Here is a 72,089-nt window from a genome sequence, read left to right as displayed (position 1 = left end):
TTGACTCAAAAGAAAGTGAAGTTTCAATGGTCGGAAGCTTGTGAAAAGAATTTCCAAGAGTTGAAAGATCATCTTACTACCGCTCCTATTTTGACCCTACCGGAAGGGTCTAATAGTTTTGTCGTGTATTGTGATTCTTCAAGAGTATGCCTTGGTTGTATCTTAATGCAACATGGTAAGGTGATAGCCTATGCTTCTAGGCAACTTAAGGTACATGAAAGTAATTATCCTACTCATGACTTGAAACTAGTGGCGGTTGTGCTTTCCTTAAAGATTTAGAGGCACTATCTTTATGGTGTCCATGTGGAAGTGTTCACCGATCACAAGAGTTTACAATATGTGTTTAAGCAAAAGGACTTGAACATTCGGCAAATAAGATGGCTTGAATTATTGAAAGACTATGATATGAATGTGTTGTACCATCCGACCAAAGCCAATATAGTTGTCGATGCACTAAGTAAACTGTCCATGAATAGTGTTGCACATTTTGAGGAATGCAAGAAAGAGTTGGTTAGGGATGTGTATATATTGGATCGTTTAGGTGTACGGTTGGTTGATTCTAATGATGGAGGTATCCTTATTCAAAATGGTTCAGAATCATCTCTTGTGGCGGATGTCAAGGCCAAGCAAGATAGTGATCCGGTGTTGGTTGAATTAAAGAAGTCGGTTGTCAAAAATGTCATTGAGGCTTTCTCCAAAGGGGGATATGAGGGTACTTCGCTATTAAGGTCTTTTGTGTGTTCCTAATATTGATGGACTAAGAGAGTTGATATTGAATGAGTACCATAGTTCTTAGTATTTGATTCATCCATGATCCACAAAGATGTACCTTGATTTAAGGGAAGTGTATTAGTGTAATAGCATGAAGAAAGATATAGTGGAGTTCGTGGCTAAGTGTCCAAATTGCCAACAAGTTAAAATTGAGCATCCATGTTACACCCCACATCTTTGAACTTGAAAGGTTCCTTAAGTTACTTAGAAGCTAGTATGTGAGCCACTTAAGTTACGACCCTATTGAACAACTCTAAGAAGGGAGAATGTGACACCCCATGGTAGGGAAGATTGGAAATAGGGTCAAGAGAAGTCGAAAGGAGTTGGAGGCCAAGTAATGAGTCGTAGGACTCGTCTTATCTACGTAAAATACTAATTTAGAAGTCTTACATACGTGAGTTACTTGATTACATACCAAGCTTACGTAGCAAGGGTTTCAAAGGCTCTTAAAGTGAGACGAGATTACGAATGAGCTTACGAACCCACGAGGAGGGAAAAAAAAGTGTGGGGAAGCCAATAGGAGGGTGACACGTGGCAGCACCTAAGCAAGCAGGTGGGTCACCTGCTTGGGGGACGTGGGCCCCACTGCCACATGGCAGCCCCTCCTTCAACATGTAGATTTGGTGGCCCAATAGGGGCTAGACACGTGTCACCTCTTGGGTATGACACGTGTCACACCCTACAGCCACATATATGTATGTATATGTATCCTAGACTTCAGCTTTCATTCATAATTTCCAGCAAAAGCACGTGAACAAACCCTAGAGCTAAGGAGAAAATTGCGATGGCTTTGGGAGAAAAAAATAGATAAGTCCCATTTTTGTTCCGTAAATTAATTATATAGCATATACCACGATGATATGGAAGTATTAGTAGAATAAAATTAGAGTTCGGTGCAGCCAAAAAATAGACAGCAAGCTGCCACGACGATTCAGCACGCTAAAAAACTTTTGAGGCGCGATTTCGGCGAGTTCTAGCCAATTTTGGGAAAGGTAAGTTCTTACCCTTTAATTTGAAGTTTATGAGGTTATTTTAGGGTGTATTACACACCTTAGGAGCTGCTTGAAGTTGGGTAAAAGGTTTGAAAAGTTCGGCGTTCGAACTAAATGAATTTGGAATCGCTATAGTTAAATTATTGTCGAAATAAGGTATTGTGCGCGTGGGGGCTTCTGCTGGTTGTGTTGTGGAGTGTTTCAGGGTCTAAAAGTGCTCTAAATGAGGTGGGGAGCTTCTGGTTGCAGCCACATGACCCTCCACTTTGCAATTAAAGAATTCGCGAAAGAAAGATTAAAAACTCTAGTTTTGGTATCTTAGTTTCGAGTGAATTGTTGGGCTTTTATATTGTGTAATGTTGTCGTAATATGTATATTTATGGGCTGCTGGTTGTATTGTTGGTTGGATTCAGGTGCTAAGGAAATGGTTGGGAATTTGGATAGGGCATATTATAGGGAAGGTGTTGTCCGATTTCCGTTAACGTCTTAACTAGTTAAGGAACTAGTCGAGAAGGCAAGCGAGGGGATGAATGCTATGAATACCAGTGGGTAGCCTAAGTTGCTGAAAAATCTAAGGTTGTTAATACTCGCCTTATCTCCGTGTTAAATAGGTTTCGAGGACGGCGACTAAGGGAAGTCCATAAGAGGTATGTGAAGCCTGTCCCTTCTCTTTTTTGGCATGTCGTAGAGGTAAGTAAGCAGTGATATAACGCCTAAAGTAATTCCATTCTTGAATGCTCCTTATTCAATTCTGAATGTTAAAGTTGGTATGATAGTTAAGCTAATTTCCTTGAATCTTTTATACACTAAGGACTTAATGAATATACAGACTCCTAGTCATAAAATTATTCGAAGATGAATACTCTGGAGTTCTTAGGTGAATAGTCTTACTTTGGTACATGTCTAGGAACCTCGAGATGTAATTAATGTAGCCCCTAATGGCACTTAGAGGGCAGGTAGAATGACTATGTTGTTACTCGAATTCTTAGACAATAACTTAGTCCTCTTATTTAGTTGAGTCTCGAATAATGATTTAAACTGTGTTTGGTTGCTCACTACTCTACTCGTGTATACTGTAACACTTCTTCTCCGAGTCTCGGGCCAGTTATCAGATTTATGCAATTCACTGTATTGTCCACCGAACCCTTCACTAGAGGGCCAGGTACGTATGTATATATATAATGATGATGTGTCGTAATAAGGTGGCGATGGCACGGGGCCTGATACTGATATTACATATATGATTCACCGGACCCCTAATGGGCCGGCTATATTGAAAATCTGATCATGCATGTCTTTATAATTTACGGAATATAGATATATGATTCTGACTTGATAAATTGTTCTCTTGTTCCTCTGTAGCGGATATACCTCAAGTTATATTATGTTATACTTTACATACTCAGTACATATGTCGTACTGACCCCCCTTTCTTCGAGGGAGGGCGCCTCATTTCATGCCCGCAGGTACAGGTACACAGGTTGAGGATCCTCCAGCATAAGAGTCCCACTCAGCGGTCTAAGAGCGCTCCATTGTGCTGGAGCTAAACTTTGGGTACTAAGTTCTGCTGTATATATTAGTTCATTTACGGGTACGGCGGGGGCCTTGTCCCGCCTTATGTTACTATTCTTCTGACTCTTAGAGGTCTGTGGATACAGATGTGGTTGTATGTATGTAGAGCGTATGTGTATATAAGCTGTATATACATTGTATATGAATTGTATCTAAGCTGTATATGAGCAGTATATAAGTTGTGTATGGGCTATATATGAGTTGTGCCTGAGTAGTATATGAGTTGTATGTACGGGTATGTATGGCTGTACTGATATGACTTATGATTTAGGGCATTCCCGGCATTATGGCGGCCTTGTCGGTCCACATATATATGTGTCACGGGACGACCCCATGTGTTACAATAGCCTTGTCGGCTTATAAGCTTTCTTATCTGTTGATGTATTTTGAGTATAACCAGGGGACAGACTATGTATAGTTGGCCAGGGTAGACAGGGGTGTCCAATTCAGGCACCCATCACGGCCTACGAGGTTGAGTCATGACAGAAGTGGTATCAGAGTAGTCCTTTCTCGGAGTATCCACAGACCGTGTCTAATAGAGGCTTGTTTATCGGTGTGTTGTACACCACACCTATAAATAGGAGGTTGCAGGACATTTAGGATGTTACTTTCTTTCTTATTTTAGATCGTGCGATAGAGCTATATTTTTAGGATGACCCCTCACTAACCGATCTATATGTTTACAGTAATGCCTCCAAGGAAAGCGACCACGGCCCAGAAGGGCAAGTCAGCAACGGGGGAAACTAGTCAGACCCTGATAATTACCAGGGCCCATGCCCAGTCTATGCCGAGGATTGTACTCCAATCGGTGAGCTCTACTACGCCGCCACCTCTAGAGGAGCTTGGGGCAGCAGCAGCTGCAGATCCTGAACCTCTAGTACAGGAGCCTCCCGCCCCGTAGCAAGGGGAAGAGGATAGAGCTATGAGGGATGTAGTGCAGTTGTTGACTGGACTGGTGGCAGGACAAGCTCGGAGACATGGCCCAGATGATACTAATAGACAAGACAGTTTAAGGGTTCATGACTTCCTATCTTGTAACCCTCCAGAATTTTATGGATCAAGAACTACCGAGGATCCACAGGAATTTATTCGATAAATGCAGCGTACACTATGAATCATTAGGGCTTCAGAAACTGAGTCAGTTGAATTGGCCTCCTATCGGCTACGTGATGTAGCCGCTAACTGGTATGAGTCTTGGGAGTTATCGAGGGGCGAGGGTGCTCCTCCAGTTGAATGGGATGAATTTATAGAAGCCTTTCTTAGCCACTTCCTACCTCCAGAAATGAGACGATCCAGGGTAGATAAATTCTTGCAGTTCAAGCAGAACGGCAGGAGTGTTCGAGACTATAGCCTCGAGTTTGACTCATTGCCAAGGCATGCCCCTACAGTTGTAGCTGATATGGCAGATAGAGTGCATCGATACATTATGGGCTTGGATTTTTATTTGGTTGATAGTTGTTGGCCATGCCCCAGGTACAAGCATATGTCCAAGGGGTAAAAGAGCGACATAGAAGGCGTCAGCCTGACAGAGGGTTTGATAGAAGTCAGCCTAAGAGGGCTAAGTCAGTTGGTTATCTTGAGGAATTTCGCAGCGGGCAATTCCAGTAGTTTGGTAGATATCCCTCCCAGCCAGCTCGAAGTTTACCTCCACAGTTTCCAGGTGGACGAGTTGAAAGCGTTAGATATTCAGGGGCTGGACAAGGTTCTAGAGCTTCAGGTAAACAGGTAAACCAGAGTTCTCGACAGTCAAGACCCCCGATGCCCCAGTGTCCTCGTTGTAATAATCCTCATTTTGGGGAATGTCATTGGACTACAAGTGCTTGCTTTTCTTGTGGCCGTCAAGGCCATATTGCGAGGGAATGTCCATATAAAAATACTCCAGGTGGTATGGCTCAGCCCACTGGGTTAGTTGTGGGTTATTCTTCTTTTGTGGCTATGCGCCTGATGGGGCGGGGAATGCAGATACCAGCAGGCCGTGGAAGAAGCCGTGGTGGAGCTTCAAGTTCTGGCGGTCCTTCTAATCGTATATATGCTTTAGCCAGTAGACAGGACCAGGAAGCATCGCCGAATGTGGTCACAGGTACATTATCAATCTTTTCTCAGGACGTATATGCGTTGATGGATCCAGATTCTACTCTATCATATATATCTCCTTTTGTTGCTAGTAGAATCGGAATTAAGCCGGAGTCAATAGAATCGTTTAAGGTTGCTACGCCAGTAGAGGACTCTATTGTGGTAAAGCAGGTATATAGACATTGCCCGGTAAATGTGTATAGTCATCGTACCTTGGCTGATTTAATAGAGTTAGATATGGTGGAATTTGATGTTATTATGGGTATGGATTGGCTTGCTTCTTGTCATGCTAACGTAGACTGTAAAAATAAAATGGTTCGATTTCAGTTCTTAGATGGACCAATTATCGAGTGGTTAGGAAACACAGCGTCACCAAAAGGTAGGTTTATTTCATACCTTAAGGCAAGAAAAATGATTAACAAGGGGTACATTTATCATTTAGTCCACGTACACGATCTGGAAGCTGAAGTGCCAACTCTTCAGTCGGTGCCTGTGGTTAATGAATATCCATATGTGTTTCCAGATGAACTTCCAGGCCTCCCTCCAGAACGGGAAATAGATTTCACTATAGACGTACCCCCAAATACTCAGCCTATTTCTATCCCCCCCCCCATATAGAATGGCACCCGTGGAACTAAAGGAGCTAAAGGAGCAGTTGAGGGACCTACTGGAGAAAGGGTTTATTAGGCCCAGTACATCACCATGGGGAGCACCAGTACTGTTTGTGAAAAAGAAAAATGGATTGCTGCGAATGTGTATTGACTACAGGCAGCTGAATAAGGTAACAATTAAGAACCGATATCTCCTCCCGAGGATTGATGATTTGTTTGACCAGTTGCAGGGTGCCCAATGCTTTTCGAAGATAAACCTGCGGTTAGGCTATCATCAGGTGTGGGTAAGGGAGGTGGATATACCAAAGACCGCATTCAGGACCCGATATGGACATTATGAGTTTAAGGTGATGTCTTTTGGGCTGACAAATGCTCCAGCAGTATTTATGGATTTAATGAACCGAGTGTTCAAACCATTTCTAGATTTGTTCGTGATCGTATTTATTGATGATATTCTGGTCTATTCATGATCGGAGATGGAACACGCGGATCACTTGCGGGCGATACTAGGGGTACTTCGACTTCAGAAATTATACGCTAAGTTCTCTAAATGCGAATTTTGGTTAACTTCAGTGGCTTTTCTGGGACACATTATTGGGATTGATGGTATTCGCGTAGATACGCAGAAAATTGAGGTCGTAAAGGTTTGGCCAAGACCTACAACCCCTATAGAGGTACGTAGCTTCTTGGGATTAGCAGGATACTATAGGAGGTTCGTGGAAAGGTTTGCTTCCATTTTGGCGCCCTTAACAAGACTGACGCAAAAAGCGGCTAAGTTCCAATGGACTGACGGTTGTGAACTAAGCTTCCAACTGTTAAAAGAAAAATTGACTACGGCTCATGTCCTCACTCTTCTAGAAGGACCAAACAGCTTTGTTGTCTATTGTGATGCTTCCGGTATTGGATTACGGTGCGTTCTAATGCAGCATGGTAGAGCTATAACTTACACCTCCCGACAGCTCAGAAAGCATGAAAAGAACTACTCAACGCATGATTTGGAATTAGCAGCGGTGATCTATGCTTTAAAAATATGGAGACACTACCTGTATGGTGTACAGTTGACATTTTTACGGACCATAAAAGCCTCCAATATATCTTTAAGAAGAAGGAGCTAAACCTACGACAGAGAAGGTGGTTGGAACTACTGAAAGACTATGATGTCGACATTTTATACCACCCAAGGAAGGCAAATGTGGTGGCGGATGAGCTCAGCCATAAGTCAATGGGTAGCTTGGCAAAGGTACAACCGGAACGGAAGGAGATGATCCGTGAGATCTACCAGCTTGCCAGCCTTGGAGTCCGCTTAGTTGATTTGGGTGATGATGGGGTTTTTGTTCAAGGAGTTGCTGAATCCTCCCTCATAGAGGAAGTAAAACGATGTCAATACCAGGACCCTATTCTAGCACAGTATAGGGATGAAACTCACCAAAAAGGAAAGACTCCATTTGAAATCATGGCCGGTGGGATACTATAAAATCGAGGCAGAGTCTGTGTACCGGAAGTTGCAGTTTTACGGCAGCAAGTACTGGGAGAGGCACATTATGCCCGTTATTCCATTTATCTGGGGTCAACCAAGATGTATCATGACCTCAGGGATTTATATTGGTGGGATGGTATGAAGAAAGATATAGCCGAGTTTGTAGCCCAATGCCCGAATTGCCAGCAAGTTAAGGTTGAACATCAAAAACCGAGTGGGCTACTACAGGAGATAGAGATTCCAACCTGGAAATGGGAAGAGATTAATATGGATTTCATTACTGGCTTACCTCGTACTCCCCGGAAGCAGGATTCTATATGGGTTATTGTGGATAGGCTGACAAAATCAGCCCACTTCTTCTCAGTCAAGACCACATACTCCGCCGAGGATTATGCGAAGTTGTACGTCAAGGAAATAGTACGACTTCATGGAGTTCCCACATCTCTTATTTCGGACAAGGGAGCCCAGTTTACAGCTCATTTTTGGCGGTCATTCCAGGAAGGCTTAGGAACGCAAGTAAGCCTTAGCACAACATTTCATCCCTAGACTGATGGACAAGCCGAGCGCACTATTCAGACGCTAGAGGATATGTTACGAGCCTGCATAATTGACTTTAAAGGCAGCTGGGATGATCATATACCACTTATTGAGTTTGCCTACAATAACAGTTATCACTCCAGTATTCAAATGACGCTGTATGAGGCTTTATATGGCCAAAAGTGCAGGTCACTTATCGGTTGGTTTGATGTTGGCGAAACACAACTAATGGGTCCAGATATAGTCCAACAAGAAGTGGAAAAAGGTAAAGCTTATTCGGGAGAGATTATTAACTGCCCAAAGTCGACAGAAGTCATACGTAGACAGCCGACGTCGACCGTTGGAGTTTCAAGTAGGCGAATGGGTGTTTTTGAAAGTATCTCCCATGAAAGAAGTAATGAGGTTCGGCAAGAAAGGGAAGTTGAGTCCGAGATATATTGGCCCTTACTTGATCCTTCGTTGAATAGGCAAGGTTGCCTACGAATTAGACTTACCAGCAGACCTAGAAGCAGTACATCCAGTTTTCCATGTATCGATGCTTCGCAGATGTGTAGGTGACCCATCCCGAGTGTATTCCGTGAATGACATCCAGGTTACTGAAGAACTAGACTACGAAGAACATCCAGTCGCCATCTTGGATCGGCAGATTAGGAGATTGCAAACTAAAGACGTAGCCTCGGTTAAGGTGCTGTGGCGGAATAGAAATCGGGAGGAAATGACCTAGGAGGCCGAAGAGGACATGAAGCACAAGTATCCGTACCTGTTCCCGATATCTATAGGTAACTCCAACTCTTGAGCACTCGTATGTTAAAATAGATGGAAATGTATGTGATAGCATAAAGGAAAGGAACCCCTCTATAATTTATATAAGGACTTAAAGGAAGTTGCATTTAACATTCGGGGACGAATGTTCTAAAGGGGGGAAATATGTTACACCCCACATCTTTGAACTCGGAAGGTTCCTTAAGTTACTTAGAAGCTAGTATGTGAGCCACTTAAGTTACGACCCTATTGAACAACTCTAAGAAGGGAGAATGTGACACCCCATGGTAGGAAAGATTGGAAATAGGGTCAAGAGAAGTCAAAATAAGTTGGAGGCCAAGTAACGAGTCGTAGGACTCGTCTTATCTACGTAACTACTAATTTAGAAGTCTTACATATGTGAGTTAGTTGATTACATACCAAGCTTACGTAGCAAGGGTTTCATAGGCTCTTAAAGTGAGACGAGATTACGAACGAGATTACGAACCCACAAGAAGGAAAAACAAATTGCGCGGGGCAGCCAATGGGAGGGTGACACGTAGTAGCACCTAAGTAAGCAGGTGACCCACCTTCTTGGGTTCAAGTAGGTGACCCACTTGCTTGGGGGAGGTGGGACCCACTGCCATGTGGCAGCCCCTCCTCCAACATGTAGATGCGGTGGCCCAATAGGGGCTGGACACGTGTCACCTCTTGGGGATGACATGTTTCACACCCTACATCCATATATATGTATGTATATGTATCCTAAACTTCAGCTTTCATTCACAATTTCCAGCAAAATCACGTGAACAAACCCTAGAGCTAAGGAGAAAATTGCTACCGCTTTGGAAGAAAAAGGTAGGTCAGTCCCATTTTCGTTTCATAAATTAATTATATAGCATATACCACGATGATATGTAAGTATTAGTAGAATAAAATTAGAGTTCGGTGCAGCCAAAAAATGGACAGCAAGCTGCCACGACGATTCAGCACGCTAAAAAAAATTCTAAGGCACAATTTCGACGAGTTCTAGCCAATTTCGGGAAAGGTAAGTTCTTCCCCTTTAATTTGAAGTTTATGAGGTTAATTTAGGGTGTATTACACACCTTATTAGATGATGGAAGTTGGTAAAAAGGTTTGAAAAGTTCGGCGTTCGAAATAAATGAATTTGGAATCGCTATAGTTAAATTATTGTCGAAATAAGGTGTTGTGCGCGTGGGGGCTGTTGCTGGTTGTGTTGTGGCGTGTTGCAGGGTCTAAAAGTTCTCTAAATGAGGTGGGGGAGCTTCTGGTTGCATCCACACAACCCTCCTCTTTGCAATTAAAGAATTCGCGAAAGAAAGATTAAAAACTCTAGTTTTGGTATCTTAGTTTCGAGTGAATTGTTGGGGGTTTATATTGTGTAGTGTTGTCGTAATATGTATATGTATGGGCTGCTGGTTGTATTGTTGGTTGGATTTAGGTGCTAAGGACATGGTTCGGAATTCGGATAGGGCATATTATAGGGGAGGTGCTGTCCGATTTCCGTTAACGGCTTAACTAGTTAAGGAACTAGTCGAGAAGGCAAGTGAGGGGATGAATGCTATGAATACTAGTGGGTAGCCTAAGTTGCTGAAAAATCTAAGGTTGTTAATACTCGCCTTATCTCGGTGTTAAATAGGTTTCGAGGACGACGACGTAAACACGACTAAGGGAAGTCCATAAGAGGTATGTGAAGCCTGTCCCTTCTCTTTTTTGGCATGTCGTAGAGGTAAGTAAGCAGTGATATAACGCCTAAAGTAATTCCTTTCTTGAATGCTCCTTATTCAATTTTGAATGTTAAAACTGGTATGATAGTTAAGCTAATTTCCTTGAATCTTTTATACACTAAGGACTTAATGAATATACAGACTCCTAGTCATAAAATTATTCGAAGATGAATACTCTGGAGTTCTTAGGTGAATAGTCTTACTTTGGTACATATCTAGGAACCTCGAGATGTAATTAATGTAGCCCCTAATGGCACTTAGAGGGCAGCTAGAATGACTATGCTGTTACTCGAATTCTTAGACAATAACTTAGTCCTCTTATATAGTTGAGTCTCGGATAATGATTTAAACTGTGTTTGGTTTCTCACTACTCTACTCGTGTATAGTGTAACACTTCTTCTCCGAGTCCCGGGCCGATTATCAGATTTATGCAATTCACTGCATTGTCCACCGAGCCCTTCACTAGAGAGCCGGGTACGTATGTATATATATGATGATGATGTGTCGTAATAAGGTGGCGATGGAACGGGGCCTGATACTGATATTACATATATGATTCATCGAACCCCTGATGGGGCCGGCTATATTAAAAATCTGAGCATACATGTCTTTATAATTTACGGAATATAGGTATATGATTCTGACTTGATAAATTATTCTCTTGTTCCTCTGTTGCGGATATACCTCCAGTTATATTATGTTATATTTTACATACTCAGTACATATGTCATACTGACCCCCCTTTCTTCAGGAGGGAGGGGGGAGGGGCTGCATTTCATGCCCGCAGGTACAGGTATACAGGTTGAGGATCCACCAGCGTAGGAGTCCCACTCAGCGGTCTAAGAGCGCTCTATTATGCTGGAGCTAAACTTTGGATACTAAGTTCTGATATATATATTAGTTCGTTCACGGGTACGGCGGGGGCCCTGTCCCACCTTATGTTACATTCTTCTAACTCTTAGAGGTCTGTGGATACAAATGTGGGTTGTATGTGTGTAGAGCGTATGTGTATATAAGCTGTATATACATTGTATATGAATTGTATCTAAGTTGTATATGAGTTGTATATAAGTTGTGTATGGGTTGTATATGAGTTGTGCCTGAGTAGTATATGAGATGTATGTATGGGTATGTATGGCTGTACTTATATGACTTATGATTTAGGGCGTTCCTGGTGTTATGGCGGCCTTGTTGGTCCGCATATATATGTGTCACGGGACGACCCCATGTGTTACAATAGCCTTATCGGCTTATAAGCTTTCTTATCTGTTGATGTATTTTGAGTATAACTAGGGGACAAACTATGTATAGTTGGCCAGGGTAGATAGGAGTGTCCAGTTTAGGCACCCGTCATGGCCTACGGGGTTGGGTCGTGACAATCCAAAACTGGGAGGTTTAGCTCATGACATTCAAATTCCTTCTTGGAAATGGGAAGATATGAATATGAACTTTTTAACGGTTTTGCCTCGTACTAAGATACAATATGATTCCATTTGAGTTGATATGGATCGAACGACTAAGTCGGCTTATTTTTAACTTGTTAAGACTTCTTGTAGTGCTGAAGACTATGCTAAGTTGTATGTTCATGAGTTGGTAAAACTACATGGTTTCCCTTGTCTATTATATCGGATCGAGGTACTCAATTCACTGCGCACTTTTGGAAGTCATTTTGAAAGGGTCTTGGTACAAAGGTTAACTTAAGTACCGCTTTTCATCTTCAAACCAATGGTCAAGGTGAAAGAACGATTCAAACTTTAGAGGATATGTTGATGGTGTGTGTGATTGATTTTAAAAGAAGTTGGGATGAGCATCTACCGTTGATAAAGTTTTTTCTACAATAATAGGTATCACTCTAGCATCCAAATGGCTCATTTTGAAGCATTCTATGGAAGAAGATATAGGTCTAGGTGAGATGGTCTTGATTGGTCCATATTTGGTAATGGATGATATGGATAAGGTGATACTCATAAGGGAGAGGTTGTAGATGCCTCAAAGTCGTCAAAAGTCCTATTCGAATGTTAGGAAAATGAGCTTGAATTTGAGGTGGAAGATTGAGTCTATTTGAAAGTTTCACCTATTAAGGGTGTAATGCGTTTTGGTAAAAAAGGAAAATTGAGTCCTAGATATGTTGGAACTTATAAGATTTTGAGACGTATTGGCAAAGTGGCTTATGAGTTAGATTTGCTGTTTGAGTTTGTTATGGTTCACCCGGTGTTTCATGTATCTATGTTAAGAAAGTTTGTGGGTGATTCGAATTCCATTATACCATTGGAAGATGTGAGTGTTGAAGATAATTTGACTTATGAGGAGGTTTTGGTGGAAATCATAGACCAATAAGTAAAGAATCTAAGAAACAAGGAGGTTACGTCCATCATAGTATTGTGGAGAAATATACCCATAATTAGACCGACAACTTGGGAAGCGAAGGGGGATATGATGAAAAGATACCCACATCTTTTTCCTTCTACTCAACCCTAAGAAAGTAAGTTGTTTTTATTCAAATCGATTAAAATCCTATGTATTCAGATCCTCCTATTTCATTCATATGCATGCATATTCATGAAAGGTGATTTTTAAGTCATGTTTTATGTTAAGTTTGAAATTCTCATGATGTATGCATTTTAAGGTGTCATTATATTCATGATGGGTTGTTAGCCTTCTCCTATGCTAGTTGAATTTCATTGAAGGACGAATGTTTCCAAGGAGGAGATATTGTAAGACCCCAAAAGTCGAAAAGTTGGATCAAAAAGGAAAACTCAAGGAAAAGAGAACTGATCTAGGTTTACGACCCACCCTATGAGTCGTAGGTTCTCCTACAAGTCGTAAAAGTGACTCGTATGGAAGGAGCTGAGTGAAGGAACAAGATTAAAGGAAAGGCAGGGTCTACGAGTCAAGTTGATGACTCGTACACGCCTGGATGAATCGTAATGACCAATCATTATAAAACTTTAGAGGCTCATATTTTGCAGGTTTTCAAACCTGCAGGACGACTAGGGTCTACGACTCGTAATCTTTTTGATGAGTCATAAAAATGACTCGTAGATGCAACTTCAAAGACCCCAAATCTAAGGGTTTTGAGAACCTGCAAGATGAGTCATTCCTATGACTTGTCATCACATCTATGATACGTAAAAGGCTTTTCGTAAAGTCCATATTCAGTTTTTAATAAAAGGTAATATTATCTTTTCCAAAGTTTGATTCAATGAACCTAGACACTATTATGGCCAAGTTCAACCCTATAACTACCTAACCCTTCAAAATTCCCTCCTATTTTAAATCATTCTTAGAATTACTCTAAGGCAAGACCAAGGAATTCTCTCAAGCTCTCCTTCAAATTTCAAGCTAGGGTTTCAATTTCATCAAGGTTCTTCTTCAATTTTGAGTTGACTTCACCAATGTATGTGGGGATTGATCCATAGGTTCCTTTCACCCATGGAGTCCCAATGTTTTCTCAAAGTTTTCTTCAAATTTCAATTGTCTATTAACCCTAGTTTTGTTGAATTACATGCGGTTATTTCAATTTCGTTGGTAGATGTTATCAATAATCAATATAAGCATGTTTCTACATGAATTGCATGATTTCAAGTTGAATTGTGATGCCCATGCGTAAACCTATTTTCAATCATGATTATGAAGTTTAAAGATGATTTTTACATAAGTTTGATTATGAGTTCAATAATTTTCAAAAGAAAGCTTTTAGGAATGAAGTTGAGATTGATGATTGAATGATGATTAATTATGATCCAAGAAAGTTATTATGGTGTGATTAGTACAATTCTCACACAATCATGTTTAGGTGGTGATAAGGGCAATTCTCACCAAATTTATCGATTCCTATGAATCACTAAAGTTAATGAGCTACTCTTATGATTATTTCCATGATGAAGTTAATGATGATGTTTGTATGATTTAATGATCTTCGTTGGGATATAAACTAAGTACTAAGAGTACTTGTAGGTGGGTTTTGGTCCAATAACGTAGTTAGTTACACAAGGAAATCCTAGTAGCAACCTAAAGTCCCAAACTACGTTACCCTCACAGGTTGCCTTATGATTTGACTAGTGGATCCACATATAGCTCATAAAGTTATAGTTGTTCTCACGGAGTCTACGTTGGCAAGTAGCCTCTCTCTTATCGATATGAGAGTTACATTGGATTCCATATTATAGCTCGCATGGTCTTAAGATGTCGGTTAAGGTCTTATGCCACACAAATTGTATACAAAGATAAAGAGTTTACTATGAAGTTTTATGATGCATTGACCATAAATTTTCATGATATTTCAAATGCTTTTAAGTTGTTTCATGTTCATTGAGATTGGTCGTGTATTCTATGCCATATTGTTCATGTCCTATTACTTTTTCATGCTTTCCTCACATACGTAGTACCTTTTATGTACTAAAGTATATTTTGCCTACATTGTCTCATAATGTAGGGATGGACGATACCCACGCTCCTCACATTCGTGGCAAGAGTTGGTGAGTCCTAAAGAGTTGGTGAGTCATCATTGACATAACCTTTCTTATATATTGTTACATTGAATTTCCTTTTATGATTCAGGTGAACTAGGAGATTGTCCTAAGCCCCTATCAAGTCTAGAATAGATGCATGTTTAGACGTTCAAGTTGACGTAAGTCCATTTGGAAATTTGGTTGGAGTTTACTTTCCTTTAACTTCTTGTTGAATGGATTCTTACTCTTATTTTCTCATGTTCCTTTACCCTATTTATGCAATATATGCTAAGATGTCTTGGTTGGTATCCTTTGGGTTCTCGATCGCCTTGTCATGTCTAGTCCCTAGCCACGGGTCATGATAGTGACATTATGTAATGATAGAGAATGATACAATCTATACAAATTTTGTATTTATTTAAACTATACAGTAGATACAATACAATACAACACAATACAATATGGTACATTATGAAAAAATACATAACAACCATCCAAACAAAGTGTCTATAAGACGATGAAGACAAAAGCTAAGTTAGCAATTACGTTGCAAAGACAACCACTTTCAAACGCTTATATGTCGATCTAAGGGACAAAGGTAGGGATAACAAATTATATAGGATCATAAGAGAGAGAGAGAATGACATGACTTGGATCAGGTGAAGTGCATCAAGGATAAGAATGCCAAGGTGTTTGTGGAAGAGACCTCTATTAAGCAACGATGAGAACTATACTTCCACAAACTCTTAAACGAAGAAGGGGATAAAGACATTGTGTTAAATGAATTGTCACACTCTGAAAGACTTTGGGACTTTGGCATTCTAAGTGTTTTAGGGTTGAGGAGGTTAGACGTGCTATTAGTAGGATGAGCAGAGGAAAATCGATCGAACCCGATGAGACTCTGGTGAAATTCTGGAAGAGCATAAACAAGGCAGGTGTGGAGTACTTGACTGGGGTTTTTAATGCTATTTTTAAGATTGAAAAAATATCCGACAAATGGAGGTGGAGTAAAATAATTCCATTGTACAAGAACAAGGGTGATATCAAAAACTATAACAATTACAAAGATATCAAATTACTAAGACACACTATGAAGGTTTGGAAAAGAGTAGTAGACAAGGATGAGGAGAGGGATGTCCAGTTATGGGACTAGTAGAGAAGTATAGAAAAAGGAAGAGGGACCTTCATAGAGCATTCTTTGACCTTAAAAAGGCCTATGACAAAGTTTTGAGGGAAATTCGTAGAGGTTTGGAGGCTAAAGGTGTCCTGATGGTGTATATTAGGGCGATAAATGATATGTCAGATGGAGAAAAGACTCGGATTAGAATGGTGGGAGGAGACTCGAAGCACTTCTTTATTGAGATGTGGCTACATCAAGGATCAATTCTTAGCCTTTTCCAATTTTCTTTGGGGATAGATGAGTTGATGCGATCTATTCAGGAGAAGGTTCCTTGGTGTATCTTATTTACAGATGACATAGTATTTATTGATGAGATACGAGACAAAGTTAATTCTAGGTTGGAGGTTTGGAGACAAACTCTGGAGTTCAAAGCGTTCAAGTTGAGCAGGTGCAAAATGGAGTATTTAGAGTGCAAATTTAGTGATGAGTTGGATGAAACGGATGTGGAAGTAAGTGTGCCACATAGACTATTCCCAAGAGACTAAGTTTTAAGTATCTTGGGTCCATACTTCAAAGTAGTGGGGACATCGACGATAATGTCACACATCACATTAGAGCGACATGGATAAAATAAAGGTTTGCCTATGAAATCTTGTGTGATAAGAAGGTACGACCTAAATTTAAAGGTAAGTTTGATAAAGTGGTGATTAGACCATCTTTGTTGTATGGGGTGGAGTGCTGGTCAGTCAAGAACTCCTATTTTTAGAAAATGCATGTTATAGAGATGATGATCTTGAGATGGATGTGTGGACATACAAGAAGTGATCAAATGAGGAATGAGGTTATCCTAGAGAAGGTAGGAGTGGTATTTTTGGTGAACAATATGAGGAAGTGAGGGGAGATGGTTTGGTGTAACACAAGAAAATTTCTATGCCAAGACTCGAACCATTGTTCAAAGGCGTATATGCTTGAACTCATCAAATTCTAATTTTACATATGATTTAGGATCAATTCCTAAATATTTAAAGTGTATTAGATGTATTTTAGGGTCATAAGGGATCTTTAACACCAAGCCAGGTCTAAAAAATTTCCATCGGCTAAGTTTTCGTATGAGTTCGGAATAGGGTCAACTTCAAATGCCCATATCTCCTATTATATAAGGAATTAGGTATTCCATCTCCTATCAAATTAAAGGTCTTTGAGTCCTCTTTCCAACTCCACCAAGTTCGCCTCATTCCGAGTTCAGAGTCAAAAGTTATGATTATTTTACCAAAGACTACCAATACAGAAGAAGTTTATGGGCTTGGTGCGGAGCGCCAGCAGAGCGCCCGAAATAAGCTGCAATAGTTTGGCCTTTGGCTCGGCACGCCACTATTGCGCTTGCAGGGTTTTGAGCCCATTTTCCAAATTTTTCTTATGAAGGGCATCTTGGACAATTACCTAATAACATATATACAAACTTGGATGCCTTTGGGATCATTTTTGTTGTGTTTTGCCTCCCCAAAAACCTAAACTTCATCCTTTTCTCTCTCAAATCATCTCCAACACATTTTCTCTCAAACTCAAGGATTCAAGCTTCCCAATTGAAGGCCTAACATCAAGACTTCTTCAATTCCTCTTCAAATTCCTCACTAAGGTATGTGGAATGGGTCCTTTCACCATGGAGCGCAAATGTTTTCTCAATCTAGTATTTCCATTCAAAATGATGAAATATTATGGGCTTTTACATGATGACTTTAAATGCATAGATTATGATATATTTGAAGTTTCTTTACATATATTGATAGATATTGACTCTTGGTTTCATGAAGTTATGATGTTATTAAAGTGCCTATATGAAGGCTTGAAAGGAGTTTTAAGACATATATGGTGGGCTGCTTTAAGAATGTGTATTTTATGCATTTCCATTACTCTCATGCATGCAAGAGTTCTTTAAAGGCATTGGAAGGTTTTTACGAAATGAAACCTAGTTTTTTATGATGAAGTAAAGTTGAAATGAAGTTTGATTCCAATGAATGTTATGAAGTAAATGCTTATGAAGGGGAGTCTTTATGAAATGATTGATTGATGAAAAAGTCTTCTTAGCCAAAGTAAGGTTTCAATGTGAAAGGACAATCCTCACATTGAATCAAATAAAATATTTAAAGTTATGATATGACATGTATGTCATCCCTATATACCGTCAATGCTTTTGAATATTTTTCAAAAAAAAAGGCAGGTCCGATTAGCATTGTACCCGGAATACCATCACTGATTATAGACCTAATTTTCTTATAAATCAAGGTTCATTAGTAGGATGGTAAATAGGGCATGGCATCCATGATGATATTATAAACTAAAGGTTTTAATGAGCTATTCTACCGAATGTGATGTTTGAATTCTCAAGCTATATGATATGATTATTTTTGAAGTATTATACTATTTCGTGTGATTTGACTTAGCACCGAATGTAGCATGTAGATAGAAACTCGTCCGAAGGGGTCCTTAAGTAAAATCTTATGTTGGATTCCATGTAATAGCTCGCATGGTCTTAAATGTCGGTTATATTCATCTTCCCACATATGTATGATTTAAATGCTATCTACTTGATTACTGATGCATGCATTCACTCAGGTATTTTACCTTATGAATGTCTTAATGTTTTATCATGTTGCACACCTACATACTTAGTACATTCAAAGTACAAACGCATACTCTTTTGCCTACATGACATCACCATGTAGGGACCGGTGTTTCTCCTCCTCCATGTGGTTAGTTCGGATCGTTTGAAGGCCACTTTGGTGAGTTCCCATTGTTTTGGGGACAATACTCCTCTCCTTTCTAGCATATGTTATGTTGAGGCATTAACACACCTATTTTGGTACTTTATTGTTAGCTTATTTGAGGGTGAGTTAGGGATATGTCTTAGCCCCCGCTAAGTCTTTAATGTAGAAGGTATGGTTGGACATAGAAAAAGATTGTTATGTTGTCTTGACTCTTATTAAATATGAAGTCCCTTAGTCCCTACATCCCTTTTGTTTTCCGCTAGATTTGTTCATCATTATCATTGAAATGCTTAATGAATGCTAAGAGGCTTGGGTGAGGTACCTCCGGATGTCTCATTCATCGTGTCACGTCTAGGCGAGGCTTGGATCGTGACATTTGGGTATGTGTAAAGGAGGTGCACTAACGCCCTAGTGAGGAGGTGCGAAAGGCTGGTATTAGGGGGTACTCGGAGGGGTAGAGGTAGGTCGAAGAAGTATTGAAGAGAGGTTATTAGACATGACATGACGCAAATTTATATTACTGAGGATATGACTCTAGATATGAAGGAGTGGAGGTTGCGTATTATGGTAGAAGGTTAGTAGAGGTAAAGCGTTGTCTTGTCGTGTGTAGGTTTAGGCTTGTTAGTGCTTGTCGTACCCTTTTAGTTCTTGTCTTATATTGTGTTTCGATTATCACACTATTTTTTTATTATTTTTGTTTCTTTCTTTCTTGTAGAGTTTATACTGTTTTTCTTATTTACCGGTTTCAGCATTTTCATAAAAAATAACAATAATTTCAAAAAGTATATTTAGCTAATTTACATCGCAAAAATATAGCAAAATATTTACATTGCAAAGTTTTAGCCCAAAAGATAATAACTCATTTCGGATAAGAAAACGTTTTGGTCATTTTAATAGTTTGCGAAAAACCACATTTCATGTAATCTTCCTTAACTATTTCACTATTCTCTTACGTCGGTGTTAAAAAAAATTAGTATACAACATTATATATGCGTATACAATACTGTACAAAAAGTTTGATTTTTTTACAACAATATTTTAAAAATTGATATACAATATTATACACACAATATACAATATTATACAAAATTATAAGAGGCATTTATACTCCCATAGATAATTATATGCAATATTATACAAAAAAACTAACTTCGTCTCCTTCCTTGAATCTAAACAACAAATTCATTCAAAAACACCTCAAAAATTACACCAAATAACCCAAAATTCAGATTAAGCTCCTCAATACAGAATTGATCATTTGCAAAAATATCCACATGAAACTAACTTTAATTGCGAAAATTTAATTTTCTAACTTTGAAGCTTTGAGCTTCAACAATATTTGAACACCAATTTTTACTTATAATTATATCAAAATTTCAATATAGGTTAGGTTAGTCTAATAGATCTTTTATTAGTTTGTTGTATGGTAGGAATAACATTAATTTATAGTAAAAATCATGTGCCAATTTTTTATTATTTTGTTTGTAGTAAAATAACAAGAAAAATTTTGCAAAAGAAAAACAACAACTGTATATATTTTTTTCAAAAAAAAAGAAGGATAAACACTCAATGAACCAACATATTAGAAATTGGTGTCGGAAAATGGTTAAAAATGTCCTCAACATATTAGAAATTGGTGAAAATCATTTACACCCCTAACTTTTGGTTTAAAAATCAAACCCCCTCAACTTTGAAAAATAATCATTCTCCACCCTTTATCCTATGCAAAGTCTCTTTTACCCTTGTCATTTTTAATCATTCAACTATCTAATATATATATATATATATATAATATTTTATTTTTTAACATTTGTATTTATAGATTTTATTTAAGTTCATTAGCTTTATAAGTTAGAAGTTTATTGCAAAATCTATGTTATTTTTTTTTATGATTGTTATTTTAATATTACATACATTAAGTACGTATATATGAATGCATTATATCCATGCATATTTAATTTTCACTCATCTCTTAGGCATAATACATTAACATGTTCTTTAGCTTGACATTAGTTGACTTCTATGCCCTCCAACTAATGGATGCGCATAAATAAACATTTAAATTTGTATAAAGTTGAATAAATAAACACACGCTTCCTACATATAGCATAATACGTTTTCTACATGAAAGACATAATACAATTAGTTCGAGTGTATCTCACATGAATTGTCATGTAGAACGTGTTTGTCTACTTATTCAGCTTTATAAAAACTTAAATGTCTACTAGGTGCACCCAAAGTTGGAAGGCGTAGATGACAACTGAAGCCAAGTTAAAAGGGTACGTTTATGTAATTATGCCTATCTTTTATTCTCTATTATCTATGTAGATAAATGATTTTTGATTGTAATTAGTGAAATATTTTTTAAATTATAATTTAAAATTTATTTACAATATAAATAGATAATCTTTGAAGAAAATATTATGAATTTTTTTATTTTTATTAATTATATTTTTATTACTTATATCAAAATATGTCTATAAGGTTATCACATTATAGACTTCTTTAAAATTAATAGCATTATTTTTTTTATTTAGTTCATTTGTTTCATTTAATAGAACGATATTAAATTATATACTCGATCAATATTTTTTTAATAAAAGATTAAAAAATAAAATAATATGATTTTAAAAGAAGTATAAAAAAATAAAAATAAAGGTTGATAATGTAAGGGTAGAATAGACATTTAAAAAAGTCAATTAAGGAAAAAAGGGGAGAGTGATTATTTCTTGAGGGGGGGAAGTATTTTTAAACCAAAGTTCGGAGTGTAAGCGATTTTCATCCTATTAGAAATGGTTCAAAGATATTCTTAACATATTGAAAATGATTTAAAAATACGCTCCTTCACAAATCTATCCCTCCTTCCACCTATTGTGTCGAAAGTGCTGTAACCTATTAAATGATTTACATTTATCCGTCTTCCATCAAAATAAATATATTCATCAACTATTAAATACTAGTTAATATGTAAGTGCTTCCCGAGGACTTAGAAAATCTTAATAGAGCTTATAAATATAATATTTTTAGTATCAATTTTTTTTATAAATTCTATTTAGCCTTCAAATTCGAATAAATTAAGTCTCAACTTTTTAATCTATTCTGCTACTATTAGTATTTTAGTTATATATCTTTTTTTCCATTACTTAACAAATTTAGTGTTTTAAAGCTGTTAATTTTTATATTATTTATGTTAAGTGACATAGTGTTTACTTTCTTTCTTAAGAAACATTTTAAAAGACAAAAAATCTCTAAAAAAATTTGTAATAAAAATTTATGTTATTAACATGCATGAAATTTCTCTTTTTTTTTGACTAAAATAATATTTTTAAATAACACATAAAAGGATTAATTCACACGTTATTTCATATATATATATATATATATATATATATATATATATATATATATTTAAAACAAGTACTTTTATAACGTAAGACAAATATTTAGACAAACAACCAAGAACTTTCTAGAAAAAAATTACAAATTAAAGGGAAACTAAATAATTGCTTAAGTACAATAATTTTTTTTTATCGGCATACAAGAAAAGATTTTTGAGTCATTTCTAATATGTTAAAGGATATTTTTGATGTAATAAGTAGAATGAATGACAAAATTGAATCATTTCTAATATGCTAAGGATATTTTTGATCCAATAAGTGAAAAGAGAGACAAATTTAATTCAATAGGTGAAAAAGTGACATTTTTGAATCATTTTTGATATGTTAATTTTGAACCTTTTTTTTTGAATAAATATTAATATTTTTGACTAAATGATGTAAAGTAATAAGCAATAGAGTCTAATTATCCAAAAAATATAATCTTTTTATTAAGGAAATAGAACTCCCTACACGACGACGGTTTGTTAAAAGGCTTCACGCAACGCGCGAGGGTTTTGTTCAGCCATCTTCAAGCAGCACACTCAAATTGCCTTACGCAGTTTGCTTGTGTTCTACAACGCATTGCCATGGTTCAATCAAACAAGAAGTTGAAGCAAAAACTAAGAGCAGCTAAAACTGAGCTGTTAGTTTCTTCTGAAGTTAAAATCAACCCCACTAACCTAGAGGACCCAAATTCAAAATCCCTCAAATCTCTTCTAAATACAGTGACTCAGAAACCCAGATTATCCAAGAGGGATAAACGTAGAGAAAAGGCGCTGACTTTGCAAGATGGGCAGAAAGAGCAAGAGGAGGTCGGGGCAGGGAATACGAGTGAGCAGATGAAAGGAAAACATAAGAAGAAGAAGAGAGATGAAGCTGAGGGGTTAGAGAAGGATAAAGGGGAGCTGAAGCAAGAGAGAAAGCCTATCAAGAAGAAGAAAAATAAGAAAAAGAAGAATAAAGGGAAGCAAAGAGTAGAAGATGGGGAAGTTATGGAGGGTATGGATGTTGGGGATGGAGGAAATGGAGAAGCAGCATCAGCAGCCGAGACTAGTAAAACTGAGGAAAGGTATGAGATATTGAAATTCCTTTGTCATATTATCTTTGTGTTTTTTGTTCTGGAATGGTTTTGTTAAAGAGTTGTTAAAAAAAATAAAAGAGACATTCTTTTGAAATGGACTTACAGTGAAAGTACACCAAACAAATTGAAACGAAGGGAGTACTTGTTTTGTGTAACTTTTTGAAGTGTAAGATACACTCAGATCTTACCCCTACCTCTCTGCTTTGTTAAGTTAAATATTAAATTTACTGGCCTATATGTGGTGCCTAGTTTTCCATGAGAATCAAAATAATCATTGGTATGCTAAAAGAAGGATCCTTTCTTGTTAAGTTGCTGAACTCATGAAGCCCACAAGAAGGCTAATGCATAATTAATTTCAATATTACAGTTATTTGTTATCACATCTAACTTCAGGTTTGCTGGCCAATTCAAGGGCATAGTTAGGTTTTTGTTTGAGCACCATGGAATGTTTGAAGCTGTTGCAGACAGTGCAGAACGATGCACACACAACCAAAAAAAGAAAAATGAATGAGTTTGAATTTGTTGGTTCTGTGATATGGATGAGTACTCCGACATTGCATCAAACTCGTGTGTGTTGGGTTGTGGGAATGGACTTCTTTCATGACTCTTTTTTTGATCTATGTTTCATAAGACTCTTGTCCAACTCTTACCCGTTGCATGATTTAGGATCTGTTCTTTCATTCTCTTTTTCGTTTCTGACACCTATGTTGCTGTGGGTATGTACCTCTTTGTTCCAGGGAAGAAAGCATTGGTATTTCTAAAAAAGTTTATGTCGGAGGTATTCCTTATTATTCCACTGAGGATGATATTAGGAGTTACTTTGAAGGTTGTGGCACCATTACAGAGGTTGATTGTATGAATTTCCCTGACAGCGGAAAGTTCAGAGGAATTGCCATTATCACTTTTAAGGTAGATTCTTTGGGTGAATTGTGTTTGTTGGTGTCCGTTGCACTATTTTCAGAGAATGTTGCTTAAATGTCTTGGATCTGTTTGTTACCTGCAATTGTTTGACAACATTTTGAAGTATGTGAATTTCTGCAGACTTTTCAGGCTTAAGAATTATTATTTGCTTGACAGTCCACTTGATAATTAATGAGTTGGAAAGTATACCATGGGAAAATTCATCTCTTAGCAATATGACAGTCAGTGAGTTCTTATCTGTTGCTTGAAGGCATAGAATAATTACTTTTGATAGGTTAAAGGAAATTTTATTTATAATGTTCAATACCAAACTAGTATTGAATGGGTACAGCCAGTACAAAGCAGGGATGCGGAATCCTTTTAATCCTACATGGTTTCCAAAAAGTTTAAAATTACATCCAAATCATTTTGAAAAACAGTGGTGGACCAATGTTTCAGATATTAAATACATCTGTTCTTAACTAAATAAACATTTTCCTCCTTTCGGTCAAAGCATCTTTGGTTCCTTTCAAGCCATATGCTCCCCATTATGCACAATGGAATGGCCATCCATATCTTCTTTTGCTGCTTCTTCATCCTCTGGTTTATCCAGCTACAGAGAACTTGATCAGATGTTTGCTTGCATAACCCATCAGACTCTGTATAAGCTAAGAAACATGCACCAGATCTGCCACACATACATGCAATGTAGTGATAAATGGTTCACTGATTCCCCTTCAACTTTTCACAAATAGTACCAGCAACATAAATTAATTCCTTTTGTCAGCAGCTTATCCTGCGTCAAGCTGGCCTCATGTGCTGCCACCCAGCCAAAGCAAACAGCTATACTGGAGCCTTCGTCTTCCAAAGCATTTTCCATGGCCATTCTGTACCACTTCCGTAAATTCCAGTCATTCTTCTTACCAATATTTGGTAGGTTGACTTAACAAGAAATTTCCCATCCTGGTGTCTTAGCTGTCCAAAGCAAGGCTGTGAGCAGTCTTCAGTAACATCTCCACCCTATCTATCTCCAAAAAATTCCTTCTAATTGAAATATTCATGAGCTGCCATTCCGGCAGTTAGCAATTATACTATTTTTGTCAAGTACAGTGCTGTATAAATCAGAAAACATGACAGCTAAAGATTTCCCGTACCCGATTGTTCTCCCAGAACTCAAAACATCTCCCATTGCCAATTTTCATTCATGTGTGATTTTGCAAATTAGATCACAAGATTTTGATGTGCTTCCAGAAGGCACTATCATGAGAGTGTAGTTATACTTGTCGTATCCTCATAATTCTGAAAACCATACTTCAGCTTAGTGAACTCTTTCCACTGTTCTCTTCTATTGTCATTCAACCTCCACAACCATTTGAACAGAAGGCTCTTATTTTGGAGCCCTAGATTTCTCACTCCCTGTTCACCATCCTCCTTGTGCAGCTTCAACTTTCCCCACCTAACAAATGCATCTTCTTGATGTCGATCTCTTTCCTAGAAAAACTTGCATGTTATTCTATCTAGTGTGCTTCCACCTTTAGCTAGAATGAGCATTAATGAAATCAATTAAGTGGAATGACATTTAGGACTCCTTCTACCTTAATTGGAATGAGAGTCAATGACATCACATAAGTTGGAATGCCATTAGGATGTCGTTCACCAAGGTCGACCTAACAAAAGATACTGTTTCTTCCATGTACTTAATTTCTTTTTCACATATTTCAGTTACTCTCTTCCTAATGCTATTTTCTTCGAGAGCCAATCCAAGATGTGGGAAATTTGACATGGGCAACTCAGTGCATCTGCTAATCATGAACAGACTGTTCTGCTCTTATAAAAAACATGCTGCTCCTTTTCAGATTTATATGAAGCACTGAAACAGCCTCGAACACAATCACTATCCCTTTTAGCCGTAGGATTTGTTCCCTTATCTGCATCAGCATATAAAATATGGGAAATTTCTATATACCTTCCACACAGGTAGCAATCCTGAAACCATTCAACCATTTAAATTCCACCACTTTCAAAATCATCCTACTCAATGTCTCCATGATAAGGCGACAAAAAAATCGCTTGTCTCATCCCCCTTGGGCAGAGAAAAACCTACTGGAGAGACATTAATAATTGTGGTAACATAAAACTTCATCCAATCAATTCACCTGTCAGCAAAATCTATTTTCCGAAAAGTATAGAAAATAGAGGTTCAGTTTACATGGTCGTAATCCTTCTCAAAATCAAGCCTAAAGAAGACCCCGTTCTTGGTTTTTAGCTTGTATGCACACATTCGTCTTCTAAGATTGCCACATCTACAATCTGCCGACCTTCGATGTAAGCATTTCGATTTTCCTATATCAAACTGTCCATCATCTCTTTGAGTCTCTCCATAAGCACTTCAAAAAGAACTTTATACATGTTACCCACTAAACTAATGGGTCTGAAATCTCTAACATTCTTTGCATTCGGCTTCTTAGATCTGAGTGCAATAAAAGTGTGTTAAAGCTTTTCTCCATGCATCCTCTTGAGAGGAAATACTAGAATGCACTCATAATATCGTATTTCAAGATGCGATCATCAAAAAATATCGTATTTTAAGATGCACCAGCATTTTTTCTTAAAAATGCCAGATTAAAGACATCCATACCTGGGTGCTTTATCTCTAGCACTGTCTACTATGACTTGACGCACCTCCTCAGTACATGGCTAATCCTTTTCATCATCGATCAGTGGAACTGGATTTCCGTTACATCAATCAGGCCTCCACAATTCCTCCTCAATAAACAAGTTACAATAAAATTTCATTATATGTTATCTAATCTTGGGCTGTTCATCAACCAATTCTCCTTTAAACTCCATTTTATCGATGTAGTTGTACCTTTTGTTGGCATCTCTTATGCAAAAAGCTTGTGTTACAAATTTCCTCTACCTTTGCACTCTAACTCACCAATTATCTTGCAAATTAACCTTTTTAATATTCATCTTACTTGACTTAGATGCAGTTACCTGACAGGTTTAATGGAAAGGAGAATCTTCTTTCGTTCTACTCATAACCCTCATCTTATCTAAAACTGTCTTAGTTATCAACAGCTAATTATGCCTTTCTATCTCACTAACAACTGTTTATATTCCTAAGGCTACTAGTGAAGCTAAGATTGAGAAGATGTCTGTTTTACGCTGAGATGGTACTTGGGAGCGCTTCCCTCTACCTCCGAGTAAGTCTATTGTTAGTTTTCGTTGGGTTTATACAACAAACATTGAGGATAAAATGAGAAAAGTCGCTTGATCATGTCTTAGGAAGACTTCCAGATGCACTATTTCATAGGTGTCGAACCATGTGGGGTAGAGTTGTTAAAAAGGGATGAGATAGACCTAAAACCACATGTAAGGAAGTTGTCTCTAATGAATTACAATCTCTTGTCATCGATGCAGATTTAGCGAAGGATTGGGAACAATCTAATAAAAAGATCTATATAAGCAATACCAAAATTGTTCACTAGTGTGGAAAGTAAAAAATTGAGAATGCTCCCAGGAGCTCGTATCGAGGTAATGTACTAAAGGTTACTTTTTGAATCAGGGTCTGGACTCTGGTGGTCCTTCTGATCACTGGAACTTTATTCTCCTTTATTTCGTGAAGTTTTGTTCATATGGATAGTCACATTTATGTCGCGGTTGGTTTTAAGTCTTATGACATCGTTAGATTCACTAACACAACATATTCTTGGTTTGAGTGGTTTGAGAGAGGTAGGAATTTCATTAGAAGGATATCTCTGAATAGGAAGACCCTGAAATAGATTGTTCAGATTCTGCGAGAGGCATCTAAGTTCAGAGCAAATGGTGTTAGAAAGTGGAAAAAAAGATACAATTTCTCTAAAACTCTTTGTGCAAGGAACTTTAATAGCTTTGGTTTTGGCCGTTATATCAACATTATCGGAGTTCGGGGAAGGAGGAAGTTTGTTCTAATTATTCCAAAAACTACATCCAATGCTGGATGGAATTTAATAGCCGACAAGATTGGTAGGTTCATTAACTATTCTAGCAACCAAGTTAATGAAGGAGAACCCAGATTGGCGGATAAAGAGCTTCCTTATGCAGATTCACTCAGAAACTCTAGATGGTCCAATAAAGAAGTGGTTGGTGGATAGCTTTCACCGGAGGGAAATGTTATTCACATCTACGTCTGGATTCACCGCAGAAGGAGGTGCTGAATAGATGTCTAGTTGGCTTTTTCGTAGGAACAGGGAATAAATCTAAAGACGCGACATTATCAGACACTAGAAGATGGACAGTTCAACTTGGAGTCAAATATATGGAATGAATATTTATGAGATGGGTGATAATAGATTCCTTTTCGAATTTGCATCTAAAATTAGCGCGGAACAGATCTTGAAGGGGAGTTTTTCGGATGATAAGCACCCCTCACTTCCAACCCTAAGGTTGTAAGTTCGAGTCATCAAGGGAGCAAAAAGGTGGGAGTTCCTAGGGAGGGGTAAAAAAATGAAAAAAAAGGAGAGATGGTACTGGAAAAATAATTTCATCAATTTCAGTGGTGGTCGCCAGTAATAGGAGGTCTGGTCAAAGATCTTCCGAGCAATGTGTGGATTAAAATAGTGAGTGATTGTTTTGGGCTTGAGACTTCCATGTTGGAGGTTTCAAGTTCGAAATCCCTTGCCAGCGAAAGCAAGGGGTTTGCTTTTTGGGTCGAGCTCGTCGCATCGGGCTTGCACAGTGCAAGTTACCTTTCCTGTGTGGTTTGCGAGCTATTGCATAGGAGCGGGGTTTTTGCCCTACGCGCACCCAAAGGGTAGCGGCTGCGGGTTTCCTTTATCATTAAAAAAAATAAAAAATAATTGTGAGTGGGTGTTTGGATTGACTTATTTTAAGTAGTTTTTGCCTTTTAAGCTCTTTTTTAGTTTTCGAAGTGTTTGGATAACACAAAAAGTGCTATTAGGCATTTTTTAAGGCTGAAAAAGTAAAGGAAAAGCCAAAAGCCAAAAGTTGAGTGTCCGCAACATATGACTCTTAGCTTATAAATCACTTTAAAAAAGCCTATCCAAACACCCCTTGAGTCTACCATTGCAATTTTGGTCGTTCAAGAGTTTCAAAGCCGTAGGGGATCATTGTGAAGGCTGGGTGGAGACAGATCTCCAAAATCATCTTAAATGGGATGGAAGCGGAGTCCCTAAGGAAATAACCTTAGAACATGGGGGCCTACTGTTCACAATTCAGATATGGGTGAAAGCACCGTCAAGAATTTACACACTTCAAGAAGGTCTGATGCATGCTGGTGACCAACAAATATCGAGGGTTCTGGACAAAGGGACAAAAGTTGGTATGATACATGAGCCGAGGAGGGTGATAGATCATGTAGGGACTTTAAGTGGGCCAGCTAATACACTCAATGTATTGGATAACTCTTTCAAGGTTCTGGATGAAATGTGGTTATCTAAAAGCACAAGGAAACTGTTGAGGAATAATGCTTTTATGGGACAGCATAGTGTAGAAAGGGGAGTTAGTTGAAGAAGGATCATGTTCAATCTCATACAGGTTCGAAGCTGTACGAGATGCCTTTTCCTGGTACCTTACTGGAGTGTATGAACCACACACCATATTGGATAAAATTGATTGTTGGCAAGAGATTGCAGCTGTTAGAGGCTTGATCGAAGGCCCCGGGGTAGTATGTGGGTACTTTTACACCAATAGATTTATGTTGGAAAGGAGAAATTGCTCAGGAATTACTAACATAATGAGAGATTTCTCTGAATGGATTGAAGACATGGATTTACATGACCCCTATGTGAATGGGGGTAATTTCAATTGGTTCCGGGGGATTAATCACAATAGTGCAACAAGAGTTGATAGATTAGTTTTCTCCATGGATTGTTAGGAAGCTTTCAGAGTCATACGACAATGAATGCTTCCTAGAGCCAACTTTGATCACTCCCCAATTTATTTGGAGTGTGGAAATTGGAATCATAAGAAGTCTTATTTTAAATTCGAAAACTGGTGGCTAGGGGTGGATGGTTTCAAAGAATTGATACAGAAATGGTGGAATGAGTTTGAGGTACAAGGCTGCCTTTACTTCCAGTTAGGTAGTAAACTTAAAATGTTAAAGAGCAAACTTAAGGAATGGAGTAGAACAACTTTTGAGGAACTGACAAATAAGAATGAACAACCTTCTGAATGAGTTAGTTGAGTTAGATCAGATTTAGGACAACATAGAATTTAATGTAGATGAGCTGATGATCAGGGCAACGATTATGGTTGAACAAGAGGAATTGGCCAAAAATGAGAAGCCAAGCTGGAGACAAAAATCTAGAGTTTTGTGGCTTCAGCAGGGGGATAAAAACACCAATTTTTTCATGAGAATGGCCACTTCTCATAAGAGGTACAATACTATAGACAAATTGAAAGTGGAGGATGAAGTTGTGGTACAAATGCATGAGATTTTTTTTGTTCATCAAAAAACAAATGCCTAAAATTAGTAGAGCTATGGTGGGTTTATATATGAAACTATACTCAGAAACATAAACTTGGAGGCCCTCTTTTGAATTCCAGATTGTCCTAAAGTCAATAATGAAGGAAGTGAATGGTTGCAAAGACCCTTTCTAGAGGTAGAGGTCCTCAAAATTATTAATGTGTGCGGTGGACAAAGAACCTGGCCCAAATGACTTCACAATGGGTTTCTTTAAAGAGTGTTGGGGATTTCTCAAAAAGATATATTGTCAATTGTTCAAAATTTTCATCAGAATGAGATTTTTGAGAAGTCCTTCAATGCTACTTTCCTTGCTTTGATTCCTAAGAAGAATGGTGCCAAAGAACAACAACAACAACAACATACCCAGTGAAATTCCACAAGTGGGGTCTAGGGAGGGTAGGATGTACGCAGACCTTACTACTACCTCATTGAGGTAGAGAAGCTGTTTTCGAAAGTCCCTCGGCTCAAAAGTCATAGTTCCAAGTATGAGAAAAAAACAATCTATATAGCATAATGCAAAATAAAATAAAATAAAAAATAAAATAATATAAATAAATAAAAATAAAAATAAAATGCAACGCAAAATTTACAAGACACGAACAATAACTATAGCTATAATTATAGCAAAGTACTGCGATAATCAAAGGCAATAGCAACACAACTATAAAGGCACGCCTAGACCTACGACCACCCTAAACCAACACACAACAAGACACCATTCTATCTCTACTAGCCTTTTATTCTAATCCGCGATCTCCACTCTTTTCTATCTAAGGTCATGTCCTCGGTGATATGGAGTAGCGCCATATCTTGTCTAATCACCTCGCTTCAATACTTTTTCGGTCTACCCCTACCCCTTTGCATAGCCCCCAAATTCAACCGCTCGCACCTCCTAACTGGGGCGTCGGCACCCCTCCTTTGCACATACCCAAACCATCTCAGTCTCGCTTCTCTCATCTTGTCAACCACAGATGCCACTCCATCTTCTCTCGAATAACCACATTCATGATCTTATCATTCCTAGTGTGTCCACACATCCATCTCAGCATCCTCATCTCCGCAACATGCATCTTCTGAACACGAGAGTTCTTTACGGGCCAATACTCCACTCCATATAACAACGCTGGTCTAACCACCACTTTGTAGAACTTACCTTTAAGTTTAGGTGGTACTTTCTTATTACACAGGATTCCAGAGGCTAGCCTCCATTTCAACCATGTTGCCCCAATGCGGTGTGTGACATCATCATCGATGTCCCAACTACTCTGGATGATGGATCCAAGATATTTAAAACTTTCTATGTGGCAAGCCTCACTTTCCTGCCCTCTTCATCCATCGCAACACTAAATTTACACTCCAAGTATTCTGTTTTGGTCCTGCTCAATCTGAACCCTTTGGACTCCAGTGTTTGTCTCCAAACCTCCAACCTATCATTAACTCCGTCCCGAGTCTCATCAATCAAAACTATGTCGTTCGCAAATAGCATACACCATGGAACCTTCTTCTGAATAGACCGTGTCAGCTCATCCATCACCAAGGCAAAAAAAAAGGGCTCAGCATAGATCTCTGATGTAGTCTAATGGTGCCAAAGAATCAAAAGATTTTAGACCTATAAGTCTTATAGGTAGGGTATACAATATCTTATCCAAGCTTATAATAGAAAGATTGAAATCAGTGATGGGGAAGCTGGTTGATATGCATCAAATGACGTTTCTCAAAGTAAGACAAATTATGGATGTTGTACTACTAGCTAATGAATTAGTTGATTCCAGAATCAAATCCAAGAGGCCAGAAATCCTTTGTAAGTTGGATATTGAAAAGGCCTATGATCATGTCAACTGGGAGTTCTTGCTGAAAATTCTCAAATGCATGGGCTTTGGAAACAAATGGATTAATTGAATAAGATTTTGCATTTCTAGTGTAGGATTTTCTGTTTTGATCAGTGGGAGCCTCGAAGGTTTAGGTGATCCAATGTCACCTTTTCTATTTTTGTTAGCCATGGAGGGACTTAATCATATGATTAATGTTGCTCAATCTAATGGCTGGATAAGGGGCTTTGGTTCTCGGTCTAATGGTACTGAAGGAATGGAAATATCCCATCTATTCGATGCCGATGACCATATCAGACATCTCGGAGACATTCTTACCATCTTTGAAGCTGTGTCTGGATTACATGTTAACTGGTCCTAGAGTTTCCTATACCCAGTTAATGATGTACCAAATTTGTTGTCTCTGGCGGCCAATATTGGATTTCAGGTGGGTGCTTTGCCTACAATCTATTTAGGGATGCCTTTTGGGGCCAAAAGTAGAGTCATAGACATCTGGAATAGAGTCGTAGAAAGATGTGATAAAAAACTATCAAAGTGGAAATCTCAGTACCTATCTTTAGGTGGTAGACTGACTCTCATTAACTCTGTATTGGATGCTTTACCTACATATATGGTGTCTGTTTTCCCTTTACCCAAGGGGATTGAAAAAAAGATTGATAGATCGAGAAAAGATCTTCTCTGGCAAGGTAATAAGGAGAATAAAAACATTAATCTAGTTAATTAAGATGCTCTCACTTTAAGCAAGAAACATGGCGGTTTGGGTATAAAGAAATTGAGACTACACAACAAAAGTTTGTTACAAAAATGGCTATGGAGGTTCAACAATGAGGACGGGGCACTTTGGTGGGTTCTCATTTCCCAGAAATATCGGATGTTAAATCAGTGACTTCATATGAAGTCAAAAACGCGTATGGTTGTAGTGTTTGGAGAACTATTCGAAACAGTGGTAGAATTTTTGGGGTAATGTGGAGATTATCGGGGGCAATTGTATAAATACAATTTTTTGGGCTGATCATTGTATTGGGCAGAACAATTTGAAGTCCACTTTTTCGGTCCTTATTCAATAAGTCTATAACAAAATGACTTGATCAATCATTTGTGGAGTCTACAAGGTTGGGATTTGATTTTAGAAAAGCTCTAAATGATTGGGAAATTGACAGTTTTATCAGAATGTTGCAATTACCGGGATCTTTTGGTGGTACATCTGATTGCCCTGAAAGACTTAGATGGAAAATGAATAACAAAGGGATTTTTTCAGTAAAATCTATTTACTGGAACTTGAATTAGAGAGACCCTATTAAGGTGAATTGGCCTTGAAAACAAGTTTGCAAAGTAAAAATTCCGATGAAGGGGTCTTGTTTTGTTTGTTGATGATTAGGAAATCATGCCTAACTCAAGTCAACTTGCAAAGAAGAGGTTTTCAGAACATATGTCTCTTATGTGACCAGGAGGTTGAGAGCAATGAATACCTCTTTTTACATTGCAAGACAACTATAAATCTGTGACATATGTTCTTTTGTATTTGGGGGATAAAATGGTTAGTAACTAGCTCTACTCCGGGGCTTCTGAGCAACTGGTGGAGTGTAGGGTACACAGGAGGGAGGAGGATTGATGGAAGATCATCCCTGCTTGCATCTGGTGGTGTGTGGGGAAAGAAAGGATTTCCAGATTTTTGAAGGCACTAGCAGTTCTGTCCATAAAATTAGGATAAATTGCCTTCGTATGTTCGTTTTTTGGTTTAAATAAGGTATTTGGGGGAAGTAGGTGACTTAGTTGATTTAATTGGCAGTGTATAAGAACATAGGTTTTTGGACAGTGGTCTTTTGTACCTTTTGGTTGTTTTTGTAAAAGATCTCAACTTAGCACTTTTTTTGGGGTGTCTGAGTTTTGTTTAATAGAAATACAATTGTTACCTTCATAAAAAAAAGCGATACCAATTAGTGGGGAATAGGTCATCGTCATGTTAATACATTTACTTTAGGTAATATGCCTCCTAGGAGTCTTTTAGCCCTATTAGAGATCGTTTATTTTTATTTTTATTTTTATTTTGAATAATGTTGGCATGAGATGATTTTAAATGGAGAAACATGATCATTGAGAATTCATATTTGACTCCAACTTTTGTGGAACCGAGTATAAGTTATTGTATTTAGTTGTTCAATCGTGTAAAGAGCATTGTCATGGTTTTTACTACTTGCTAATTGTCAAGCAAATTACAAGTTCTGTTATCTTAGATTGTCTTGCACTCCCTACTCCCTGCTTCCTGAAATATCACATGATTCTTGCATTCTCTAGCTGATTAGTTCATTTATGTAGTTATCAAGCCTATAGCCAGGTCAGCTAAATTCATTTGCTGTTTATACATGAGATTTTACAAACACAATTTTGTAAGGACACAATAATCTTAAAAAGTAAAGCATATAATTGGGGAAGAGGAAATGACAACTTAAAGGAAAACGGAATATGTAATCAAAAAATAAAAAACAAAAGCTTATCCCAAACGTTCTCTTCTGCACCAGTAAAGACCGTTCAACGAAACTCTGGCTTTCTTGCCATCTGAAAACTTCTCTTACACAGTTACGCTTTATATTTCATCCACCTAACAGGACTCCTTCTTGTCCTCTTGGTATATGCTGTGTTATTTATATTTTCTCATATCACCAGGTTCCAAAAATATCACTCAAGGGAAAGCAAGCAATATTCTCAAGGATTTTTTTTTCTTTACATTATAGGTTATAGCAAAATGAAAAGCTTAAAGGGATAATTTTTTATATGATCTTCATTTATTGTTCTTTTTCTTTCCAAACCAATCTGTAGAATGTCTATTTGCATGTGTGTTTCTTTGTCTGTTTACCAAATTTACTCGTGTGGCATGTGGGAGATTCAAATGTTTGCTTTCGTTTCTATTCCTTTTCGTCCACTGCATTATATCCCAAATGATTTTGGATAATGATGCTTTGTGGATCTCACAGTTGTAGCTCTTTTTTGAATTTTCTTCAAATCTTATATTCTAAAGGTCTCATTTGTTTGCACTTGATGGAGATCTTAATTTGAATGGTTCAAACATTAGACCATTAAGTGCATTTATTTTCAATAAGATTTAAGCACTTAATGGATCTGGATCGGTCTTAGTGCCTGCTTGACTTAGCTTAACTATAACAACTTATAAGATAAAAGCTGCTTATAAGCCAAATAAAATAAGTTGGGTATTCCAACTAATTTTTTTTTGGTAGCTTATAAGCTATTTAAGATAAGGTAAGCCAAACATGTTCAGTTATTCTTTTTTGGCTTATTTTAAGCACAAAATGGTTTTAAGTTGGCCAGCTAAACACTCAAAAAAGCTGAAAACAGTTTATAAGCTGTTTTTATCAACTTATAAGGTAATCCAAACGGGCTCTTAATCATTAAGATCTAGAACAATCTTAATATCATTAAGATGTATTCTTGTGTGGATAATATTCACTAGCACTTGATCCACAATCACCAGCCAACCACCTTTGTCACCACCACCACCACCACCACCATTGTCAACCACCATTACCGTCGTCTACTACCAACCACCTCTGTCATCACAACCACCACCGTTACTAACTGTTACTATAAACTGCTATCACACTTACCTCCTCCATTATTATAATTATATCAATTGCCATTAACACCATCGTCTCTATAGCCGCCGCCTCCACCTCCACCGTCTCTGTAGCCGTCGCCACCACCACCACCGTCTCTGTAGCCGTCGCCACCTCCATCTCCACCACCACTAGCAACCACGATCATCACTATAGTCAATTCCTATTATCAACAAACTTCACTATCACAACTAACACAGCCACCAACGACCACCATAAATTCTTCGGTCACTATTACCACTGCCACTACCTCCACCACTACTATCAACCACTACCACCACTGTGGTCAATCTCTACTATCAACCACCTCCATCATCATAACTAGCACCGCCGCCAATTATCACAAATACATCACCAACCACCACACATTCTTCAGTTAGCACCATCGACACCTCCAACTACTAACACCAACTTTATTATTGCAACCACCAACGCCACTACCAATCGCCACCATTATAATAGTCGCCACAACACCAACTACCTCCACCGTCACTACTATCACCACCATCATTACTAGCCACTAACAACAACTATTACCATCACCACCACCACTACAAACTATCTTCACAATCACTAGCAAGTATAAGTATTTTATCTTTTTAATCAAATAATAATTTTATTTTATTAATTCTTTTTAAAAATTTAATTTAAAAATGAGGCCTAATTCAGATTAATCTAAATCTTAATGAAAATAAATGAGGCCTAATTCTATTTCAATTTTCACATACCATTTCTGTTAATTACATGTTTTCTTCTTCAAAGTCATGTTTTTTTGTGATTTTTATTCTTGAAAGGGTTGGAGTACTTGGTACCTTTCTCTACTCTTCCTTTTCCTTTTCTGGGCTATTACTCTTGGTATCATTACATATTTATGTGGTGAGCATAATTTTTGAGCTATAGTTGGCGAAATTGATTTTGTAGAATCAACTTAATTTTGCTAGAAATGATCTTGAGACTAATAGGACCAAGCATCTAAGTAGGTTTCATGGTCACGTGTCAGACTTATGGGGAACTGGCTGTCTGGCTCCCCATCTGTGGAGATTGAGATGGCTGGACTTATGCTACCTACTCTAAAGTAGAAAGCAGGATCTATTTCAATGCAGGATTCAAGTCGTTTGATATTACAAAATGGAATTTTGAGAATGCAGAGTGGTATGAATGGGTAGAAAGAAGCCGTAAAATGATGAGGAGATCCTTCATGAGCCGCAAAATTATGGAGTGGATCTGTACCATTCTAAGAGAAGCTTCCCGCGACCATTAGAAGATGATCAGAAGGTCCAAAAATGTAGAGAAATGAGTTGGCCAGTTTTGCACAAGTACAATGAACATGGGAGATTTATAAGCATCGTAACTATTAATAAGATCTGTCCTAGTCATCCCAAAGCTAGTCATTAATGCTGGATGGCTAGACATTGCATTTCAGATCGAGAATTTCATCAAATGCCCTAAAAGGATGTAAGCTGTAGGCCCACCAAGAGTTACCAATGCAAATTACCCATACATGAGGGTCGTACGTGATAGTAAATGGCAGTCCAAAAATCCATGAGATGCAGACATCAAAAACAAAGAGGGATACATTGACGTTGAGATTCCGAAAGATAGCCAGGATACCGGGCTATTGAAGAGGTGTTTGGTAGGGCAACTAGAAGGAAGGAGTAAAGAAAAACCATCCTTGACAGAGATAAGAAAGTGGTCGATTATGCTCTGAAAGAAGGCTCCGAGGGTGAACATTTATGAAATGTGTGGTGATAAGTTCCTCTTTGAATTCCCCAACAAGCACATGGCTAAGCAAACCTTACAAGGGCAGTGGAGTTAGAGGAATCAAACTTTCAGCCTGGAGTGGTGGAACCCAATGGTAGGTGTGTACCTAATAGTATGATGTCCACTGGAACTTGGATCAGAATTGTCAGAATCCCTCTGCATCTATGATCACAAAAAGTCTTCCAAGAAATCCAAAACCTATGTGGGTGATGGGTGGCCACAGAAAAGAAACAGATATTACGAACCACATGAAATGAGCTAGAATCTTGGTTTCCAACGACGGGAGGAATATACCAAAAGAAGTGGTAATATCCAAAAATGGTTTTAAGTACTATTTTCCGATCTGGTCAGAAAGTTAAATCAAATTCGAAATATCACTGGAAATAGACAGAAGTGTTGCTGGAGAAGAAAGGACAGGTAAGGACCCAATTAATCCTATTATCCTCTGGATAATGATTGTTTCTACTGTTATGAAGTACAACAATCCCGCTTTTCTAAGGATTTGCCAGCAACAGAATATGAGGACGGGGTCAATTAAAAGCTGTCGCAGTTTTTAAAAAAGGAGTACATGAGAAACATGTGACCAGTTTAAATGAAATTGAAAAATTGGGCCAACTTCTGAAGCCCAATAAAGAGCCCACAGTTTCAAGAAAAGATGGGCCTGATTTCAACAACAATGCTTCGGAACAGAATAGTGACATCTCTATGGAAACTCCAAAAGTTCAATATCTCCCCAGAGCAGTGCCCAGTGTTGTGAAAAAGCACCGAAGCGCTCGCTTTAAGCGTGAAGCGAAGCGAGGCGAGGCACTAGCGCTTCAACACCGTGAAGAGAAGTGATTTCAAAAAAGCGTGCGCTTCATGGGAGAAGCGAGAAGCACGCTTCATCTAGAAGCGAGAAAAAAGCTCGCTTTTTTTGAAAAAGAGGCATTAGTTTTTTTTTCTAAAAAAATCTGTAAAACTTATAATTAATTGTTCCAAGCTGCTGCGACTTCTTCTTCAACTTCGACAGTTCAACCAGGTTAGTTTTTCTTCTTCTCTTCTTCTCTTTCTCTTTCTATTTTTATTTCCATTCAGCAGTTCTACCGTCTGCGCAACGCTGCGATGTTCTTCTCTTCATCTCTTCTTTTCTTCTTCTTTTTCTATTTCTGCGCAAATGTCGTCTGCGAAGAATTATTTTTTTTCAAGTTTTATTCAGCAGTTTGGCCATTGTTTTTGAAGATAAAGCATATGCTCTGTTTTTTTTTCCACATAGTCTGGTTGCTTTATTATTATTTTTTTATTTTGCTGCAGTTGCTCTTTTAATTTTGCTGCAGCTGCTCTGTTATTGTTTTGACAATTTGACTTGTGTGACTAAATTATTTTTCTATTTTTTCTTTGTAGTAAGTTGTATTTTCTTAATGGCACAAAAAGGAATCCAACTTGGGCATATGGAATTGCCATGGGAAGTAACACAAAAATCAAATGTGTTTTTTGTGATATGACATATAATGGCGGAATATTTCGTCACAAGAAGCATCTTATTGGTGGTTATAAGATGTTAAAGTGTGTCCAAAGGTTTCAAATAGTGTGAAGGAAGAAATAAAAGAGTATTTTACGAAAAAAATGAATTTAAAACTCAAATGAATCCTGAAGCATCCATGGTTAATCTTGTTGATGATGATGAAATGGATGATGAAGTTGAAGTGAATATGCCAATGGGGCATATTTTATTATCTATGCATATTTTATATTTTTATACTAAATAGCGCTTTTTCTGAAAAGAGCATGCGCTTCGCTTCACGCTTCTCGCTTCTGTGAAGCGAGCCCCTGTCGCTTTTTTCCGCTTCTCGCTTCTCAAAACACTGGCAGTGCCAACAGCCATGCAGATTAGAAATCGATCGATAATTGAGGAGAGGGAGACGACGAACGTGTCAATGGAAGGTGTGTCAGGAGAAGTAACATTAGAAGTTGAGCAACAACTAACAGAAACAACTGGCAGGGAGTTGGGGAGATGGAGACCGACAATAGTGAAAATAGATTAATTTAGGTAGGGGAGAGAAACTTACTTACTACAACAAGGGAATGGGAGATTGAGGAGTAAGAACCACTGCAAGTCCAACAACAACAATCGATAATATGTAAGGAAAGGGAAACATCATTGAGCAGAATATGATCAAACTGGGCAAAGTGTTAGGAGTAGATTTTCAAGGACATGAAGAAGAAGCTCTTGAGCTACTTCTATGGGTGGATAGTTCTAGGGAAGCAAGAAGAATGGAGAATGAGAATTTCTGTAAGAAGACAAGATTTAGGGGCTCTCAAGAGATGAAGAGTCTTGTATCTTTTGATGTCAAATTCGAAAACAATTGGAATACGAGTAAGGGAGAAGTGGAACAAGCAGTAATTGATGAAGTTCAAATTTGTCTCATGGAATGTTAGGGGGTTAAACAATAGGGATAAAAGGAGATTGGTTAAAAGTTTACTAATAGAATGGAATGCATATATTATTTGTTTGCAAGAAACTAAACTGGAGGGGAATTTAACTGAGGAAGTGAGACAAATTTGGGGAGGAAGATGGGTTAAATTTGCTTGCTTAGAAGCTAGTGGCACCAGAGGGGGTATACTATTGCTATGGGACAACAGGGCATGGAAGGAAGAAATCTTGGAAATAGGCGCTTACTTGTTAACTTGCAAATTTGAGGCACAACTGCAAGACTTCTCTTGTCATATCACTGGGGTATATGCTCCCAATTGTTACATAGAAAGAAGATTAGTATGGGAGGAGATGGGGACAGTAAGGGGTCTAATGGAAGGTCCTTGGTTAGTATGTGGGAATTTTAATGTGGCCAGATTCATCCCGAAAAAGAGAAATTGTCAAAGAAGATCAAGAGGTATGAGAGAATTCTTTGATGTCATTGAAGACTTGAAGTTGATTGATATACAACTTGAAGACTGCAATTATACTTGGTTCAAAGGGGATAGGCAGGAGATAGCCTCCAGGATTGACATGATCCTGTTTTCAGAAGAATGGGATGACACTTTCAACAATTTAAAACAAATGCCATTGTAGAGGCTAGGATCTTACCACTCACCTATTGTCTTACAAGGGGGAGTGTGGAACAAGATCAAAAACTACTTTAAATTTGAAAATTGGTGGCTTAGCACAGAAGGATTCAATGACATAATTAAGAAGTGGTGGAGTTCTTTCAACTTCACTGGAAAGCCAAATTTCTTCCTTGCATCCAAACTTAAAGCTCTAAAAAATTAGCTTAAGGAATGGAGCAAGAGTGAGCAAGGAAACCTGGGAACAAGAAGAACAAATTTACTCAATAAACTAGCAGAGTTTGAAAGAATAACAGAAGAAAGAAGGCCGACATAAGAGGAGACAGAAAGGAGGGCAACAAATCTGCCGGAGTACGAAGAATTGATTAAAAATGAAGAAATATCTTGGAGGCAAAAGTCAAGGTCACTGTGGCTAAAGGAGGGTGATAGAAACACCAAGTTTTTTCACAAAATGCCAAATGCACACAAAAGGTACAATAATATTGACCAACTCATGATTCAGGGGGAGTTATCTCAAGATCCAGGAAGAATTGAAGGGGAAATCGTGGAATATTACAGAAAGTTATATTTTGAAACCCCGAGCTGGAGGCCAACTTATTTATTTCCTAATAGTCCCAGACTAACAGATGAGGAAAAGGAGGTACTACAAGGGAGTTTTGAGGAGAGTGAAGTTTTGAGATGCCTAAAACTATGGGCAACAGACAAAGCACCTGGCCCAGATGGCTTCACAATGGGTTTCTTCTTAAAATGTTGGGAGATACTAAAGCAAGACACCATGTTGGCCTTTCAGAATTGTCATGAACACGAAATGTTTGAAAGAAGGCTTAATGCCACTTTCATAACTCTCATTCCAAAGAAAAAAAGAGCCAAAGAGTTGAGGGATTTTAGATCGATCAGTCTGATAGGCGGCAGTATATACAAGTTATTTGCCTAAGTACTGACAGAAAGGTTGAAAGTTGTGATAGCCAAGTTGATTGATCCACAACAAATGGCCTTCATCAAAGGTAGACAAATCATGGATGCAGTGCTATGCAGTGCTAATAGCTAATGAAGTTGTTGACTCCAGACTGAAGCAAGAAAAGCCTGGAATCTTGTGTAAGCTAGACATGGAGAAGGCATATGACCATGTTATCTGGAGTACTTAGTGGATTCTATGAGAAGAATGGGTTTTGGTCAAAAGTGCATACAATAGGCGAAATATGGCATCTCAACTGTGAGATTTTCAATGCTTATCAATGGCTCATTGGTATGATTTTTCAGTGGCAAAGGGGTTTAAGACAAGGAGATCCTTTGTCACCCTTTTCCTTCTTAATAGTTATGGAGGGTCTTAATAGCATGATCAAAACAACAGACATGAATGGGTGGCTCAGACGATTTGATGTGGCCAGAATTGGAGAAAGGAACCTGGAGATAACTCACTTGCAATATACTGATTCTCTCATACTATGTGATGCTGAAGAGGATTAACTCAGACCCTGAGGGTGATTTTAGTGCTTTTTGAAGGGATTTTTGGGTTGCACATTAATTGGAGGGAAAGTTTCCTATCCCTATTAATGAGGTGCAAAACATGGAGATTTTGAATGCAATCCTAGGTGGGGAATTAGGGAATCTACCCACCATCTATCTAGGGATGCCACTGGGAGCAAAATCACAATCTCCCCATTACAGTAGGGGTTATTAAGATATTGGACAAGTTGAGGAGGAAGTTTCTCTGGCAAGGAAACAATGAGAGGAAAGGTTATAATCTTGTCAAATGGGAAGGGGTTATGAAACAATGAGAGGAAAGGTTATAATCTTGTCAAATGGGAAGGAGTGATAACTGGGAAAAGACAAGGGGGATTAGTAATCAAGAACTTGAAATTCCAAAGCAAGGCCCTTAGAATGAAATGGTTATGGAAGTTTAGCAATAAGAACCAGACTCTATGGAGGAATCTATTAATGCTAAGTACGATGAGGAAGGCCACTGGACTAAGTTGCTCGGACTCGTGTGCGGGTGTCCGAGACGGATACGAATCCGAGAGTCGAATTCGGCAAAATCTAAATTTTAAGATTCGGAGATACGAATCCGAGTATGGATACGGGTGCGAAGATTCGGCTAAAAATATTCAATATTATAAAAATATAGTTATAAAGATATTCTAAATTTGAGAGATATGTTGTGATAAACTTACATGTATAAACTTGAAAATATAAAAGATTTTATTACATATACAGTAGTTTTAATAAAAAATTTAAACAATTGTTATTAACATGAAAAAACATAAAAATCGTGACTAATTAAATATTTTTCTCTCATCTTTATTTGCCATCATTCCCAAATCTTCATTAGCCACTAAATTTGAAAATTTCGTAAAGAACTATTCCTTTTATTTTAGTATCACTTCTTATATTTATATAAAAGCAATATTAATAATATTATTACGTATGATTTTTTATATGTAATACATGAATAGTATAATTTCTTATATTATCTAAAATATATTATGTATTTTATGGTATAAATATAATTTAGATAAAAGAAATTATTATTTTATTATGGTATACATTTATGGAATAAATATTCATGGTATAAATTTATATGTAAAGTATTATTTTGTAGGATAGTTTTTACAGCTTTTATTTTAAATATATGCAGGGTATACTTTTTTTATATCTTAAATATATACCATATATTTTATAGTATAAATATACTTTTATGAAAAAAGTCGGATTATTCTTGTAGTATTGGTATAAATTTATGGGATAAATATTCATGGTACAAATTATTCTATTGAAAGTATTATTTTTTTGTAAAGGAAAAATGTTTATTATATGAATATTTATGTAGTATATGTATGATATAATTTTTTATATCTAAAATATATCATGTATTTTTTTTGGTATAAATATAATTTGTGGCAAAGTAAATTTATTGCTATATTATGGGATATTTATTCTTTGTATAAATTTATTATATCAAATGATATTGTATATAAAGCAGACTTGGGCGCTTGGCCCAACACCAAGCCCAAAACAAGAGTTGTCTTCACTATGAAGAGAAAAGGAATTAGGGCTCGCTGCAGTCCCTCTATTGCTATCCTCTATTCTTTTCCAAAAGGAACCAAAACGATCTTCTCTGTTCGTTTCTTCTCCCCAGAAATCTCTTCGCTTCAGCTCCTCTCTATTCTTTCAATGAAGTCCTTATGAATAAGTGGAATCGAGAGATCTCGTAACTTACAAGTTCGTCGCCGATCATCGGAGAAGATGTCAAGTTAGTTGGAGAATATCTCGACTTCTGGCGGCCATTGAGTATCCGGACGGAGTTGACCGAATCGGAGGCGCACCCCACACCTGCACCCATCTCGTGTCGAGATGGGTTCGGCGGCAAAAAAGAAGAGTCCGCGCAACATAGCTACTGGATGACCAAAGAAATAATGGCACCCATGGAGTTAGTTTATGGAGGTCTATCAGAACACTATTTAGCGAATTCAAAACCAACATTAAGATTAAAGTGGTAAAGGGGCTAACACTTATTTTTGGAAAGAAGAATGGCATGAGGCAGGAAGACTGGAAAATCTGTTCCCAGATATTTATGCATTAGTTTCTCATCAACAAAAGAATGTTGTAGAATTCTGGACACCCTATGGATGGAGCTTCTACTTTAGAAGGCATTTAAATGACTGGAAATCCAAAGAGTTGCAAATTTCTTCAGTACCATCGAACAATTCAATGGACTGGAGGTAGGTCAAGATACCTTATGGTGGAAAGGTAATAAGAAGGGTCAGTTCAAAGTAAGTGATGCTTACAGGTGGATGAATCAAACACCTCAGTGCATAAACAACTGGCCATGGAGAGGCATTTAGAAAACTAAATTCCACACAAAGTGGCCTGCTTTATCTGGTTGCTAGCCAAGGAAGCAACTCTCACCCAAGATGATCCGAGGAGGAGAGGGATACCACTTTGTCCTAGTTTTTTTTTTGTGGGGAAAATATTGAGACAGTTTACCATCTATTTCTTCATTGCAAGGTCGGTGGACAGCTATGGAGGATTTTCTTAAATCTCAAAGGCATCTCATGGACTATGCCTGGAAAGATTACTGAAGCAATCCAGAGCTGGGAGGGAGCTGGTGTGCAAGCAAAAAATAGAGATAGATGGAGAATTATCCCTGCTTGTATCTGGTGGACAATTTGGAAGGAAAGGAATGCTAGATGTTTTGGTAGCATAGAGAATAGTATGCAAAAGATTAAGCTAACCTTTTGTTACTATGTTTTTGGTGTAATCAAATATATTAAAATGACACTATCTCTATAATTGATGTTCTAGATTCAATTTAAGTAGGGGTTAGTAGGATTTTGAAGTAAATTTTGTAAATATGGTTTTCAGTACAACCTATGTACTGTTTGTGAGAAATATACAAAGTTACCAAAAAAATATAATTATAATATTTTAAGAATAATTTCACTAAGAAAGAGTAAGAGAGATAGAGGGTGTTGGAGTTCCATCATCTTGAAACACCTTTGATGGGGTTGGAGAGTCTGGCCAAACTTAATTTAGAATTTTGTATATTACTCATTATTAATTAGGACCATGACAAAATACTTGGAGTGCAAGTTCAGTAATGTACCGCATGAGGCTGACGTGGTAGTGAGGTTTGATACATAAGTTATCCAAAAAGAGAAAGTTTCAAGTATTTTGGGTCTATTGTCTAAGCAACTGGAGAGATTGACGAGAATGTCACTCATCGTATTGGTGCAGGGTGGATGAAGTGGAGGCTAACATCCGAAATTTTTTGTGATAAAAAGGTGCCACCAAAACTTAAGGCAAGCTCTACGTGGCTAGACCAAATATGTTTTATAGGGCAAAGTGTTGGCCAGGTGAGAACTCTCACGTTTAAAGATGAGAGTTGAGGAAATTAGGATGCTGTGATGGATGTGTGGGCATACTAGAAAGGATAGGACTAGAAATAAAGATATCGGAGACAGGGTGGTAGTGACTTCAATGGAGGACAAGATGTGGGAAGCTATGCTGAAATAGTTCGGACAAGTGAAGAGTTCTCTACGAGGTTGGCTCTGGATAATTTTAGCAGAGGTAGAAGTAGATCGAAGAAGTATTGGGGTGAGCTGATTAGACGAGACATGACACAATTGTAACTTACCGAGGACATGACCTTAGATAGGGGAGGGTATGGAGGATTCAGATTAGGGTAGTAAGTTAGTAGGTGGCAATGTGTTGTCTTGTTGTTCGTTCATATTAGTAAGTTACACTATTTCTCCTATATTTTCTTGTCCTTAGATTTCTATTATCTGTTGATTCCTTGTACCTCAATTATCATATTGTTTTGTTGTAGTTTTTGTTCTGCTACTATCTGTTGTTTTGTTTTTATCTATTGATTCTTTTCTGGATTGTTTTTCTTTGAGCTATGGGTCTATCGGAAACAACCTTCCTACCTCTGAGGTAAGGATAAGGTCTGGTATACTCTACCTTCCCCCGTCTCACCTTTGTGGGACTGACTATATTTGGTATGTTGTTGTTGTACTACTCATTATTAATTACTCCCTCCATTCCATTTATTTGTTGTAATTTCCTTTTTAGTCCATTTTAAAAAAGAATGCCTCTTTTCTTTTTTTGACAACTCTTTAATTTCAACTTTTCAAGTAGCATTTTTAAAACCACAAGATGAAAGATATTTCGATACATTTTACATATCTTTAGTTGAAGATTACAAGATTTAAAAGTCTTCTTTACTTTCTTAAACTCCGTGCTAAGTCAAAACCATACAATCAAATTGAAATGGAAGGAGTAATATAATAAGAATGCTACTTTTGGAGTTTATTTCCTCCAAACTGTATAGACATTCTGCAAAATCAATTTAATTTGTGTTGGAAATTGTTTCTTCTCACCAATCAAAAAAAAAACCCTTATACGATTAGTCTTGAAGTGCCTACGATAAAAGAAGTTGTCTTTCATGTAGCTTTCTGCAAAGTTATGTTTTTGAAAAGTTAATGTATCACGAATTGGTTATTCTTTTTGGAATTGAGGCTACCACACCTCTGTTTGTTAATCATTTTATTATTTATTTGAGGGGAGCGGCACGAGTTCAAGTTACCCACTTTCACATGGTTGCAAAGTACCGTGCTAATCTGAACAACCCTAGCTTTGCATTTGATACATGTTTTTGTGACCTAAGCCACCTCATATGATTTGTCCTTCAGATCAGTGTTGTCAAAGGCACTTTAAGCGTGCTTAAGCCATGAAGCGAGGCTCAAAACGTGTTTAGCGCTTCGCCTCGCTTTATGTGCGCTTCAGTGTGGTCATCAAGGTTCTAAGGCAAACTTTTCCTTGCCAATGGGCCTCTTTTGAAAAAGTGACTAAACAATTGATTCACTTTATCATTCTTTTTTTTCAATTTCTTTGGTTATATATTTGTCATTCATCTTTATAGTTATTGGTCTTGGACTAAACATATATATTTGTATCTTTTTCTCTTTTTGCGCCTTTCATCATTAAAGCCAACACTTTATTTGCGCTCTGCGCTTAAAGCCCCAATGGACCTTAGAGCTTTTTTGCGCTTTTCGCCTTTGATAACACTGCTTCAGATCCTTGGTTATTTTCCCTTTTCTCTGTGTTGTTGGTTTCTTGCAAATATTGCTAATTGAGTGGGTTTCTCTCTAAATTTGTTTTCCAGACTGAAGCAGCCGCTAAGAGAGCCATGGCACTGGATGGTTCTGATATGTAAGTGCAATCATGTATTCATTGTTGAGAAAGTTAAATCTACTGCGTCTACCTTCTCACTAACACATATCTGCTTCCAGGGGTGGACTTTTTCTGAAAATCCAGTCATACAAGTCAGCTAAAGCTAACAAAGTGTCCAACTTCTCACCAAACATGGTGGAAGGGTATAATAGGATATATGTGGGTAACTTATCATGGAATGTAACAGAGGATGACTTGAAGAAACTTTTTTCAGACTGCAGCATAAGTTCTATTCGATTCGGTGAAGATAAAGAAACAGGAGAATTTTGGGGTTATGCACATATGGATTTTTCTGATAGTCTCTCTCTAAACATGGCACTAAAGTTGGATCAAAAGATTGTATGTGGTAGACCTGTTAGAATAAGCTGTGCTGTTGCAAAGGAAGGAGCTGTAAAGAAAGGAGGGGCAACCGATTCAAGACCTATGCTGAAAGATCAAAATGCGGATAGTGTTGAAACAAGCACTATTAGTGCAAAGATTAGGAGGCGAACATGTTATGAATGTGGAGAGCGTGGCCACTTATCATCGTCTTGTCCAAAAAACCAAGAAACTGATCGGACAGAAGAAGTTGCTAGTTGATTTTAGTTAAAAGACTTTGCATGTTCACAAAATCTGATATGGGCTGTGCTCACAGAAATTTTGGTGTAGTTTTTATCCTCTTGGACGACATTTTTAGAAGTCCATTATTTGCTCTTTTTCCTAGTGCTTCCAATGTTCTTTTAATTTTCTCTGCAGCAAAGCAGAAATTAGGAACATGTGATTGATAGACATGAACTAGATTCATGAGAATGCCCATTATTATACTGTTGCCCTGCTCATTTCCACCCGCTTTTCTGATGTATTTCTAGAAATAGTTGGTAGTTGGCCATACAAGAAGCTCTTTTGAATAATTCCTTCTTTAGTTCTGGATTTTGGTCTTGTGATAAGAGCGGCACAAGTGATATGTGGGTTATGGACTATATAACAATTATGTGTAATTTTCAATTGATTTAGTTTTTAATTTATCTGATTTACTGATTAAGACTCTTTCGAGTTTTTAATTGTCTATTCAAATTACTTTCACGTCTATATATTCATGGCCGTGAAGCTTAATCTGAATGCATTTACAACTTGTAAATTAATTAAGCTTGACAACCGAGGTATATGTCTGTCTTAAGTGCAATTTGCTCCTTGATGTCCAAGGTTAATAACTTGCTTTATTTAATTCTATTGCAAGCATGAATTCCACTTTCGAGTTCAATTCAAGATTTGTAGATAGTATTCAATAGTTGGTCAAACAATAGAATGATTAAGCTTACAATTAAATAAATAAAGCAATGCAATAATAATGACCACGAAAGAATCATAACCCTAGAATGTGAAGTTTAGCTCCACGTAGACATGAGAGAAAAATAACAAATCATTCTAAGAAAAAAATATGAAGAGAGGTAGATCAATAAATTTTGACTTTCATGGTGGCTCCTAGCTCTCTCCAGATAAAAAAGACATGAGCTTTTAAAAATCAAATCTAAGTCTGATTGAGAAATCTTCAAGGAAGCGTCACCCTTTTATTACAAGAGGTGGCACGATTGGAATTACGAACATTTGAAATAGGACTTTTCTATGATGCTTCTGCGGCAACATGTTGATCACATCACATGTCTTCATTGTGAATTCTGTTTTATGAAGACCCATTTCGCCGTTATTAGAAACTTTGTGATACAATCGAGGGGATAATTTAAAATTTTGTTACATGTCCCATTCTGACCTTACAAAAATTTCTGAAATCCTTGTGATTGGTCAACGAGGTCTGCCGTAGCGGACGGTACTCCGCCAGAATGGATGTCCCAACACTACGATGATGGTACACAAGGCAGAATCCTAATTAAGCTGTCTTTTGAGTTTTACTGCTAATTTTAGAAGGCTTGCCTCCTAAAAATGGCCTTAGGTCATATTTTAAAAGAAAGGGACTAGATTCTTGGACAGAGATCCAGTTCGTGGATGAAAGTAGAGCTGCATGGGCGCTAGGGCAGCAACTTGTCATAGAGATAGGCTATGGTTTACCTTTTTGTATAGACTTAATTGGTGACACATAATTATGTTGTAGAATTGATAGAGACAACATGATTAAGCTTGCAGACATGATGTTCAGGTGGTCGATCTTTAGGATCATGTAAGCCGAATAATCTAAGTTGGATAATGTAGACGTGTGTCTTGCGTGTGCTAATTTTTATATGAATTAAATCTCAAAATGACTAATATGAATGAGTTACTTAGGATTAAGTGTGGAAATTCCTGAAAGGTAATCTAGAAGTTATAATAGTAAAGGTGAAATGAACTTGGGAACTGATAGAGTCAAACTGTATGAATTTTGTTTATGCTTGTAATGAAATAACGTTGTTCTTGCTAATTGATAGAGGGAATGAAGGATTATTCAATAGTAATGATGTGTGGATTAGATGAACCCCGAGAAGTTTGCATGATTAGTGAATTCATAATATGTCAAGTGGAAAAGAAGAATGAACCGACAATGAAGGTTAACATATGATATTAAGAAGCGTCTCTTTGAAGTCACGTGGAATGGTGGTAATTTCAAAATATTAATTAAAGTCAAGCATGATTGAGTAATTTCCTTAAAATGGTAAATGTGACTAGAATGCTTTAATGTATTGGTAGCAATTGTGATAACTAATGATTATTTGGAGTTAGATTTTGATAAGTCCCTTGTATGTGATTTGAGTCTATAAAACCTATTGATTGGTCTTCAGACATAGCATGTGAGTGATATGTGTTGCAATAATGGCGCTTGTATGAATAATTATGTAAATTGTTGGAAACTGTCCTTTATGACTTATGTGTGTGATGTGCACTTATGATTTGTATTGTGGTTGTTGTGTTGTCCTAAGAAATGATTGAGGCAGAGAGGACACTAAGATATGCTGAGAATATATACACTATTCTGATGATGAGTAGCTCAAGTTCAATGAGAGCTACGAACAAGTAGTTGTGTATGTTGGATCGGATACCATATCTATACAATACATGGACACTTTGGGTTCCCTATAGGTCATGACTAGATGGGAAAGATTAAAGACCATTTATCATATGTGTACATGTGAATGATTGGGTAAGTGACAGATAAGAATGACAAGCTAATGAGATAGTACAATTGTGAGATCAGTGGGGGATATGATTTTTCTGATTGTTTGACTGCTTATTGATTGCAGAGTAGGTAATTATTGCTAAATATGACCATATATGTGGGTGATTTCTATGTGCAGCGAGTTAGAGATATTGATATGTCAAAATGAGGTTAGTTAATTGTGAAATTCCATCACTAGTATGTTTATACAATTAGTTTCATGTAATGTGTGTAAATTCTTGTTATTATGAAGTTTGAAAATTATGATTTGTCGGAGTATTGTTGCACTAGGTTGAATCGGTCCTGTGGGAAATGTGTTACAAGTGATTAGTGTTATGAGTGTAATACTCCTGATAATTTAACTATTAGTAAGTTGATAAATAGATAGTGTGCAATAATAATGTTCTTGATTTTAGTACATGTGCTAAATTTTGGTATAATATTATATACATATGAAAATTATATTAAAGACATGGCTAGGGATTAAGCTAAGTACGTAATATTGAAACTCTAACTTTTTATGAAGGGATAAGACAAGAGGGTAGGTGTGATTGAGAAATGTAATGTGTGACATATTGATATATGTTGTTCCTACTAATTTTATGATGTGTTGCATGGATCTAATCTAGGTGGACCTATGATGCCTATAAGTACGTGTGATGTACTGATACCACTATTGATGCATTCCTCTAGAGGGTTAAGATATGTTTTCAGGTTGTTTGAAGCATGTAGATGGCGAACATTTGTTGTCAGGTTCTGTCTACTCTTTCCTCGAATGGAAGTCGTGTCTTTTATTTTCTATTCTTATTTAGTTTAGAAGCTCTTGTATATGTCTAGACTAGGTTCTTGGAAAGTGATGATTTTTTTTTAAAATATTAAAATGAGCATTGTATAATGCTTTAGTTATTTGTATCTATCACATATGTGTTTCCTTGAGAATTTTTTTATGAAAGAGGAGTAGGTGGTAAACGTTTCCTTATCAAAATATAATCCAGTAGGTGCCCATGCGATTTAGTAAATTGGGTTGTAATAGTTGGTATCATAGCCTACGTTGTTGGTCTCACAAGTACAAGAGCAATGTCAAGTAGAGTCCTCTAGAATGATGTATTATGTCAACATCCAATCGTTAGAACACTATAAGGCATCTAGGAAGTTTCCATTTATTCTTTTTGATTGTGCCGTTGCAGTATGCTAACTATTTGAGTTAAGTTCAATTAGTATCTGGACAGTTGCAATTTATAACTCGATGAGTTTGATGTTTCTTGAGAAATATTTTAATTATGGTCTTGGATGTGTCCAGTTAGTATCCGGGGATCCCAATTGGTTATCTAACGATTAGCGGTCATGTTGAAATACAGGTTGTTGAAGAATTTGTGTATGGAGGTAATAATGGATCATTGTGTCTTGAAATTATATTGCCGTGTGTTGTTGTGGTGAATTAGTAATAATCTTCCTGATGCCTATTTTGATTTGGAGAGACCACTACAGCGAAACCACCCCCACTATAGCGAGATCGCTCCTATGAAGGGGTGTACGCTACAACTAGATGCTAAGGTGCAGAGGGTCCGCTCCAGTAAGTCTCAAACCGTTGTGGCACTGTCGCCTTAGCAAAAGTCCTTCCACTACAATGTCTTTGCTATAAAACAATTGTCGACCTCTACAGTGGAACATGCCTCAAAATAGTAAGTTGAGTTCTAGTCTCCCCTCATTAGGGAATTCACCTATTCAATGGGTATCAATATGAAATCATGCCAAACAAGAAAATTCAATGCAAAATAGGGCCAAAAACAAGGCCAATAGTTTTTGTGTGCCATCGATAGCACCCACAAAATATTCAAATCATCTGAAGGTTTGAAAAATAAAATGAAAAAATATAAAATTTTTGCTACAAGCACTAGTTGGTCCACCAACCTTTCATTAAAGTAAAGGGGTTGGGGGCAAGGAACAAGGAGGGGAAGGAGGATATGCAAGCCACTTCCTAAGTGCCTCATCACTGCTAATTTCTGATTTCTAGTCTCTGTTTTTATCTCCGCTCAAGAAGGAGAACTCCTGAGCATTCCTCCTAGTTACCCGCGCAACACCAAGGTCGGTCCTTAAAACGGACTTCATTCCTTTCCAAATCCTCACCAACAACTTGTCCCGAGACAGCCTCATCTTTTTCTCGACCTCCAAATCTGCTCGAAGATCTATATGGGCCTGCGCAGGGACTCAAATACAAACTATATGACCTCTGTACCCGCAGTAGCACTAGAAGATGCAGAATCTCGAAGGGGAATATTCAGGTCCTTCAGAAGCTCCCTCATGGCAGCCATTTTAGCATGCATCCTCTTGCATGGGCCTACTGATCGTGAAGGGCTAGACATGTTATCTTCACTCTTCTGTGCCCTCACCGCATTCTCCATCTAAGGCCATCTTCCTCTTCTTCCCCTACTTAGATGTACCCTTCCTCCTCAAGGGATCAAAAGGGCCCTCAGATTTCAACAAATGATCCCTCGGCTTCGTGGTCACATTCGCCGCTCGTACAACTTGGTAATCAAATAGGGGAAGGGAAAACTCTCTAGGCTCTTGGTTGAGAAGTATCTCAACTCCTCTATCACCTATGACCTCACGCTGACTAACATCCTATTCAGTATGCAAGCCACCGGTATTGCTAGAAGGGAAGACCCTCCCAGCCACCCTCGAGACTCAATGGTGAAATGCGTACTCTTTATCCTTGTTCAATTATGGAACCAGGTGATCTTCCCTCTCCGCTCCTCCTTCACCAACATGTTGTCCAAATAAGGTCCATTCCCATCCACGCCCTAGACCTAATCTCTGTCTATAGGGGAGTAGGCAACCCTAAAACCACATTGATCACTGTCGCTCCAATAAGGACATGCTCTCCTCGAATAAAAGCAATGAGGTTTGGGACGCCCCAGTTGACAGTAGGGACGTTATCATAGAACTCTCTCACCCATCTGTTGTTGCAAGTTGGAGGACCATGAAAGTTGAAAAGTCATATAAAACGAGGTTCAAAAGAAGTTCCAAGAAAAAATCTCAGGTTTTGCACCAAGTGACCACCACGGACCAGGTTCACGGACTGTGTTACTTAGTACAGTCCATTTTGGCTCCCATGGTGGAAGTCCTGAAATTCAGGATTTCAGAGGTGGCCTTCATGACATGGACCATGGTTTGTGGTGAGCACCACGAGCCGTGGTGACCTTCGTGGTGGACGCATCCCAGAGACCCCTAGATTTCTAGTTCAAGTCTACCACTACGGACCAGGTTGATGGACCGTATTGCCTAACATGGTCCGTGGTGAGGGTCCGCTCAATAGCCCAAAATTAGTTTTAATTTAACGTTATTTTGGTCATTCTCTATGTTTTATTAATGAATGTGGATGGTTTTTGGGACTAGATTATCACCTATTAATTACCCAAAATCCCCTAACCCTCCCATTCTTTCTTAACTCCAGAATTCACAAAATCCTCTCTCCCAAGGTACCTCCAAAGAGTCTTATTCTTCATCAATTTCTAAAGATTCATTCATGATCAAGTTGCAATTCTCTGTTATCTAGGGCTTTTAAGTCAAGGTATGTGGCACTTCATCCATGGGTACCCTTCACCCATGGAATTCCAAGTTTATCTCTCCAAATTCTCTTATGATTTCTTATTCAAAAAGCCTTAATTTCATGATTTGTATTTGGTCTTCCTAATTATGATATATCCCAATGTAAAACTAATTATGCACAATTCACATCATATTGCACGATTTTAAGATGAGTTTCAATAACCCATGCTATATGCTAGTTTTAAATTATTATTTATGAATTATGATCATGATTTCCAAGTTATATTTAATGAAACCTTCATAAATGATTAACAAGGTTTATGAATTTCTGATGACAGGTATTAAATGATGTTCAATGATTTTTTAAGCACGATTAATGAAAGGGTGACTTATCCTTAATGAGAAAGGTAACTTAAGACCCTAATGATATTTTATGTAAAAAGATTCGTAATGATGAAAGGCCTACACCACATTACATGAATCTTATGATAATGAGCTAATGACTCATCAAAAGTAATGAATGATAACGAATGAGATATTTCTATGATATATTTATATTATGATATGATATATTTTCCTTGGGATGTTGACTTAGCACCGAGTGGACTATGAGGTGGGGGCTTGACCTAAGCCTTAGTAGAAACCCCTAGTCCCTTAAACTACATTGCCACCGTAGGATTTTACTTACTAATATGGTTTTGATGATGATGATGATAATGTTGGATGGAGTCTATCTTGGCAAGTAGCCTCCCCACTTCTCAATATGGGGATCAACGGATTCCATGCTCGCATGGTCTTATATGTCGGTTAAAAGTCCTATCCCACACTATTTTAAATAAATGTATAAAGTTCTCATGATGATGATGTTTTTGATGCATTGACTAATGAAAGGTTTTTATGACTTATTTCATGTTTTAAAGAGATTGGTCTTGTATCTCATAATTCATTAATTATGTCCTATATTTATTGATCATGCGTACTTCTCACATACTTACTGCATTTCATGTACTAACGCATATTTTTTCCTATATCATTTTGGGCTGTTTTAAGTGGGATTTAGGGGTTTCTATCAACCTAATCCCTCATTCTCTCAACTTCCACCCTAAAATAGATTTCTTCTCTCTCAAGTTTCTCTCCCAAGGCAAGAGCAATATGTCAAGCTTTAAGTCTCCTCTTCCAAGTTTAAGCTAGGGTTTCATCAAGTTATGTGAGAATTTCAACAATGGGTATGTTTTCATCCATTGATTCCCAAAGAAACTTCAAATCCTCTCTTATGATTCTTAACAAAACTCTAGGTTTTCATGATTCTTCTATTGGTTCAATTGATTTCGATTTTACATGTCATGATTGATCTTATTATGCATGATTTGATCATAATTCAATTATTTCGATGAATTTTACATGAACCCATGCTATATGAGTATCTTGATTATGAAATCAATATTTGAGATTATCCATGCATTATGAATTGAAGAGATTATGATTTAAGGATGCTTTCGAATAAAGTGTCAATATGATTTTATGAAATAAGGTTTCTTCATATGGAAGTATTCTCATTATGAAAGATTATTATGATTTAGTCCCTTCCGATTGAAGTGGAGTTTTACTATGAAAAGACTATCATGATTTAGATGGTTTCAATTAACTGTCTCTTATGGGTATGTTATTAAATCATGATTTAAATGAGCTATTCTTATGATATAATGATATGAAATATTTTGTATAACTAGATTCTTACCACTTTAATGATTACAAATATGATATGATTATGCATGTTTTTTGTTGGAAGTTTACTTATCATTGAGTGGAATTTGGGAGGAAGGCTCACCCGGTAGTAGAGACAAGTTTTTTTTAGAATCAATCCCCTTGTCCCATAACTATGTGCCAAACCATAGGAGTAAAAAGGGCCACTAGTTAGTTGATGCTTGATTCGTTAGACAGTCGCCTGCTAGTTAAGGCTTGATTCTAGCTAGTGGATCCACCTAGGCTTATGATAAAGATTCTTACCTTGGCAAGAGGGTAGTACACTGAACACCGTGCTATATCTTACATGGTTTATATCGGTTAACAGTATTTCCTATAAAAGACTTATGATATGTTTATGACTCTTTTTTCAGAATATTTCATTAACCTTGTATATGTTTTACAAACTCAACTTATTAGATTATGTCATGTTTTACTTGGTCATTGCATTAGTATGTTTTTAGACTTATCATGTCATTATGTTAAGTTTATGCATGTTTTCCATACTTAGTACATTCCATAGTTCTACCGTATACTTTTGCCTCTATTGTCTTATAATATAGGTTCTGAAGCATATCCTTCGGGCCTCGGTTAGTATTGGATGCTTTTAGCTTACACTATTGTTAGTGAGCCCTCATGTTCTGAGATGATGTTATCTTTCCATTTCATTACTTGTCCTTTAGTTTTAGAATTAGAGTTAGCTAGGGATATGTCCTAGCAATTCACCTATATTAGTCCTTTAGTTTTAGATTTAGAGTTATCTAGGTATATGTCGTAGAAATTCACCTATATTAGTAGAGGCTTTCAGACCAAAGAGTAAGATTCTGCATATGTTTCTTCATATATTGTCTTTTAGATATAGATGACTCTTATTAGACTATTCATGATTTTCTTATGCTTTTCGATTTATTTCTGTTATGTATGTTATCTTTATTACATGTGGTTAGATTGGAGTCTCTCAAAACTCTAGATACCATTTCATGTCTAGGGGGTAGTCTTGGGTTGTGACAAACACACTCCTAGCTAAGGATTTAGCTGCTCATTAAAGAAGAAATAAGAACAATTCCCATGTAGGAAATCCTCATTTTAAGTTAATTTTATAAAAAAATTGAATCCAAGCTTAGACTGATACAAATATGAGGTTTATTCCTCTACAAGCTAAGAAGTTCTTCACTATGCTCTATAAATATGTTTTTTTTCTCAAAAAGAGCTCTCCCTTCACTATCCCTAATTGTAAAGATTATAATGGTATATAATTACACAAATCACTATTATGTACTTGGAACTTTCCAAAGAAAGAACTAATTTGCATAATTGCATTTTTTTCCCTTCAGCTTTCATTTTTGGACTTTTACTGGACTGGCTGAACACCAATCTAGAATTATTTCGGTTGCTGGAGTGCCGTTGTGTAGGTGACTCACAAGCATAGATTGGTGGTTACCCTTTGTTACTCACTAATAGACACCCACTCAAATTCATCACATTTCAAAAGGCATACATTCATGCTTTCTCATGAGAGGGGAGGAAACTAGTGAACTCACAACACTTGGGTTGCCTCCCTAGGAGCTCCTAATTTAAAGTTGCATCATGATGATATACTTCTACATCCAATGTTCCTCCAAATAAAACATTTCAATTAAGGGAACCTCCTACAATACCCCTAATTAATGTTTGATGCGTTGCCCATTAACATTGAAGATGTTGCTATTTTTTCCTTCGAGGTCGATAACAGATACCTTGAATGGTCCTGACCATTTTAATTTCAGCTTCTTAGGAAAAAACCTCAGTCTAGATTAAATAATAGAACCCAATCACCATGGACAAATTTCCTTTTTAAACGTTTTGATCATGGAAGTTCTTCATATGCATTTTGTAGATTTTTGCGCTCTCATAGGCATTTAACCTGAACTCATCAATTTTGTTGAGATATTCCACCCTTGCACGAGCCACCCTTGACCAATTCAACTTTAAATTCTTTAAAGCACACATGGCTTTGTACTCGAGTTCAAAAGGCAGGTGGTTTGCTTTGCCAAAAACCATCTGATATAGGGACATCCCATAAGGTGTCTTCTAAATTCCTTGCCCAATCTGTGCGATTAACATTCACTATCTTTGGAAGATGGATTTGATCTCCTGGTTAGACACTTCTACTTGCCAACTTGTTTGAGAATGATATGGAGTGGCTACCTATTGCTTGACTCCATACTTGTCTAGAAAGGTACTGAATTCTTTGTTGCAAAATGTGAACCCTACCACTGATAATGGCTTAGGAGTGCCAAATCGACAGAAGATGTGATATTCATAAAAATAGTGACTCTTTCCGTTGTTGTTTGGCAATTTAATGGTTTCAACTTATTTGGACACATTATCCACCACCACCAAAATGTAGGTATTGCTATATGAACTTATGAATGGAACCATGAAATTAATCTGCTAGGCATCAAAAAGTTCCATTTTGAGGATTGGAGTGAGAGGTAGCTTATCATGCCTTGATATGCCCCCTTACCTTTGGCATTTATTGCATTTTTAATCACATCGTGAGCATATTGATAGATTGGGCCAGTAAAATCTACTTGTAGTACCTTGGCAGCTATCCTTTTCCCTCCATCGTGACCTTCTATAGTGGAGGAGTGGCATGCCTCTTGAATCGGCATCATCTCTATTTCAGGGACATTTCATCTTTGACACCATTAGCAAATATTATAAATAAATTTGGTTTGTCCCAATATAAGTTTTTTACTTCATGCAAGAACTTCTTTCTTTGGTGAGAATTGAGGTCCTTTGGCATGACCTCACTTGCTAGAAAGTTTGTGCAATATCAGCGAACCATGACATCAAATCATGGGAAGTGACTAGAATACTCTCATCAGGGAATCATCATTTATCTCCACACTTTATTTTGATCGCCCTTCTTCTTGTTCTAACTTTAAAAGATGGTCAGCCACTTGGTTTTCACATCCCCTTTAGTCCTTCACCTCGAAATCAAACTCTTGTAATAGAAGGACCCATCTAATCAACCTTGGTTTGGTGTCCTTATTTTTCATTAGGTAATGAAATGCGGCATGATCAGTATGCACAATTACCTTGGTCCCTAATGCGAAGACCATTACTAGCAACCCCTGTTCAGTGATCATGTAGTTCATTTGAGAAACATTGAGAGCATTACTTGCAAAGTAGATTGGATGAAATATTTTATCTTTTTTGCTTCCCAAGAACCGCTTCTAAAGCTACCCCACTTGCATTGCACATCAACTCAAAAGTCTTTGACCAATAGGACACTATGATTATCGGGGATGAACTGAGATTATCTTTGATACAAGTAAAGGAATCCATGCACAATGCATCAAACATAAACTTGACTTATTTTTCTAGCAACCAAAATAGGGGGTGTGAAATCATATAAATATTCATGATGAACCTCTTATAAAATCCTGCATGACCAAGAAAACTTTTTATTCCCTTCACTGTCTTCGGTAGAGGTAATTTTGCAATAACTTCCATTTTTTCTTGACCAACTTCAATACCCTTTTCAGAAATTTTGTGCTCTAACATAATCCTATCCTTTACCATGAAATGACATTTCTCCCAATTGAGTACCAATTTCTTTCTTCCCATGTGAGGCCTCAGAAGTTGAAAAGTAAAAATGATGAGTTAAGGAGAAAAATCTATGAAAATTTAAAGTTGAGTCTCACCAAGTGCCTTTGGTGACTCATAAAAGTTCCCAGGAAACTCGCCTAAGTTGTTTGAGAATTTAACTCAAGGTATAGGGAAGTACGGCGAGAAAAGAGGGAACTCGGTGATTACCGAGCTAACTAGGTGAGCAAGGTGACCTCGCAAAAGTTCCTTAAAGTTTTACTAAGAAAGTAGGGATAATGGTAGAGAATGAGAAATGATTGGTGATTCTCCAAGTGTTATTGGCAAGCTATGCACCTCGCCAAAAGAATCAGGAGAGTTGGCAGGAAAAGGAAAATATTGGGCGAGGAGAAGGGTCACCGACTGGTTTGGCGAGCTAAGTCATGCTCGCTAAGATTTCTAGAGAAATTCCCCTACAGACAAGGCATATTAGGCGAGGAAAGGGGAGCGATTGGTGACTCACCGAGTGGTTAGGCGAGCATGCCAAATCTTGCCAAAAGGTTTCCGACAGACTTTAAATGGGGTATTTTTCATCCTTTCCAACTAGTTTAATCCCTAAGCTATGTTGTTTTAAGCCTATATCCAAAACCTATAACTACTCAAACCCTTTGAATTCCCCTCATCAATTCCATAAATATTAGAATTGAATATCATCTCACTAGAATTCTCTCCCAAAGGTCATTCCTCAAGTCAAACTAGGGCTTCAAGATTTCAAGCCTCCTATTCAGGTTTCAAGCTTAATTTCAATCAAGGTATGTTGGGACTTAATCCATGGATTATTTCCATCCATGGATCCTAAAGGTTCTCTTTTTTCAATTGATCTCCACTTATTGATTTTAGGGTTTTTATGAGAATGCATTGGGTCAATTCAATTGTTAATGATTCAATTATGCATGTTTTAAGTTGAATTGCATGTTTTCAAGTGAGTTCTCATGGACCTATGGATTATATTATTTTCAAAGTATGAATTGATGAAGTTATGATCATAGATTGAATAGTTTATGATGATGATGAATTATTTTTTCATATATATTCTCAAGCTAGTATAAAGGTTGTGAAAGGTTTTCTCACACTCATGTTAAAGATGGTGAAAGGTTTTCTCAACGACTCACAAATTTATAAAGATTGAAATGTTTTATCATTTTGGTATGAATCACTATGTTAATGAGCTACTCTTATGACTATTTTATGATGATGGATTGGTATTTAATATTTCCTTTCCTGATGATGTTAATGACTATGATTTATGACTTTTGTTGGGATGTTGAGTAAGCATCAAGAGGACTTTAAGGTGAGGTTTGGTCTGGAAGCTCAAGGGGCGACACAAGGAACTCTAGTAACAACCTATAGTCCCAAGCTATATTGCTCCCATAGGTTTGCCTTTATGACCTAGCTAGTGGATCCACAAATAGTTCAAGTTTAAGATGTTCTCGTGGAGTCTACCTTGACAAGTAGCCTATCTATTCTCAATATGAGAGTTACATCAGATTTTATGTTATAACTCACATGGTCTTATATGTCGATTAAATGTTATATCCCACAAATGAACGATGCTTTCTTCTTATGAGCCCTTATGATGATTTCAAATGATGCATTGACCACATGTTTTGACTTATGATTTCTTATCTCATGCTTTTAAATTATTATTGGTCTTGCATCACATTCTTCATGCTCATCATGCTATCATATCTACTATATGCATATTTCTCACATACTAAGTACATTCCAGGTACTAAAGAATACTTTTTGCCTATATTATATCATAATGTAGGATCCGATGATCATCATGCTCATCCCCCGCTCATGGCTAGAGTTGTTACTACTTTTCCTTGTCCGTGAGTCCTCATATTTCGGGCACATGACATTATGACTTCTATTATGTTCCATGACTTGGTTCTTATGTTTTTGTTAGCTAGGAACATGTCCTAAGCCCCATCTAATAGAAGTAGAGGCATGTTTAGACTGTTTTGAAATTGTACTCCCCTTATTTTAAGACTTAGCTTTAAGATTTATCTTCCTGTTATGCTTTCACTAACGTTTTTACTTATCTTATTGATGCGATGTATGCTAAGAGTGCAACATTCCAAAAAATAGCTCACAAGTGCCTTAAAAATGCCTTGGGAATAGGTCACTTGCATAACAAATTATCCTTATCTTTTGCTAAATCCGAATCCAGAATATCGATCAGGGGTTAAAACCTGCAAAAAATGGTTTTGGTAGATTTTTAGGACTTGTGTATTGAAAGATGAATTTTGTCAAAAATTGCACAAAACAGTGAGGTGCGTGGCAGATCCGCGTCGCCCACTTGTTCTCGTGCAGTGTAATTTTTCCCCGAATCAAAATTTGACCAAAATCCCATTCGCTAAAAATTGGCCTATCCGGGAGTAGCTTCGCATCGCGGACATAGGAGATGTTTTTCATCCGAATTTAGTGTTTTAAGTAAGGGCACTTTATACATTTTTCTAATTGTTAGTTAATGAACCTGGTCAATTTTAGGGCCTAATTCCACTATATAACTTACCCTACACCTCTAATTTCATTCATTTTTCTATAATTCACCCACTCAAATATTTCTCTCTCTACAAAAGGCTCTCAACGACTCCATTGAAAAACTTCAAGAAATTCACTCAAGCTCTCCATCAAAACTCTCAAATTCTTTCAAATTCTTTTTTCTTCTCGCTCAAGGTATGCAGGTATAGATTCATGGATTTTTTCATCCATGAAGCTCAATCAATTTCTCAAGTTTTCTATTAAATTCAAGTTCATGATTTTATGGGTTCTATGAATTTTCTTCCAATTTCATCAATTGATTATAATTACATAATTCTCTACTCAAATATATATGAATTTTATGATATTACATGATTTCAATGATTTTCCAATAAATCCTCATACATGATACTTAGGGTTGATTAATTCTTATTAAATTATATGAATTATGATTCTAATTATGATTATGAGTCTACTTTAATATAAATTAATGGTTATTGCATTGAATTAAAGAGTTTTCCATGAATTTTCCTATATTGATCTTTGTGTTCATGTTATGAATTATGGTATTTTCGATTATACTTCCAAATGATATTATCTTTATAAATTATGTATGGGATGATAGAAAGTATATGATCATGTTTTCAAGTAAATTTCATGATTTTCAAGTCAATTGCTCATGCATTGATGTTTTACCCTAATATCCAAGTATGAATTATGATTATGTATTTCAACTATGATCATGAATTATAAGTATGTTTCAAATCATGATTTGCATGCAAATTATAGAAAGGGTTACTTAGGGCCCAATGTGGTTCCTTAAGGAATGATGTGAATTATGTATGTATGAATTGTAATGTGGAAGGACAATACCCACATTGCACTTATGTTATGAAAATGAGCTACTATATGGTTTCAAACCTATGATCATGACTATGATAGATGTTCATTACGATTTCTATGCTATGTATGATATTCTATTGAGAGCTTACCTAGTACCTAGTGGATATTGGGATAGGCATTCTCTCCCGTAGCAAAGGCAAGAGACCTGTTGTAAGATTCCATTGTCCCATAACTACGTGCCACCATAGCTTAAAGAATCACCCTTAGAAGAGGCTTTATTCCTTAAGGGTTGTCTGTATTTAAGGCTCAATCCTTTATATAGCTCAGTCGATCCACTTAGGTATATATTAGTCTACCTTGGCTAGTAGCTCCCCGTTTCCTCTGATGTATGGCTAAACATTGGGACTCTATGTTATAGCTCACATGGTTTATGTCGGTTAACAGTTCCTCTCACAAAGGTAAAAGGTCTCTCTTTCGTTGTTCAAGGTATTTCTTACTATGGCTAATATATCTTTCATCAAGACTAAGGATTTTAAAATAACTTTTATCTCCCACATATATATGGTCCTTGTTATGTTTAATGACTAATCCTATCATTTACTATATATGATATTCTTATGGTTTATTGTGTATTGACCCTTCTTAAGACTACTTATGATTTTTACTACTTCTCCCATCATGCTATTTAAAATGGTTATTTGCACAAACATGATTTTCTATGCATTGCATTGTCTACATACTTAGTACATTCAAACGTACTAATGCATACCTTTTGCCTATATTATATCACAATATAGAGATGAACGCTCGATCCTCTTCTCGTGGCTAGATGGTGTTCCATTCAAGATTAGTGTGGTCAGTCCTCATGTTTTGAGGGCAACCCGAGTCATTCTTTACTTTATTGTTTTTCTTAGACTACGATCATATTTGAAGACTATTCTATGTAGTGTCATTACTTTCTTTTAGGGTGAGCTAGGAACATGCCCTAGTCCCCGCCTATGTAGTCATGTAGAGGCATGTTGGGCATATGCATAAGGAGTCTATATTGTCATGATTTTCTTTATATGGGTTATATTCTTGGACTTGTATGAGTTTCAACTTATTTGTTCACCTTATGTATTCTTATATATGCTAAGAGGCTTGGTTGGGGTTTGTTCGGGAATTCTAATTGTTGTGTCACGGCTAGTCCCTAGTTCGAATCATGAAAAACTTTATATCATAGCACAAGGTTCAAGTGTCATAGGGAGTACAACATGCCGCATCAAGTAGATTTTTATTCATGGGTGTGAAGTGTGTCAAATCTATGAATAGGAGGCTATGAGGCATTTTAGAAAATTTTTCACTTCTTTCATGATTTATATCATGCGATTGTGTTGTTCCCTAAGGTTTTTTTCTTAATAATTGGTCTTTGCAATTTTTAGAAAATGCTTCCAAGAAGACAAGTCTCTCAAGCTAATGATCCTTTAGTCAATCAAGTTACCCATGTTGAGTTCTGGATCGCCTTTACTTTGCTATCCTAAGTTGTGGCCAACCAAGGGCTGCGACTCCTCCTAATGCACCTACTCCGGCTTTAAGGGTAAGAGATTTTACAAGAATGTAACCTCCCGAGTTCCATGGTTCAAACGTTGATGAAGATCCCCAAGATTTCATTGATGAGGTATATAAGATAGTGGATATTGTGGGGGTGACTTTGAATGAGATAGAGGAGTTGGCGGCCTACCAATTCAAGGGTCTTGCTTAAGTTTGGTACTCAATGGAAATCTGAGAGAATTGATGAAGGTCATATTGGTTGGGAAGTCTTCAAGCTTATTTTTCTTGATCATTTTTTTCCAATTGAGCTAAGCGAAGCAAAGGTGCTGGAGTTCGTTAATATCAAGCAAGGCCACATGAGTGCCCTCAAGTTTACCAAGCTATCTAAGTATGCTCCTTATTTGGTTACCAATCCTTATGCCTGAATGAGTCAATTTAAATTGGGAGTGTCCGACTTAGTTGCTAAAGAATGTCAAAAATTTAATGATGAGGTATATAAGATAGTGGATATTATGGGGGTGACTTCGAATGAGAGAGAGGAGTTGGCGGCCTACCAACTCAAGGGTGTTGCTTAAGTTTGGTACACTCAATGGAAATCTGAGAGAATTGATGAAGGTCATATTGGTTGGGAAGTCTTCAAGCTTATTTTTCTTGATTGTTTCTTTCAACTTGAGATAAGGGAAGCAAAGGTGATGGAGTTCATTAATCTCAAGAAAGGCCACATGAGTTCCCTCAAGTTGACCAAGCTATCTAAGAATGCTCCTTCTTTGGTTACCGATCCCCATGCCTGAATGAGTCAATTTAAATTAGGAGTATCTGACTTAGTTGCTAAAGAATGTCAAACCACTATGCTTGTGAAAGAAATGGATATATCTCGGCTAATGGTCTATTCCAAACAAATGGAAATAGAGAAGCTCAAAAAGAGGAAGATGAGGGACTCCAAGAGGACACAAACCGATAGTGGTCTATCTTTTTCTAATGCCCCGGTGTCTTGGCCTAATAAGGAAGGACGTCCCTTTCCCCCATGTGGAAGGTGTGGTAGGAATCATCAAGGAGAATGCATGGCGGGTAAAGAGGGTTACTACAAGTGTGGTGATATAGGGCACAAGATGAGGAATTGTTCGGTGGCTACAAGAAGAGGAAGGGAGATGGCTCGAGCTGCTTCATTCGGTATATTATGAGTTTCCTTTGGTTATAGTAATGATTGGTAAAGGTTGGTTTTGTATTCGTTATGCCATGATTGACTTGATAACCTAGGTGGTTGAGTTGTAGTATAAATAAATGTGCTAGTTTTCAATGATTCATCCTTATGCACCCCTACGTTTTAGCTCTTCAATACCATTTCATATGCATGCATGCTCATGAGGCCGATTTTAAGTTACTTTTTAAGTTGAATTTAAAGATATCATGTTTTATTCATTTTGATGTATTCCCCGAAATCTTGCTAGAGCCTTGTTCGGTTAATACCACGATGTGATTTGGTATTTAGGGGTAAGTTTGAGTGATGCTAATGAAGGTGGTGTTCTTATTTGAAATGGTTTGGAATTATAATTGGTAGTGCATGAAAAATTGATGGTTGATGAGAAGATCGAGATTCTCTCACAAGAGGGAGTGGAGTATATCATTACCAAGATTACTTAGGAATTTCGAATGTAAATGGTTTGAGAGAAATGGTATTGAATGGACCTCATAGTTCTTGATAGATGAGTTAGAAAAGATTAGGGGTAAAGTGGGTGTTCCGTATTGTGATGATTGAAGTATATTTATTCCATTTAAGGCTATAGATATGAAGGAAGATCTAGATGAGACCTTGTTATGTGCAATAAATTGGTAAGAGTATATTGGTGTGACCTTTGGTAGGATTAATACCAATGAGGATATAGAGATACTAAGGTAGACATGAAAATTCTTAAGTGATGTTGACTTCAAGGGAGACATAAAGTGGTTAGAATGGTAGGCTTGAATGTGTGGTTCTAGATATGTGAGTGATTGTAGTAGGATATTGATGACATATTATTAGGAGTTTCAAGTGAGTGTATTTGAGTGGTTATAAAACTAGGCTTGAATGTAGTGTTGATGGAATGTGGGTGAATGTATCATATATTGGGTGTTTCTTGATTAGGTCTCGAGGTTGATTGCAAATGGTAGTACAGGGTAGTACTCTTGGGATAAAATTTCCTATAAAGGTAGAGGGTCCTAAGGCGTATTGGTGAAGTGGCCTATGAATTTGAATTGTCATTAGAGTTAGACTCAGTTCATTCGGTATTCCATTTATCAATATTACAGAAATGTGTTGGTGATCCTAATGTCATTGTACCTTTGGGTAAAGTAAATGTTGAAGAGAATTTGACTTATGAGGAGGTTTCGGGGTGAGATTTTGGACCTTCAAGTGAAAAGGTTGAGAAACAAGAAAGTTGAGTCCGTTAAGGTCTTATGGAGGAATCAAGAAGTTGAGAGCGCTAGATGGGAGCGCAAAGGGACATGAGAAAATGATATCCCTATCTCTTTCCTTCCGATCCATGCTAAGGTACTTAGACATCTATACTCAAATTCTCTAAAATCCTATGATTCGACTTCTCTGTGTCATGACATAGGCATGCATACCATGATAATGATTTTTAAATGACGTTGATGTTTAGAAGTTGTATTATTGCATTCAATGTTGGATTGGTAGTTATACTCTCTCTCTACTCAAGCTAGACTTTTTACATTCAAGGACGGGTGTTCCCAAGGAGGAGATATTGTAACAATCCTCAAAAATAGTCACAAGTGCCTTAAAAATGCCTTGGGAATAGGTCACTTGCATAACAAATTATCCTTATCTTTTGGTAAATTCGAATCCGGAATATCGATCAAGGGATCAAAACCTACAGGAAAATGGTCTCGGTAGATTTTTAGGACTCGTGTATCGAAAGATGAATTTTATCAAAAATTGCTTAAAACAGTGAGGTGGACGGCAACTCCACATCACCCACTTGTTCTCATTCAATGTAATTTTACCCCGAGTCAAAATCTGGCCAAAATTTCATTTGCTAAAAATTGGCCTATCCAGGAGCAGCTGCGCGTCGCGGAAATGGGAGATGTTTTTTTATCCGAATTTAGTTTTTTAAGTAAGGGCACTTTAGACATTTCCCTAATTTTTAGTTAATGAACCTATATATTTTAGGTCCTAATTCCACTCTATAAACTAACCTACACCTCGAATTTCATTCATTCTTCTATAATTCACCTACGCAAATATTTCTCCCTCTACAAAAGGCTCTCAAGGATTCCATTGAAAACCTCCAAGAAATTCACTCAAGCTCTCCATATAAACTCTCAAATTCTTCCAAATTCTTTTGTCTTCTCACTCAAGGTATGCGGGTATTGATTCATGGATTTTTTCATCTTTAAAGCCCAATCAATTTCTCAAGTTTTCTATTAAATCCAAGTACGGGATTTTATAGGTTCTATGAATTTTCTTCCAATTTTATCAATTGAGTATAAATACATAATTCTTTACTCAAATATATATGAATTTTATGATATCGCATGATTTCAATGATTTTTCAATAAATCCTTTTACATGATACTTAGGGTTCATGATCTCATTATGGGTTTTGATCAATTCTTATTAAATTGCATGAATTATGATTATAATTATGATTATGAGTCTTTTTAATATAAATTTATGGTTATTGCATTGAATTGAAGAGTTTTCCATGAATTTTTCTATATTGATCTTTAGGGTTCATGTTATGAATTATAGGTATTTTCGATTATACTTCCAAATGATATTATCTTTATGAATTATGTATGAGCTGATAGAAAGTATATGATCATGCATGTGTTCAAGTCAATTTCATCATTTTAAAGTAAATTGATCATGCATTCATGATTTACCCTAATTTCCAAGTATGAATTATGATATGTATTTCAACTATGATCATGAATTATAATTATATTTCAAATCATGATTTTAATGCAAATTATAGAAAGGGTTACTTAGGGCCCAATGTGGTGCCTTAAGAAATGATATGAATTATAATGTGGAAGGACAATACTCGCATTGCACTTATGTTATGAAAATGATCTAGTCTATGGTTTCAAACCTATGATCATGACAATTATATATATTCATTACGATTTCTATGCTATGTATGATATTCCATTGAGAGCTTACCTAGTACCGAGTGGACATTGGGATAGGTATCCTCTCCCATAGCAAAGTAAAAAGACCGGTACTAAGTTCCTATTATCCCATAACTACATGCCACCGTAGGTTACAGGATCACCTATAGAAGAGGCTTGATTCCTTAAGGGTCACTCGTAGTTGAGGCTCGATCCTTTATGTAGCTTAGTGGATCCACTTAGGCATATAGGAGTTCCTTGGAAAGTAGTCTCCCCTTTTCCCCCGATGTATGGGTAAACATGGGGACTCTATGTTATAGCTCAAATAGTTTATGTCGGCCAACGGTCGCTCTCACAAAGGTAAAGAGGTCTCTCTCTCATTGTTCAAGGTAATTTTTACCATGGCGAATATATCTTTCACCAAGACTATGGATTTCAAAATGACTTTTATCTCCCACATATGTATGGTTCTTTTTGTATGTTTAATTACAAATCCTATCATTTACTTTATGTGATTTTCTTATGTTTCATTATACATTGATCCTTCTTAGGACTACTTATGATTTTTACTACTTCTCCTATCATGCTATTTAAAATGGTCATTTGCAAAAATATAATTTTCTATGCATTGCATTGTCTACATACTTAGTACATTCAAACGTACTAACGCATACTTTTTGACTACATTATATCACAATGTAGAGATAGACACTCCATCCTCTTCCCTGGCTAGATGGTGTTCCATTAAAGATTAGTGTGGTGAGTTCTCATTTTTCGAAGGCAACCCATGTAATTCTTTCCTTTATTATTGTTGTTAGACTACGATGATGTTAAAAGACTATTCTATGTAGTGTCATTACTTTCTTTGAGGGTGAGATAGGAACATGTCCTAGTCCCTGCCTATGTAGTCATGTAGAGGTATGTTGGGCATATGTATAAGGAGTCTATGTTTTCATGAATCTCTTTAGATATGATATATTCTTGGACTTTATGAGTTTCCACTTATTGTTTCACCTTATGTATGCTTATAATATGCTAAGAGGCTTAGTTGGGGTTTGTGAGGGAATCCTAATCGCTGTGTCATGGCTAGGCCCTAGTTTGGATCGTGAAAAAGAGGCTTGGTTGGAGTCCCTCAGTATTTTGATAAATGTGTCACACCTAGGGCCTAGCTTAGGTCATGAAAAATTTGATATCAGAGTACAAGGTTTAAGGTGTCCTTGGAAGTCTAACATGCCACGTCAAGTAGAGTCTTATTCATTGGTGTGAAGCACACCACATCTATAAATGGGAGGCTATGAGTTTTAGGAAACTTCACTTCTTTTAGTATTCTTATGTTGTGGGATAAATTAGAACTCTAAGGCTTTTCCCTCTAATGCTTTCTCTTTGCGATTACAGAAATATGCCTCCATGAAGAATTCCCATGAGAAGAAATATCGAGAAGGAGCAACAAGCTCCAAGTGATCCTTTGGCTGAGAAAGGTTCTCATGCAGAGTTTCAAGATGCTTTCCAAGTGCTTTCTCAAGCCGTGCCGGCTCAATCCAATCCAGAGATAATTGCTATAATGAACCCAAACGTGGGTACGACAAAAACACGGGTTCATGATTTCGTGAGGAGGATCCCACTAGAGTTTCATGGGTCAAAGGTGGATGAGGATCAACAAGAATTTGTAGAAAGACTTCACAAAATTATGGAGATTATGGGGTAATCCCGGTGTAGATGGTGGAGTTGGCCTCTTATAAATTAAAAGGAGTTTTTAGAATTTGGTTTGATCAGTGGAAATGTGAGTGGACTAGAGAAGACGATCCTATTGCTTTGGAAGAGTTCAAGGAGGTGTTTCTGGACCGTTTCTTTCCCCTTAAGATAAGGGAGGCTAAGATTCAAGAGTTTATCAAATTGAGACATGGTAGCATGAGTGTGAGGGAGTATGCCCTCAAATTCACCCAATTGTCAAAGTACATCTCATTCATAGTACCTGACCCTAGAGCTCGTATGAGCAAATTTGTATCAGGTGTTTCAAACTTGGTGTCTAAAGAGTGTAAACTTTCCATGTTAATCTGAGAGATGGATATCTCAAGGATCATGACTCATGCTGAGCAAATTGAACATGAAAATCTTAGGGAGAGGGCAAGGACCGATGGTGGTGACTTTTCACACTCTTGGTCTGAAATTAGTGACCATCCATAATTTTGCCCAAAGTATTCGGGCCAAAATGCTTCCAAAACTCTAACTCCAAAGTTTGATAAAGATAGGGTTGCAAACTCTAAGGTTCAAGGAGGAGCTTCGAGTGGTCAAGCCATCCCCGCATGCAAGAAATGTAGAAGGAACCATAGAGGAGAGGGTTTGATGGGATTGAGTGCATGTTATAGGTGTGGAAAGCCGATTCCCCATTAAAGAGAGTGTAAAGGTGGTGGTCAACCCCAGGCTCAGACTTTGGCTACAGGCCAATAGGCTTAGCAGGGTACTACTACAGGTTTGATAGCGGTTAGCGCCAAAATTGATTCTATGCTCTTCAGACTAGGAAGGATTTGGAGGAGTATCTCAATGTTGTGATGGGTATGTTAAAAGTCTTTGATTTTGATGTTTATGCATTATTAGATCTGGGTGCTACTCTATCGTTTGTTACTCTTTATCTTGCTATAAATTTTTTTGTTAGTCCCAAGATCATATTAGAGCTTTTTTTGGTCTATACTTCTGTTGGTAATTCAGCTATGGCTGAAAATGTCTATAGAAAAGTTGTTACTTTGATTCTTTTGAACTAAAAATGTTGATCTCAAATCAATGACATTTACTCAGAGTTCATTAATCTTATTACACATCAACCATTAGATGGGTTTTAAATCTCAAATCCTTGTTATTAGCTCTTTTCCTAGGTTTTACACCTTTTAATACAAACAAGTCAAACCTAGGTAAGGTTTTAGTGTTTGCAACCATTAGAAATAGATTAATACAAAAGAACTAATAAGGTATACAATCACAATACAAATTTTATTCCATAAACATCCTTTCTTTAGGTCAAATCATCATGGATTCTACAACTCTTGGTTGTACGAATTAACCACTCATGATAATTGAAATGAAATACACAATTGCATTCTTTTAATAAGAATGCACCTACAAAAGCTAAGGCAATCACACAAACTTTGATTTCAAAAATCACGTAAACTCTTAATAAAGCTTCATTCAAGCATACACCATTCTTTGCTAAAACCAAGATAATGAACTATATTCTAAGAAATTCTATTTATAATCCCAAGAAATTTGAAATGTAAAATAAGAAGGCTGGCCCTCTGAAGTAGGCATGACGATTTATCTGACGGCCTGTCTCCTTCATTGTCAGATAATATCAAAAGCTTCATGTGCACATCCTTTGCGATGATCTTATTGACATCCTATTA

The 72,089-nt window shown here is 37.2% G+C and overlaps 3 protein-coding genes across 3 annotated transcripts; all 3 read left to right on the top strand.

Moving 5' to 3' along the window:
• Positions 1-8,183: 8,183 nt before the first annotated feature.
• Positions 8,184-8,757, top strand: LOC129899851 (uncharacterized). Its single transcript, XM_055974858.1, has 2 exons — positions 8,184-8,298; positions 8,501-8,757. Exons 1-2 carry the CDS (start codon positions 8,184-8,186, stop codon positions 8,755-8,757), a joined length of 372 nt encoding a protein of 123 aa, XP_055830833.1.
• Positions 8,758-16,116: 7,359 nt separating this feature from the next.
• Positions 16,117-16,638, top strand: LOC129899850 (uncharacterized). Its single transcript, XM_055974857.1, has one exon. The coding sequence runs from the start codon at positions 16,117-16,119 to the stop codon at positions 16,636-16,638; it is 522 nt and encodes a 173-aa protein (XP_055830832.1).
• Positions 16,639-22,723: 6,085 nt separating this feature from the next.
• On the top strand, positions 22,724-48,696 carry LOC129899425 (phragmoplastin interacting protein 1). Its single transcript, XM_055974392.1, has 4 exons — positions 22,724-23,304; positions 24,054-24,225; positions 47,608-47,654; positions 47,735-48,696. Exons 1-4 carry the CDS (start codon positions 22,823-22,825, stop codon positions 48,252-48,254), a joined length of 1,221 nt encoding a protein of 406 aa, XP_055830367.1. The 5' UTR covers positions 22,724-22,822; the 3' UTR covers positions 48,255-48,696.
• Positions 48,697-72,089: the final 23,393 nt, after the last annotated feature.

The sequence above is a fragment of the Solanum dulcamara genome, chromosome 8 (assembly GCF_947179165.1).
Source record: "Solanum dulcamara chromosome 8, daSolDulc1.2, whole genome shotgun sequence".
NCBI classification, from domain to species: Eukaryota; Viridiplantae; Streptophyta; class Magnoliopsida; order Solanales; family Solanaceae; genus Solanum; species Solanum dulcamara.
Note: the sequence above shows the minus strand (reverse complement) of the source record. Positions and strands in the feature narration are given on the sequence as shown.

Coding starts and splice junctions, on each gene's coding strand:
- LOC129899851 (XM_055974858.1), top strand. CDS start 8,184: ATGACGCTGTATGAGGCTTTATATGGCCAAAAGTGCAGGTCACTTATC. Junction 8,299..8,500: donor CCAACAAGAAGTGGAAAAAG/GTAAAGCTTATT, acceptor TTCGTTGAATAG/GCAAGGTTGCCTACGAATTA.
- LOC129899850 (XM_055974857.1), top strand. CDS start 16,117: ATGGGACTAGTAGAGAAGTATAGAAAAAGGAAGAGGGACCTTCATAGA.
- LOC129899425 (XM_055974392.1), top strand. CDS start 22,823: ATGGTTCAATCAAACAAGAAGTTGAAGCAAAAACTAAGAGCAGCTAAA. Junction 23,305..24,053: donor ACTAGTAAAACTGAGGAAAG/GTATGAGATATT, acceptor TCTTTGTTCCAG/GGAAGAAAGCATTGGTATTT. Junction 47,655..47,734: donor GCACTGGATGGTTCTGATAT/GTAAGTGCAATC, acceptor ATCTGCTTCCAG/GGGTGGACTTTTTCTGAAAA.